The sequence below is a fragment of the Mus caroli genome, unplaced genomic scaffold (genome assembly GCF_978045245.1).
Source record: "Mus caroli unplaced genomic scaffold, Mus_caroli_1 scaffold_2, whole genome shotgun sequence".
Classification (NCBI taxonomy): domain Eukaryota; kingdom Metazoa; phylum Chordata; class Mammalia; order Rodentia; family Muridae; genus Mus; species Mus caroli.
In genome coordinates, this window is record NW_028227257.1 from 60,998,901 (window position 1) to 61,057,178 (window position 58,278).

The window sequence follows — 58,278 nt, forward strand, 5'->3', positions numbered from 1 at the left end:
CCTGCTAGCAAGGGCCAACCTGATGACGACCCCACAGCTGCCTCAGCTACATCTGCCAAACCCAGGAGATGCCTGGAAAGCTAGGGCCAGGAACAACACGGCGGGTATTTCCAGCCACAGAGGAGGCTGGGCCTTAGGGCAGCCTCCGTGGCATGTTGCCCGGAACCCTGGTTTCCCCTTCCCCGGTTTCTTCCTGTCCGCGCTCTACCAATGAGCAGAGAGGCATGGGACAGGGGAAGGCTCAGGACTACCTCGCTGAGGGACCCCGAGTTTAACCGGAAGTAGTGTGATCCCATCACATGGAGGTAGAAGGAGGTGGGTTAGGAGTTCAAGGCCACTGGAGGACCCTAGTGTGGTCGCCAGCACCCGTGTTAGGAAGCTCACCATCATCTATAACTCCAGGTCTAGGATAGCTGACTCTCTTTTCTAACTTCCTCAGGTCCACACATAGAAACACTTGAAAAATCGAAATAAAATCAAGAGGTAGAGGCAAGCAGCTGAGTCCAAAGCCAGTCTGTTCTATATCCAGAAGACGTTCCAGACCACCTAAGTTTATATAGTAAGATCCTGTCTAAGGAAAAAAACCCTAGCCATGTGTGTGTGCTAGCGCACGCTTTTAAACCCAGCCCTAGGGAAGCAGAGTCAGGCAGATCTGTGAGTTCAAGCCAGTCTGGTCTACAGAGTGAGTTCCAGGACAGCCAAAGCTACACAGGACACAAAGCTCCAAAAAGAGAAAAGAAGAGAAGAGAAGAGAAGAGAAGAGAAGAGAAGAGAAGAGAAGAGAAGAGAAGAGAAGAGAAGAAGGAAGGAGAAAAAAGAAAGAAAGAAAACAAGCATCTTGAATGGAAAGCACATGTCAGGCTGGAGGCCTCCTGGTATGTGCTCCTCAGTGTCCAAATGGCCATTGCCTCCGACCATCATCTGGGCTGAAGAATGTGGCAGGTGGAGGGGAGCAGCTCACCCTGTCGGCCTGATTTCTTCATCCTGTGGTTTCCAAAGAAGCCTCTTCATCTGCTCATCCCTCACCCTTGCCAGGCTGACCTCCACTCTTGCCAGGCTGACCTTTAACCTTGCCAGGCTGGCCCCCACTCTTGCCAGGCTGGCCTCCACTCTTGCCAGGCTGACCTTTAACCTTGCCAGGCTGGCCCCCACTCTTGCCAGGCTGGCTTCCACTCTTGCCAGGCTGCCCCCCCACTCTTGCCAGGCTGACCTTTAGCCTTGCCAGGCTGCCCCCTACCCTTGTCAGGCTGACCTTTAACCTTGCCAGGCTGCCCCCTACCCTTGCCAGGCTGACCCTACCCTTGCCAGGCTGACCCCTATCCTTGCCAGGCTGACCTTTAACCTTGCCAGGCTGACCCCTACCCTTGCCAGGCTGACCCCTACCCTTGCCAGGCTGACCCCTACCCTTGACAGGCTGACCCCTACCCTTGCCAGGCTGACCTTTAACCTTGTCAGGCTGACCCCTACCCTTGTCAGGCTGACCCCTACCCTTGACAGGCTGACCTTTGGTCCTCTCTACAGGTTTATCTCCCCCTGGCCCCAGGGCCTTTCCTAGGGCAAAGCTGTCCAGGTCTCCTCTCTCCTCATAACCCTCCTGTGCTGCAAGCCCCCTTGGCTTGCAAGCTCATCCCTACCCGACTCCTGTGAGTCCCTGGGTGCTTCTGTGCCCTGCACCTTCTCCCACGAATGCCCATCTCTCAGAAGCAACTCTGCCCTCTCACTTCCCAACATGATCTCTGATCCCTGATCCCAACTGCCACCCAGGACAAGCAAGAGGTGGGGGCTAAGGCCACACCCTTGTCTTTGTCTACCAACAGGAACCTAGGAGTGGGGTTTACTCAGTCCCAGTGCCCCACTGTCTCCTGGAAGGAAGGGTCAGGCCTCAACCAGGAAGTACTTTTGCATATTTCTCACACAGAGAGAAAGAGCCTGGGGACAGGTGCCAACTCTGAACAGCTGTGTGAGCCAAGAAGTCACTGTTGCCTGGAGAGAGAGATGACTGCCATGGTCAAGTAGGTGATGGGTCTAATGCAGAGGACAGTGGTCTGGTCGGCTATCCCTTTCTCCTAGCACAGTCAGAATAAGAGGAAATGAGCTTCAGTGGTGGCAGGAAGGATTTAGGTTAGACATATGGGAAGACTTCCTGTGTCAGAGTGTCTACACTGTGTATCCTAGTTGCTAATCCAGGTTGAACTCTCCCCTGGAGTTAATGAGAACTGCATACTGATGTTTGCTAATGAATAACTTGACCCGTCTGGGGTTAACAGAGAACCTCCTGCCCCGTATCTAGGAAAAGGCCCAAAATGGCGCTTTCCTTTTCTGCAGCCCTGTGAGGACCACTGTATGAAAATCAAGATTTGGGTACTGAAATACCTGAGCTATGGTGAAAAGCCATGGTCTCCATTATGTACAGCTAACTCTGTGTGCTTAGCAATAAATAGCAAGACTAATACTTCTGTGGCCACTGATGCTTCTCCAGGGCCTGCTTCCGTGGCAGGAGCACTGCCATTGTTGGAGTTGTCTTGGCATCTGAGAATCTCCCTGTGCCTCTTGCCCACCTTCCTCTCTGCTCCTATGGCCTTGATACCTCCTCTTGTCACTGCAGCTCCCTCCCAGGTAGCTGAGACAGATCCATGAAGAGTGCAACCAAGAGCCTGGCTGTGTAGTTCAGTGGTAAAGCATGTACTTAGCGTGCAGGAAGCCCTGGGTTCAATTCATAGTAGAACATACACACACACATACACACATACACACACACTCACACACACAGAGCATGGTACTATAGGTTTGTGGTTCATTTTCCTGAGGCCCCACTGAGCTCATAGACATGTGTGCATGTACAAGCATGCATGTACACCCAAAGACTGGGTACAAAAGCTGCCTTGGGAGGAGAGCTACCTTGTAAGGCCACAAGGACATACAGGATTGGACTCTTTGTGGGAAGGGAAATGAAATGGAGGCACAGGAAAAGGGACATAGGAGGTTGAAAAAGTGGCTCAGCAGGTAAAGTATTTACTGTATAATTGGGGAGACTGGAGTTTGAATCCCCCCAGAACCCACATAAAAGCCAGGGGGCACCCAGGTACCCCGGTTGTACATGCCTTTAATCCCAGCACTCTGGTGGCAGAGGCAAGTGGATCTTTGAGGTCAGCCTGGTCTACAGAGTGAGTTTCAGGACACTCAGGACCACACAGAGAAACTATGCTGCCAAAACAAACTAAACAATACAAAATGAGAAGAAAACTAGAAAGAAAAGAAAAGAAAAAGAGTGTGGTAGCTAGTAGACGGAACCAAGTCTCAGAGGAAGATCTGTAGGGGAGGCAGGGTTTACACTGGACCTGGTAAGAAAACTCCAAACCCCAGAACTTTATTGTATGTGTTTATTTGACTTAGTGTTTGTGTATATGTGTCTGTGCTTCCTACGTGTGTGCAGGTACCTAGAGCGGCCAGAAGAGGGCGCTGGATCCCCTGGACTGGTAGTTGTGAGCTCCCTGGCCTGGGTGCTGGGAACCTAACTCTGGTCTTCTCGAATAGCAGCAAACACTCTTCACCACACAGCCATCTCTCCAGCCCGGGAGCTGTCCTTGCAAAGAGGGGAGGAGAACGTTTTTAACAGGACACTAAGAGGCCCAGGATGAGAGAGGGAGTTGGCAGGTATCCCTGGCAGAGTCAGGTAGAGGACAGAGCACTAACGTGTGAGGTTGGATATGAGCTTAGTGGTTGTGGTGGAAACTCACCAGGCGAATGAATTCAGTCTCACTTGAGCAGAGGTGCTTGTATGGCTACCTACTGGCAGTGCTGTACAGAAAAGTGTAGTGTGGGGCAGTGCAGAGAGGCCAAAGGCACAAAGCTTTCCTGCATCTGAGGCTGGGGTGCCTAGGTCTGTTCCTGAGTTGACAGATTCCATGGGCAGATGGCCAGGTGGTCTAAAATGCCAGAGCCCCAGTGACCTGCTGGGATTAGTCCCCGTGCCTTCTATGCAGGCACGGTTCCAACCACTCACCCCCAAAAACACACTCCCCCATTTCCCAAATCAGCCTCTGCAAACCTGCCTCTGGCTTGTCCAGTTTCTGTAGAGTAGAGGCAGCTTGGTCGCATACTGGAGCACCCCAGTTCCTACTGCAGTCAAAGGCTGTCCTGCTTGACGGTTCGGCTGAGACTTGTCTAACAGAGGAGAAAGTGTTTACTCTAGCCTAGCATCCACAAAAGTATTTTGGGAGAATGCCCTGAGGCCATATATTGGAACGTATCTATACATACGCGTAATGTTAGGTGAGCTCTCAGGAACACTAAGATCAGTTCTGGGCTGTTTAAGGGCTTGAATACCTCCTGCCAGGTTTCAACACTTTGCAAGACTATCCCAGTCCCTTTAGACGCTTTGGTCATACAAAGCACATTTGCTGGTTGATCCACAAGTTCTACTGTGATCAGTGTGGGCAGCTGGTTTAGGAGAGCTGTTTGTTCTGACCCTCCATGATGTCTTCTGGAATGGCACAGTAGAGGAAGTGTCCACCAATCTCTTGGGTCCAAGATATCTCTCCTGGACTTCAAGGACCTGCCAGCTGCACCTGCTTGGCACTCAGGACAGGGCCAGCTTAAGAATATGGGAAGTCCTGGTCTGTTCCCAGCATGGAGGGGAGGGGGGTGAGGCAGTCAGAGTGAGGCTGCAGGGTCAGCCTTTCTCAGCCTCACTGGGGTGCCAGGCTCAGGTCAGCCTGTCACAGTGGCCAGCTCACCCAAGGCTGAGATCATCGCTCTCCATGATAGCCTCCACCCCCAGCTGAGCTCACTACCATTGCCTTCTGGGGGGCATTGTTGTCTCCCCGGCCCCTCCCCAGGCTCAATGAGCTGTTTGTTGGCATGTCCGGTGAGGGTAAGTGAGGGCGGGCATGGGGCGACCATACACAATGGGGATTCCGTCCATTCTGAGGTGACTGCGGGAACCAGGCCGGCTTTGTCCTGGGGACCCTTATTCCCACCATTTAGGAGCCGGAACTTCAGGCGGAAGGCCCTGTAGTATAAGAACAACAATGTCGTCACCCTGTCTGTAGGGGAGGGTGCTGCAGGCCTGGCCTCCTAGGTACCCAGGGGGATCTGCAGCCTGGACATTTCAGAACAGGGAGGACTAACGATAGGTCCTGGAGTCAAGGCTGTGCCTCAGATCTGAGGGAGAGTCAAGCAGACAGATGGAGACTCCTCGCTTTCCTTCTAGCCCAGCTGCAGTCTGCGGTATGCACTATGCACATGGGTGAATTCCCTGACACTCCAGCGCTCAGCTTCTTAGGAGGAGCCAAAGAGAACCCCAAAGTGCAAAAGAATTAGCTGCCTTCTGCAGGCCCGTGCTGTGGTACAGAGTGGTTGAGTTAGGGGTAGCCTGGTCCACAGCTTGCCCTTCAGAAGTGGCTCAGGTTTCTCAGACAACAAGTGTTTATTTTCAGTGGGAAGGGGGGCAGTGGACACGACAGGACGTCACAGCATTTCCCTCCTGCCTGGTGCTGCAGTGGTTCTCACAGTCTGGGCACTGGTGACATCACCGGCCTTTCCTCCCCAGCTCTGGTCTTCTTGCCTCCCTCACCCCACCCTGAGCCCTGGCCAAACCACAAGGTTCTTAGGCTCCTGTTTCCGGTGAGGGCACTTCCGGGTGGGCACTCCTAGGGGGTAGGGGAGCAGTGAATGGAACAGGTTCCTTAGCTCATTGCTCAGGCTGAGTCAGAGATAGCCCTTCTGTATTCACCCCTGTGAGACTGTGCTGTCCCACCCAGGGCCTATTCCCAGTTAGATGCTGGCCCTTTAAGGGTCTTGGGAAGCCAGAACAACAGGAAATCCAAACGGCCTCATTAGGCAGCTCCAAGCTCAGCACAGTAATTAGCGCCCTGAAAACAAAACAAGGAAAAGCAGGTGGTGGTCCCCCCCATCTCTGCTGCCCCTGGCCTGGCCTCTTAGTACCCAGAGCTGGGCAGCTGGGACGAGACCCTTCCCCCCTTCTAGGCCCCTCACTCCAAGCTTCTGAGGACTGGTCCCCACTGTCCAGGCCAAGGGTCAGGGTGACGCTTACAGAGAGACAGGCTGCATGCAGCGCCTTCACCAGTGACATATCCCTGGGGATATGTCGAGGGCTTCCCCTCAACCACAACCAGGTGGCCACTGGTCCACAGCATCTTTCACCTGTTTGAAAAATACTGTGATGGGGACTGAGTCTGCCTCTTCCAAAGGGAAAGTAGAGAGCCAAGGTAGTCCCCTCACGGAGAACACAAACCTTCTCTAGGGTCCAGCCCCTCCAGCTTGCCGCAGGTGAACAGGACTACCTGAGCAGAGAGTATGGCAACCAACTGGCTCTCACTTGCAAGTGCCTTGGATGCCAAATGCCTAAGCAGGAGTCAAACAGGTAACCTTAATGGCTTCTTCTTCTTCTTCTTTTTTTTTTGTTTTTTTGAGACAGGGTTTCTCTGTGTAGCTCTGGCTGTCCTGGAACTCACTTTGTAGACCAGGCTGGCCTCGAACTCAGAAATCCGCCTGCTTCTGCCTCCCAAGTGCTGGGATTAAAGGTGTGTGTCACCACACCCGGCTTTAATGGCTTCTTTTTTAGCCAGGCTTCAGGTGACATCCCGTTCTTTCTCTTTCTCCAGCTTTTTGCTGTGTGGGGAAGCCAGGCTGCCCTGCTCCTGAGATGTCTCCCTCAGCTGGAAAGTTCCCTACAACCAAGCAGTCACTGAACAAAGTGTGTAACTTACACACTCCACAACCACCCTGGCGGGAGCCTTTGACAAAGTCTGAGGGACTGTAAATGACACAGCCTTGCGTTGGTGCTTCCTGCAGTCTGACAAGGCTAACTTACTGAGTACATATCCCTCCCACCCCCAGACATTAGCAGGTGACCAGGCACAGACTTACAAACAATACAAAGTGAGTTGGATCTGGAGAGATGGCTCAGCAGAGAACTCAAGGCTCTTGCAGAGGACCTGAGTTCAGTTCCCAGCACCCATATGGAGGCTTACAACCCTCCATGATTTCAGTGCCAGGGACCCCAATGCCCTCTTTCTGACCTCTGTGAGCACACTGTGGTATACATACACATGGGAAGGCAAACTGTGCCTCACATAAAATAATGTTTTTCAAAAGTGAGCCGGAAATCACATCTGACTCTGAGGACTTCAGCGAAGCCCAGGAGTTGGCCCAGCAGCCTGTCACACACAGCAGTACTGTATCAGGGTCACTCGAGCCCCAGGGAGGTCACAGCATTTATGTTTTGTGCAGAACAAGGGCTGAAGGTCCTAGGGCTGGGGAGATGTAGGTCCTTCTGAGAACAAAGCTGGCGTGACCCTGAACATGGCAGGAGCTGCACTGGGCTGGCCTGGGCTGGAGGCCCCATGGGGCCAAAGCTGAGCAGGTTGAGTGAGGTTGGTGGCCAGCCTGTGGCCACTGAATGGGACTGTAATTAAACTGTGGGTGGGTTTCTGGTCACACTCCTGTTGGTTGAGAACAAAGGCCCAAGGCTTCATTGCCCAGGGGGAAGGAGAAGCAGAGGGAGGGGCTGGAGTAACCCAGAACCTGCTATTGGGCTGGGCAGCTGGCCTCCAGCTGGGGCCGGGAGCTCTGTAGACACCCCCAGAGACCACTGGCCTCCGTGGCCACTTCTGAGGGACTCCCGCTGGATCCAGGGGTCCAGTTCTGAGGGTGGTGATGAGAAGGGGAGGGGCATAGAGCAAGGCCACACACGGGGGTCACCAGAACAGGTTTCTGGAGATTCTGATGGGCTTGGTCTGAGACAAGACCTAGGGGTCGTTGTTTCTAAAGGCATCCCCTGGGTGGGGCGCCCACCCCCAAAGCATATAGTACTCAGAGGTCACACCCACCCACTGGGCCCAGGAGCCAGTGCTGCCCCAGAAGACAATAGAGTAGTATTCTCACCCGGGGACGGGGACGAGGGATAAGACACTCACAAGTGTCCAGCTCTTTTTACCCCTGTGGAAAGTTACCCAGGGAAGTGGCTATGGGCAAGGAGAGCAGTGTTGATAGGGCCCCAGGGGCTTCAGTCGGGTGGTCACTTGGAAGGGCCTCTCCTGCCTTACTCACAATACCTTAGGGCCTGTAGCTATCTCTTGAGAGAACAGGCTGGGTCCAAGTGAGAAGAGAGGTAGGCGCAAAGCACCTGAGCAAAGGAGCTGGAGTTCTGTGTGGGGACGTGACCCTGTCGTGAATCATTTCCCGGATGTAGCTAAACCGGCCCAGACTTCAAGGTTTTGGGGGGTGGAAATCTTTTTTCCAAGTTCCTAGATCTGTCATCCCCCTCCCCCGCCAGCCGGATAGGACTGGACCAGTGTCCTTAGGGTTCCCACTCAGTTTTCCAACTTAGCCCTTCTCCACGGAGCTCTCCCTGGACATTGTTCCCGCCTCAGGAAGTCTCTGATGCCCTGCACTGGATTTTGTTTTCCTTGTTATCGGGACAACTAATATTTTTTCCTGTGTGGATGGGGGGGGGGGTGGTGGTGGAGATTTTCCCAAGCAGATTACAGCTGTCAGGGAGGGGGGAGGGGCTGGAAGCTGAGGCTGCCCTTCACTCTCCTTTTACCATCCTCCCAGATCTGAGCTTGTGAATGAAAGAGGAAGTCTGGCCCTCGAGCTGGCCTGGCTGACTGGACACAGGGGGCAACTTTGACTTAGCGCTGGGCTGGAAAAAGTGCACACCTATCCTTTCTTCGGCTCCCTTGTAGAAGTATTGCTTATGGAGACACTCCACCAACACACACAACACACACACATATACATATACAGACATACATACACATACACACTCAGACACACATACAGACACATACAGACACACACACAGAGACACACATACAGACACACAGACACATACAGACACAAACAGACACACAGACACACAAAGACACACACACAGACACAGACACATACAGACACACAGACACACACACACACACATGAAAAGTTGCTAATGGTAAGCACCTCTGTTTTCTGTAGCTTTCACAAAGCCTGCACAGACAGCAGACCAGAAAGCTAGGCTACATGTTCAAAGATGGGGAGAAGGCCCTGGGTTGGCTTTCTCCAGGGCCTTCTCCCTAGAGTGACAAGGAGGTAGTCTTCCCCGTCTCTGCACACATGGGATGGGACTCCTGTGTCCCTTGGCAACTAGAGCTTCCACGTCAGAATTCCAAACCACCAGGCAACCTCGTGACAGAACGTAAAGAAGAGCGAGCACACACAGGAATCTCAGCTCTGCCCACCAGTGTGGCACCAGGCAATTCGCTTGCACCCTGCTATGTTTTAGGCTGTGCGTCTCCAACATGGCCACATTGATTTCCTGCCTCACTTACCCATATGGTCTTGTTGTGAGGACACAGATGAAAACGATCTGATTCACTGTCAGAAGATTCTCCTGACTGGACATGAGCCGGGTATAGTGCTTCAAGTGAATAATTCCAGCGCTCAGGATGCTAAGGCAGGAGCTTGGGCTACATAGTGAGTTCAAGGTCAGCCTACACTACATGGTGAGGGCTGGGAGGCAGCAACCCACCTCACCACCACACACACAAATACACTGAAAGTTGCTAACGACAAACACCTCCATTTCCTCTATCTTTCACGAAGGCTCCACAGAGAACAGACCAGAAAGCAGGAGCCAGGAGCAGACACCATCAACGTTGTGTACATCCTTCTTCCATAAACTCCCACTTTCTTTATATTTATATATATGATATTATATATATATACATATATATACACATATATATATACATATATATGTGTATATATACTATATATATATATATATATATATATATATATATATATATATATATATATATATATATAGGTTTTTTGAGACAGGGTTTCTCTGTGTAGCCCTGGCTGTCATAGAACTCACTCTGTAGACCAGGCTGGCCTTGAACTCAGAGATCCGCCTGCCTCTGCCTCCCAAGTGCTGGGATTAAAGGCGTGCGCCACTACTGCCCAGCTTCTTATACCTTTGAGGCACTGTTTCATGTATTCCTGGCTGGACTTCAACTTATTTTGTAGCCAAGAAAGACTATGAATTTCTGATCCAGTTTACTGAGTGCTAGGGACTTAACCCAGGGCTCTATGTATACTAGGCTAGCCCTTCACCAACTGAACTACCACATCCCCAAAGCAATAAACTCCCAGTTGCAGACTGGGGTAGTCAGTGCTAGGGTAAGGCTGCCTAGGTCTTTGGGGTGGAGAACCTACAGTACTCCAGCAATAGGGTTTGCTTATGATGATTAAGTCCCCTTCAATTTAATGACAACTGACAGCCAGGGGGATGGCTCAGGGGTAAAGGGGAAACTCACATGGAGAGAGAGGTCCTTTGCCCTCCACAGGTGTCCCACAGCGTGTGCATTTGTACGTGTGCACATACACAAAATACAGAAATAAATGTAATGGAAAATGTCAACACACAGAAGGACTTCAGGTGTGGCTTTCTAGATCACTGTCTGCAATACAAGAAGATGACTGGTCCACTCGTGCCTTGTAATCTCCTTCAAGGTGCTGTGTGCAGAAGAGGATATCTGTTACCTTGGAGCTGGAGGTAGAGTTGTAAGTCACCATGTGAATGCAGGCAATGGAATCCGGTTCCTCTGGAAGAACAGCAAGTGGCCTTAGCCACCAGGCCATCTCTCCAACCTCTTGAATTCTAGTAACATTTAACGTAAGTCTTTCTTTCCTTCTCTCTGTTTTATTTGTGGTACTTTATCACATATGCTAAAGTAGATCCATAGCCCTCTCTTTTAAAAAAAAAATTTATTTTACTTTTGAGCCAGTGTTTCGTATAACACAAACTATCTTTGGACTTGTTTTGGAGCCAAGGATGACCTTGAATTCTATTTTTTTTAAAGATTTATTTATAATTATACATAAGTATGCTGTAGCTGACTTCAGATGCACCAAAAGATGGTCTCAGATCTCACTGTGGGTGGTTGTGAGCCACCATGTGTTGCTGGGATTTGAATTCAGGACCTTTGAAAGAGCAGTCAGTGCTCTTACCTGCTGAGCCATCTCGCCAGCCCCGACCTTGAATTCTTGATGTTCCTGCCTCTACTGCCCAGGTTACAGGTGTGTATCACCATGCACAAACTTAGCTCTTTTATAAATTTTCATTTTTATTTCAGACAAGTTTTTACACAGCCCAGGCGGCTGCCTTTGAACTCTCTGTGCAGCTGAAGATGGTCTTCAGGTTCTGATCCTCGGGATTCCTCCTCTTGAATGCTACAGGCACAAAGAAGGCACCATACCCATTGTTTGGCCTTTGTGCTTATAAATATTCATATAGGTTGAAGATGTAGTTGTGGTAGAATGCTTGCCTAACATGCTTGGAGCCCTAGGTTCCACCCACAGAACCACAAAAATAAATAAATAAGTAAATAAATAAAGCTAAAAGTAAATACGAGGTACTGTTTTCACAGGTGTGGTAGTGTACACTTCAAGAAAAGAATCAGTATTGGTTTAGGACCCCTGAGACCAAGTTCTCAACACAAAAGAAATTTATTTGCCCCAGAGGGACAGAAGGCAGAGAATAAGAGACAAAGACAGGAGGTAAAGGATGAGGGAGAAGAGGAAGGGAACAAGGGAGAGGGAGGAGAGATATTTGTCCCAGAGGGACTCTGGATAGAGACAGATATGGCACATCGGAAAAAATGGCAGTTTATATATAAAGGTAAAGGGGGAACCCCATATTAGGACGAGGTGTTTAATTTTAATTTGGCATATTAATATTAATTATGTGAGCAAAAGGGGGCTTTTAATTGTTAGACTTCAATACTTTGATAGCTGGACCTTGGTAGTTAGCTTAAGGATGAGGAAGTAGCCAAATAAGGGACCAGAATTTGGTGGGTAGCTTTAGGAATGGAATCTAATGGTTTTTAAAAGCAAGGAAGAGGGAGTAAGGGAAAAGGGCAAGGCCTGCCAGAGCCATGTTTGCAATGCTCTGGCTGGCTAGAATCCCTTTACCCCATCAGTCAAAGAGGCTGAAGTGACAAATATCCTCAGGTCCAGGAGTTCAAGGTGAATCTGGGCAACATAATGATATCCTGTCTCAACAGCAATAACAAAACCACACAGTAACTGGAAGCTGGGAAGATAGCTCAGTGGGTAAGAGTACTTTTGTAACAGTCCCTTTTGAGATTGAAACATTACATCCTATAGCAATCTCATTAAGAAGGAAGCAACTCAAAATAGCTTCAGGAAATCCCTGAAACGAACCAGATTCACTAGAACCCAGCCCAGTCACGCCCAGCTGCAAGGAAGACTCTCAGACAAATCAACCTGCAAAAGCAAACAAAAAACACTCTTGAAACTCCCCACAAACACAACAAAACCAACAACAACAATACAACACTCTTTGAGACCAGGCCAGCTGCCTAGAAGAAGGTTAGATCAACTGAGCCACTAAGAAACGACACTGTGACCTGTGTGACTTGTGTGCTCCAGGTCCCAAGTTTTTATGAGCTGTCACCTATGCTGGGGTGAACTTTGATGATGCAGCTGTCTTTGAGTCATTTCTGTTCCTATAAATTACCCTTCATGAATATTCCTGTAAGCGACTCCAATAGAGCTCTTTGGTGTACCAAGTTGGACTTTGGTGTTATCTGTACTTTGGTCTGTCATGGGTTCCCTATCTGATGTGTATGTTGCATCTTCCCAGGGGAAGTTTTACCACACAATAGCACTTGATGTGTAAGAATGAGGGCCTGAGTTCAGATTCCTAGCAGAGAGAGAGAGAAAGAGAAAGAAAAATTCAGATTCATCGAGAGTCCCTGTCACATACACCACATACAACATATATGTACATCATATACACAGGTGTGTGCATGCACTCACATATAGTAATCAAAAGATGAAAAATTAAAAATCTTTGCTGGTTCTAGTGGTACAAGCCTGTAATCATGGGGGTGGGGGAGGTCTGAAGCAGCAGGACAGGAAGTTAATGCCAGTCTTGGAAATTTAGTGTCTCTCTCTCTCTTCATGTATTTGTGCATGTACACAGAGAGGGAGGGTAGGGGGAGAGAGAGAGAGAGAGAGGATAGAGAGAAATGAGAGCTAGGAATGATTCAAACTCCAGTACTGAAGGGAGGGGAAAGAGGAAAGAGGAAGATGAGGGGTGTTTGGGGCTGGGGAGATGGCTCTGATGCTAGGCACTTTGTGTCCTTACAGATTGCCTAGGTTGGGTTCCCAGTGCCCGCCCATACGGAAGCTCAGAACTGTCTGTAATTCCACATCCAGGGGATCCAATAGTCTTACTTCCTTGGACACCACAGGCACACATATGGCACACAAACACATAGGCAAAGACTCATACACATAAAATAAAAATAAGTCTTTAAACATAAACTTATAGTTTGAAACAACAGCCTACAAGGTTGATGCCATTTCTGTCCCATCAGACTGGCTACAAGGAAGAGGGGCTGCCGTGCTAGGGTGCTGCACCTCACTGGTTCCCTGGGCCTACCTTCTCCCTGCCTCCCTCAGGCCACAGTACCGTGTAAAGTACAGCTTGTCGATGCTGGGGTCCCTAAGGCTGCCCTGTATTCTGTGTGTCATCACTAGGAGAAAAGTCCCTGGCGGGAGGCGGCCCTCTGCTCGGAGGCCATTTCCCTAAGTGGCCAAGGTAAGAAGTGGGGGATTTCCAGTCCAGTCTGTGCAGCTGACTTTAGTTCTGGGGGCTCCTCTTTTTTTCTCAAGTAGTCTAGGCTGGTGTGAGGGCAGAAACTCCAGTTGGGCAGAGTTTTCGGCAAGAGGGTTGTGGGAGCGGCACAGTCAGCTAGACCCACAACTCTCCAGCCCCCAAGTCTTCCTCTGAAGGGAACCCCAGGGTTGTATGCGGGAACCACCGGGACCCAATCCTGGAAGACCCCCAAACAAGATGTCCGGGAGCGGGGTGGGTCTGAAAATCCAGAGCGGCACTTACTCATGGGTCTGTGGGGAGTGAGTCAAATCAATGAATGCCCCTGCCTAACCCCAGCTTCTGCCACAGGACTGCTGGGTGGGTCTGGTGGTTAGATGGGCAAATCTAAATTTCAGGCCAGGAGTCTCCTAAGTAGCCAGCACTTTCAAGGCTGCAGGAGCATCGAGCCCATTTGAAGTTGGGAGTCAGCAGCCTCACATTCCAGGCCATCATGCCCTGAATACTTAACTTGCAGAAGGGGGACACTTACTTACCCTAACAGGACTACTTTGTACTACCATATTGTACTCACCGGACTAAGAGGGTGGGTCCAACCTTAGAGAGAAAGGAGTGAAGCCCTAGACTAAATGGCACACATGTGTTCCATCACCAACGTCAGCATGCTCTGGGCTAGATATGGGCTCGGGAAACAGCTAGACCATTTGGGTCTCCCATGTTGACTTCTTCCCTTCACACCCAGCGTTGTAGTGTGTGAGTGAGTGTGCATGCTCGCTGTGGACACGTGTCTAGTCTCTCTCTCTCTCTCTTTGTCGTGTGTGTGTGTGTGTGTGTGTGTGTGTGTGTGTATAAAGTCTTGTGTAATTGAGGCATGCCAAGTCAAAGAATAGCCAGGACTTGTGCAAGGGCCCTGTGCAGAAGAGAAAAGGAGCAGTCAGATAACAAATGCAGCCAGTGTCTTAGTGTGACCCAAACCCCGAGCCAGCACTGCAGGCGTAAACACCAATCTGCCCATGTGCCAACCATTCCCCCTCAAGGAAGGTATTATTATCTGCAGTTTACAAATCAATAAACAGAATTTGCACCCAGGTCAACCTAAGGCCAAGCCAGAGCCTTCCCACCAGGCTCTAGTGGAGCGCTCCTCTTTAATTACACTGCATCTGTTTCTTGTCTCTGAGGCCTGAGCTGACAGGCTCCCCCCCAGTCCTTTTGCCCTCCCTGCTAGTTGAGGTGGCCTGTTCAAGGCCTATGGCTCTTGGGGACACAGAACATAAGACCTTCATCCATCAAGCCAGGCCCTGGTTCAGAGAGGGTCTGGCTGGTCCTGGGCGGATCAGCTGGGGTTGAGCTGGGCCAGCTGTTTACAGTAAACAGAAAGCTCTGGAGGAAGGAAGGAGGGGAGGGGCTCCGGTCGTCATGGAGACTGGACAGACCAGCCAGGCCTCAGCTCTGATCCACAAGGGCTAGGGCTGCATCTTTGTGTCTCTAAAGCAAAGAGATGAGGGGTGGGATGGGGGGTGGGAGTTGAGGGTGGGGGCAGCCCAGGGAATATCTGGGTAGGACAGCCTAGCAGGAAAGTCTGGGAGGCACTGAGAATACACTACTTACTGTCTGTCAGGCTTTTGACATGTCACTAAGAATAACAATCACTTATTGGGCTTTTACAATATGCTTAGCTCTAGGCCCTTTCGGATATTTGTTCTTATTTAATCAAGTGGTGCATACAGTAACAGTCTCTGGTTTATATATAGATAAGAAAACCGAGGTTCAGAAAGTGGGGCTGGGGGTGTGGCTCAGTGGTATAGTGCCTACCTCACTTCATAAGTATAGAGACCTGGGTTCAGTCCCTGTGGTGGTGGCGGGTGGGGGTGGGGTGGAAGGCAGGACATTGTAAGTAAGTTAGCTCCCTTCAGAAACAGGATTAAGCAATTTAGTCATGTTCCAGGTCATGCCGCTTGTCACACTACTTGGGACACTTTGGCAAAAATAATCTATTTCCTTCATTTCTTTTGGGGGTACTGGGGACCGAACCCAGGGTCTCACACTACTCGTCTGTAGCCCGATTCCTGTTCCCCACCCCACCCCCCAGTTTTTAAAATCCTGAAAAAGGATCTCACTGAGATGTCATGATTGGTCCTGAATTTACTCCATGCCCAGGTGAGACATGAATTTGTGATTCAACTCTGCCTCAGCCTCCCCACCAGGTAAGCTCCAGAGTGTAATGAGATATTCTAGATGAAAATTCTCTCTACCCAGGCAGGTAAAGAGATGACCTAGGTAGGGAAACTTCGAGTCCCTGAATGAGTAGGGAAACTGAGTCCCCCCTAGGTGACAAGCGGACTTTCCCCACACTTCAGGCGTTAGTCAAAGAGATTACTGGGGACAGACCTCGTGTGTTCTAGCCCTAACCACTAGACCACACGGATTATCCACGGTTTAAGCTGGGAAGGTCCAAAGAGAAACTCCCTTTCTGAGTCCCAGCCTGGCCTGTAGGCTCTTCCTTATTGAATGTGCTGGCTCTATGGGGGCCTTGCTACGCCAGGGTGCTGGGGGATGCTGGGGGGTTTCTGCCCACACATATGGTTTCCAGATTCCAGGGGATGAAAAGGAGGCCCTGAGGCACGGAAACGGGGGGTGTGATGACAAATTTAGACTGATTGCTTTTAGGAAAAAGACAAGAAACCCTAAAAAATAAAAGCAAAAATTCCACTTGAAAACCGAAGGGAATTATTTGATTGTGAAACCGACCGCCAATGAGGCTCGGCACAGTTGAGCATGGAACAGCATCAAGGGGCTTTGACTGTTAAGAGGATACAGAAGGAAGGGGCTCTGTCTGCTGGTCCTGTCTTGTTCCTTGCTGCAGTTTGGAACAGGGATCACAGGTGGGCAGAAAACTTGAGAGAATGCCTGAGGTCAGGAGAACCCATGGCAAGTGAGTGAGAATCACACACCAAATGTCTATGCCAAAAAGACTCACTGGCTTGTGTGGTGAGTCTCCCCATTGAAGGTTCTAGTGAACTATAGAGAAAGGCCCAGGAAAAGAAGTAAGTTGGGGTCTGAGATAACTTGAGCTCCAGCCTTCAGAGGAAGGACCAAGGACACAAGGTAAAGGACATCTGTCTGGAATTCGGTCTGCAGACCCAAGAGTCAAAGATCAAAGAGGGATGAGGGGGACTTCCTGAAGCTCTCAGGGGAGTGTCCGCCAGTCAGACTGTTGTGCAAGCTCTGGGCTGGACCACAAGGACGGGCTGGCAGAGGGGCTGGGCCTGGTCAGTGGCTAGAGTGATGCTTGCCCAGCCCCGAGTCTGAAGAGCTGGAGTTATGCCCTGTGCTCTTCTTGGAAAGCAAGACCCTGTTGCCCTAGGGAGCATTCCTATGCCACCTCGGGGCTGCACTCTGCATGCCCGAGAGATTCCTCATTCTGGTCTTGGACTTCTCTTTCCTAGAGTCACTATTTTACGAGAAACCTGAAAGGCCTTCCCAAGCAAGCCTCTTTCACGATAAGAGGTTTGTGAAGCAAGAGTTGTTATGGGGAGGCCTGGAGAGATGGCTCAGCAATTAAGAGCACTGGCTGCTCTTCCAGAGGTCCTGAGTTCAATTCTCAGCAACTACATGATGGCTCACAACCATCTGTAATGAGATCCAATGTCCTCTTCGGGTGTCTGAAGACAGTTACAGTGTACTCACGTACATGAAAAAAAAAAAATCTTAAAATAAAAGTTGCTATGGGCCTTGAGAACCAGGCTCTGCTGCACTCAGTGAAGCTTTCTATTGGCTGTTGAAAGTCTGTTATAGTCTCCTCTTGCAGGAGAAAAAAACCTGTGTTCAGGGGTGTGGTTAGGCTGATAAGCCCAGGGGAATGTTTCTACCTATTCTTTCTGGATCACCTCCCTAGCCCTCAGCTCAAGCCTCCTTGGCTGCTGATGGAAGCAGCCAAGTATGAGGGTCAGTGGATAAAAGTGCTGGGTACCAAATCTGACAACCTGGGTTTGATCCCCCGGAACACATGGTGGAAAGAGAGAACAGAAACCCTTTGAGGGTGAGTTTCCACAACACTAGCTAAGGTTCCAGGGATCTGGCTGCTTCTGAGAGGCAGGAGCAGGATGAGTTCTGAGCTGGGGATATGATGAGAGACGTGGGTTAGACCTAGAGTTTTAACCCCTATGGAGAAGTGAGGGGGAAAACAGCCTACAATGTGAAATTGGCCCATGGTAGGGAGTTAGGAGCAAGAGGGAGATGCGGAGACAATGTGGCACCTGCTATGTGCCTGGGAAGCACATTTGGCCACAGCAGCCTGGGAACCAGGAACAGTACCCACTGTCCTGAGAGCCAAACCAGGACCTTTTCCCCTTTCCTGCCCTGGCTTGGTCTCAGTGGGCATCAGTTGCTGGCCACCAACCTGGGGTCGTTTAACATTCTGTGATTTCTGGGAATGGGTACTGGCTGCTTGCCTCAAGGCAAGCACTGAGGCAAGAACTGAGCAAAGGCTATGCTATTCAGGGAGAGGAAGCCATCAGCCGTGAGGCATCTCTTCCATCAAAGGCTGCCCCCTCCGTCAGTCAGTTTTCCCATTTGGAATCTGGGGCAGGAAAATGTTGCCCCTTTCCTGGCGGCTCACACCTCCTCCTCTCCACGCGCAGGTGTAGGAGGAAGCAGAGGGCAGAAGATGCCCACCATGCTCCAGAGCTACTCACTGGCATCCTCGTACCCCACCACCCCTCTAGGGCCTGCTTCCGAAGCCTGTTTATCCTCAACCTGCTGTGGGGACAGTCTTGCTCCCAATGAGAAAAGCTGCCAGCAGGGTCTTTTGTGGTTCTGCTCCCGTGTGGTACTGCCTAGGGGCCCCACCATGGGGGCAACAGATGGACCTATGGTCTCTACAGAACAATGGTGGGGGAGGGGCCTTGGCATCGCCTGCCCCAAACAGGAAGCTTTGACTGAGCTTCAAAGGACTGGCAGGGCCAAGGGGCTGAGTTGGTGGAGCCCTGTGCCAGGATTGGAGGCTGTACAATTGCTTGCTGCCCTCCAGCCTTGAGGTAACCAGCCCAGCAGCATGGGTAAGATACAGTGGCCAAGGCAGCCAGGGTTTGGGCAAAGGGTGGCTTGCACTGGCAGGACACCAGTCTCTGGCCTGACAACAGGTTGGAGGGCAGGGGCTTGGAGGCTGGGCTTTGCCCTAGTTCAGGTGCCCCTTACCAATAGATTTCAGGTTCTATACACAGCCACAGTGTTCCCCCCTCCAACAAACAACCATGAGGGGAGGGCTGGCACCGGGCCTGCTGCCCACTCCCTCCCTGCCTCCTGCTCCCAGCTGCTCTGCTCAGAGCCTTTTCCTCTCCACTTCCTGTTCACACAGGGGGGGGCAGGAAGTGGAGGGAGGAAGCTAGGGGGTGGTGTGGAGGGGGGGCCATTGAATAAAAGGAATTAACCGTTTCCCTCCTCTGACCTCTGGGAATTTCCGCCTGTGAAAGTGTCTCGAAGAATCAGTAGTGCTGGAGGAGAGGAGAGGTGTGCCCCCTCTTGCCCCCTCCCCCCACCCAGCGGTGGTGGGGCCAGATAAGTCCCTCTGGGCCCCTAATCTTTTGTTTCCCTGGCGCCAGAGGATGGGGGAGCAGCGCCAAGGGCAGCCAGGAGCTTGGTGGCTTCTGAGCCCCCTCCCAACCAACAGAGTTGGTGCCAGGCTCTGGCCTGAGACCTGAGCCTTAGAGAGGAGGGGCAGGAACCAGAGAATTGGTATCCACGGAGAAATGAGCTCACACCCAGGCTGAGCCCTGCTCCTTTAGTGTCTGGGCTGGTGCCCCTGGCCAGTGCACTTTGGGGACAGGAGGGCAGCTCGGGTGGGTGGGTGGGGGTGGCTCTAGGGCTCTGGCTGGGCACACCCTCCGTTGGCCACACCCCTTAGAAGCGCTGCTTGAGCGCAGTTCCGTGCGGACGCCAGTCCACAGCGCCCCCTAGTGCCTAAGGATAACTGACAACTGGTGAGGCGGCCCCTAGGGCCCTGTCAAGGGCGGGCCTCAGGAAGCACCTGCTCCCCAGGACCAGCGGCCGCCCTCGATCTCCCCCAGGTGGCTTCCTTGTTTACAGGCCTCCTGCCCTAGTCTCAGCGTCACTGCCTGTGGCCACTCCTCCTATTTCCAGTGACCTCCTATTTCCAGGCTCCAGAGGCAGCTCATTCATCTTGGCCCCTGCCTACACAACTGCTCCCTCCCGCTCCTTCTTTGGCCCCTCCCCAGGCTTAGGGCCAGAGCCCCAAGGGCCTTCTCTCTGCTCTCTATTCCAAGTCTTGCTTGGTTTCCAGGGATCTAAGAGCTGTGGCTTCCCGTTGCCTTGACTCACCGGAACCCCATTCTATCAGTGCCAGGGAAGGCTGGGGCCTTTTCCCAGGAAAGAGGAAGGAGCCTAGGACCAGATGGGCTGTTTAGTATAAGACAGAAGGGGCAGGGGCGTCCCAGGCCGCTTGAGCCAAACCCTCCGGGAGAAGGGAGCAATAGGGCAGTGTTTGTTTAACTAACATGTATTAGGCCCCATTATGTATGAAGACAGCAGTTCCAAGCTGTTTTATCTAAACCACAAGCAAGCAATCAGTTTGGTGGGAGACTAAGGCTTTTTACTCAATACCACGTTGACCACGGTGCTCCTGTTATCTAAGTGTGAAGGGGCCTGGAGCCACATGGAGAAGAAATTTCTCCCAAATCTTCCTTGAGAGAATAGGATTAGGATGCCCACTAGACAGAGGGTGCCTCCCCGCACCTGCTATCCTTGCATCTGGAAGACAGGATCTTTGTGAGTCATTGTGTAGTAGCTCAGCCCTCTGGGCTGGCAGAGACCATAGGAGACCTTACTGCTCTAGGGGGCCAGATACAGTTTAGAACCAGAGACAATTCTGACACAGGATTACATTGGAGGAGAAAAGGAACGTTTGTAAGCTAGGTCAGCTGGCCGCCTGTTTAGGGACAGGAACACTCATGTTCTTACATCCTGGGCCAGCTGATTAATTCATATCAATCCAGTCAGACAATGCACTGTGAACACCTGTCCAGAGGGCAAAGGCTGTCCCTGAAAGACCTAACTCCAGGATGTCCCAGGATGTAGCTTCTGGCCCCAACTAAGACTAAGAAAGTGTTGTCTCGGGGTGAGGGCAGGCAAAGTCACAGGGGCAAGGAGAAAACAGGTCAAGTGCCACAGAGCTCCACAGTGCCCACAGCAAAGCCAGGCCCAGCCTGGCAGGGGATCCAGTCTTTCGGAAGGGCAAGCAAAATCCAGAATGTGTAAGAGCCACTGGAGAGAAGGAGGGACTTACAGCTATAAATGAGTCAGGCCACACCTCCTCAAGGCTCAGGGAAGACTACAGAAGCGGCAGGAAGAGCAGAAGGAAAGGTGGTGGTTGGCAGGCGACATCCCAGGCACTGGAACCCAGTCTATTTCCACTGGCACGAAGGACTTATGCTCAGGTAGGGGTTGATGGGGAGGAAGAGGAATTTTCTCAATTCCTTAGTGGTGCACACACTGGTAAAGTGCCTGTTCCCCAGTAACGAGCCATAAGGCAACTCAGTGAGGCAGGCTCGACTACACCCACACATATGCACACGTATGCTCCCCTGAACACAATACAGACGTGACAGAGGACGTGAGGAAGACTAGCAAGGAAGAGGCAGAGGGGGAGGAGGAGAACTAGTGGGAGACAGGGAAAGTAGGTAAGCGTGACTCAAGGAACCCCTGTGTTATATGTAACATACGCTCATAAAAAAACACTTGGAGAAAGAATTAAGGGCTTAGAACCTGACCAGGCAACAGGCACTTCTAGAAAATTCTTGCAACCACTAGGAAGGAAATGGCCGAAGAAGCGTTAGCAAGACCTAGTTAGTGTTAGAGAATTTGTGCCCAGAGGTGCCCAAACTGGATGAATTCCGTGAACAGCAGCGCCACCTGCCAGCCAGAGGGGAGAATAGCTCCAGGATTTAGGAAGAGGGACTGTAATCTCTAAGCCTTTTAGTCAGAGAAGAGAAGGAAACAAGCAAAACCTGCCTCACCCCCAGTGAAGGACCTGCGCCAAGGCTTAAAGGCTTGCAGGACTCTGGACTTCTTCTTCTTCTTCTTTTTCTTTTTATTTTTTTTAATTTAATTTAAATGTTTTTTTGAGACAGGCAGGGTCATACTACGTAGCCTTTGCTGGCCTAGAACTTACTATGTAGACTAGGCTGGCCATGACCTGACCTGTTCTATTCCAAACCTTCTTGTGGCATTCCATCCTTTTTTAGGATCATATCCTGTTAACTTCATCATCAACACAAAGCCATCAAGTCCAGGGCCACCATTGTAGCGCAATTTAATACTCTCCCTATTTCCCCTTGTCCCAGGTGTGCCCTCAGCCTCAGGGCACCCGACACTGGAGCCCCAGGTCACATTAGCATCCCCACATGCCCACCCTTAGTACCACCCTCCCCACAAGTGCCTAGGGTCTGCCTGCTTGCTCCTAGGTCGCCTAGTTGAGGCAGAAGAGGGCGAGCTGGAGGTCCTCGAGGCTGTGGAAGGACGGAGGAAGGAAGGACAGCAGGCCACTCAGTCCAGGTGAACATGCTGACAAGAATAGAGGAACTGTTAGATGTAGTGGTTAAAAGGATCACAGCTGATCTCACCAGCTCAGGCTGCCTGAGACGGGCAATTCTAAGACAGGTCTGAAGCACAGCTGGCAGAACACAAAAGGTGTTCACCCCTGAAACCTCCCGGCTGAAGCTTGGCTGCAACCCCCTCACAATCGCAGACCCGGCAAGCTCAAGGACCGAACACCAACCAGGGCCTGGCCTTCGCAGGAGGGTCTGGCAGCTGGATCCATGTCTGTCCACCCACGAGGGGGCACTTCCTATAGCCAGCTGAGGTGCTCCTCCTCATAGCGCTGCGGATCAATGAAGGGCCGGTCAATAGAGCGAATCATCAGCTCCCCACAGTACACACACTCAGCAGCCACCAGCTCATCCAGGTCAGCCTTGAGCTGCTCCCGGCTGGGCCCCACCGCTGCAGTCCCAGCTTCGGCCTCCTTGGCTTTTACGGAGCCTTTGGTCGGAGGAGGCGCTGCCCCAAGCTTGCGCTGCAGTTCCTCAAGTCTGGCCTGCTTGTAGGCAGGGAGGCCGGGCCGCACAGCCTGTAGGAGACAGTCAGCGTGAAACATGTGGCCACAGAGAAACAGGTAAAAGGGTCGGTTGAGCAAAGGAAAGTCACAGGTGGAGCATTTGTCCTGGGGCTCCACGGTGCCATAGCGGCCTCGGAGCTCCTGCAAGTCTCGTCGGATGCGCTGGGCACTGGCCGTGGCTTCTTCCATCTCGCGCTGCAGCTCCTGGATGTGGTGGTTGTAGGCCTTAAGGGAACTACAGATTGCCTCCTTGAAGTGGTCGATGGTGACAAAGTCAGGGAAGAAGGGCAGCACGTCCTCGATCTTGAGCAAGGGGCAGCTGGCCAAGCAGGCCATGGCTGTCTGGACGTCCTCCTCCTCCTGCACCACGTGCCGGGCGATCTTGAGCCACAGTTTCTTGCGGAGTTCCTCATCCTCCTCCGGCAAGTCTGCGCACTGCTTGGCTAGGTCCACATCCACCTGTGGGAAACCACGGGTGTCAGGGTCAAGCCACGCTCCACCCGGCATCAGTCTACTGGAAAGACAGATGGCCACAGAAATCCAGGCCCAGGAGAGGGCCCAAGCAGGATTCTCTGCACCCCGGGTGGCAAGAGGCACAACAGGAACCTGCACTGTCTGCCCCAACACAGCCCCGAAGGCTATTTTGGTGGCAGGCAATTTTAGTGGATGTAAAAAGATCAGCTGGTAATGCTGAAAGCACAGTGGTGCACAGCCTGTAATCCCAGCACCCAGGAGGGGGAAGCAGGAATGCTGGCAAGTTCAAAGCCAGCCTGGGCTATGGCAGACCCTGTTTCAAGAAGACAAGTCACACAGGAACTATTTGAGCTCTTGGGGCAGTGTTTTAAATCTTGGGTTAAGGCTCAGCCTAGAGCCAGCCTGGGCTACACAGTGATTTCCAGATCAGTTTGGGGTCCATAACAGGTGAGACCCTGCTTTAAAACCCCAAACAGGGCTGGGAATGTGGCTCTGTGGTTAAGGGCACTTGTTGCTCGTCACCAGTTCTGGTCTTGCACAGACCTGTAACCCCAGACTGGGGACATAGGATCAGTGGGGCTTGAGGGCTACCAGTGAAGTCAATAACCCAGACCCTGCAGGTTATTCTGAGAGAGACCCTGCCTCAAAGGGATAAGGCATCGAGCGACGGCTGAGGACAACACCTGCCGCCCTCTGGCTTCCACCCACACTGTGCACAGACACATACCAACGAAGAAGCCAATACTCCTTCCCTGTGATCGTGATCTGAGAGCTAAAGCTTAGCACCTTCTCCCTCTGCTCATGTCTACACCAGTCACCATCCTCTGTGCTTATTTTATTTTACTTATTGGTACCTATGAAGGCCAGAAGAGGCCATCAGATCTTCTTGAACTAGTTTTGTGAACCACCACGTGAATGCTGGGAATTGAACCCAAGTCCTCTGCAAGAGTAGCAACTGGGCTGGTGAGATGGCTCATTGGGTAAGAGCACCTGACTGCTCTTTTGAAGGTCCAGAGTTCAAATCCCAGCAACCACATGGTGGCTCACAACCATCCGTAAGGAGATCTGACTCCCTCTTCTGGAGTGTCTGAAGACAGCTACAGTGTATTTACGTATAATAAATAAATAAATCCTTAAAAAAATATATAATAAATAAATAAATAAATCTTAAAAAAAAAAAAAAAAGAGCCGGGCGTGGTGGCGCACGCCTTTAATCCCAGCACTTGGGAGGCAGAGGCAGGCGGATTTCTGAGTTCGAGGCCAGCCTGGTCTACAAAGTGAGCTCCAGGACAGCCAAGGCTATACAGAGAAACCCTGTCTCGAAAAACCAAAAAAAAAAAAAAAAAAAAAAAAAAAGAGTAGCAACTGTTCTTAACCTCTGAACCAGATTTCCAACCCTGTTGAATTTTTTTTTTTTTTTGGACAGTATCTCACTATGTAGTCCAGGCTGGCCTAGAACTCATTGTGTAGCCACTATCAGTACTAATTCATATTATAAGATAAAAAAACTCTTAACATTACCTTCACAAATTCTTTTAAAATGATTTTTATTCCACTATAATTATAAGGGGAGGGGAGGTGTGTGCATCGGAGTGCAGCATGAGGGTCAGGGGACAGTTTGCAGCAGTCAGTTTTCTCCTTCTACCATCAGCTCTGGGGACAGAACTTAGCTTGTCAGCCTTGTACAAGTGCTTCTACCTACCGAGCCATCTCGCTGGCTCATTACCACCATTTAGTGGATAATCTAAGGCACAGAGAGGTATAGAAACCAGCCCCAAATCACACAGCAAGCTGGCAAAGCCAGAATGCAAACCCCAAAGTTTTATTTAATTCGTGTTCTTTTTTTCCCTCTTCCTCTCCTGCTAACTTTATTTTGTTTTTTGTTTTTAAAGATGGGGACTCACGGTGTCGCCTAAACTGTGCTCTTTCTGCCTTCAGCACCCAAGTGCAGGGATTACAGGCAACGAGCTTGTACCACCAACTCAGCTGAGTCTTGAGTTTCAGCCTCTGCCTCACAGCACTTCTCTTCATGAGAAGCCAGCAAGCGCCAGCTGCACCTCCCCCAACCTCTCAGGCGCTTTCTCCAGGTCCCTCTCCTGGATAGAGGCAAGACTTACCTGCAGGGCCAGGTCCACAGCCTCCTCATACAGCTCCAACACCTTATAGACGTGGACGCAGGCGCGGTGGTGGCCGTGCTCAGCACAAAGTCGAAGTGCGTATTTGAGATCATAATGTACCCGGTGCGGGCTGGCCCCAGCTTGTTCCAGGTAGGCCAGAAGTGAGGCTGGCTGGCCACGGGCATACAGGGACAGCAGGTAGTTGTGAATGGCCTGCTCGGTCTCACCGAGCACATTCACGCAGAATTCCATGTAGCGGATGGCCTGGCTCACCTGCTGGGCCTCACCACCCTGGCTGTAGTTCACCAGGGCAGGGATGAGCTGCCGAGCATCCAGCCGGCTGCCCATCTCAATCCAGGCGTCTACGAGCTGGCGGGGGATGTGGCGGATGAGGATGGGGGAGAATTTGTAGAAGAGCTGGGGGTCCCGGTGGCGGGCAAGCACAGCCAGGGCCTCCTCGTAAGCCTCATGCTGGCAGTGGTATGCGACCACCCGTTCATAGTCCTGCATGATCACTGCAAAATACACCATGTGCTCTGTGTCTCCGTGACTGGCGAGCAGCTCGTGGATAGAGGCCCGGCTGGCAAAGAGCCACTCTTTGTGCCGAGGGCTACTGAGAAAAGTACGGAAGCACTCCCGTGTGTCCCGGTAGAGAGTCAGAGCATCTGGGTCACCCTGCAGAGCACCCAGCCGGCTCAGGTAGAGCTCTGTCAGCCAAGTGGTCAGCAGTGTGGCCTGGGTACGCTCCGTCGGCTTCAAGCCGGCCAGTTTCCGCTGGAGAAACTCGGCCAGCGCCTCCTCTTGCCGGGCCTCCAAGAACTTGAGGGCAATCTCCTCAAAATAGCTCTGGGTCAGAGCGTAGCAGCGGGCGCTCTCCAGGTAGCGATGCTGGCGAAAGCAGAAATCAGCCTCTCGGGCCAGGACCGTGTCCAGGCAATCAGGCCGCTCTCTACAATACTCTTTGGCCAGGTCAAAGCGGTTCATGTCCAGGTAGGTGCGCCAGACATCCCGAGCCTCACGTTGCACATGGTAGCGGAAGACTGCACGCTCAGTATAGGCCCATAGGTGGCCTGTGGACGAGTCCTTCACCATGTGCCTCAGTGGTCCAAACTTCTCCAGGAAGTGATCTCGTAGCACCACCTGCCCTGTTAGCGTGCACACAGCCTCCACCCGGTCGGCCAGCAGCAGTAGGAAATGGAACTGGGTCAGGACGATGGCTAAGGGTGGATTGGCCCCAGGACCAACCCCCGCTGGGTATTCCCACACTCGCTCCTCACTCAGCAGTGAGTCAGGACGCCCGCAGTCCAGTGAGCCATACAGCACGCCATCTCCCATCATCCAGGCAAAGGCGCGAGGTGCTGAGCGTAACTTAGGGGTATAGAAAGCCAACTCACTATACCCCAAGTTGCTAGGAAACTCACGGAATGGGGGCGGGTGGTCTGTATAGGCAGCAAAGAGTCCGGCGAAGCCCTGGGCTTCAGTATCTTCCACCGCTCTGCCTATGAACTGGAAGAGGCGCTGCCGAGTCGTGGCAATGACAAAGCCTCGGCCATCGGGGCCACGCTCAGCCTCGAGGGAGCACACAGGGGCTGGACCCCCTTCTTCATTTAACACGTACAGTGGACGGAAGTAGAGATCCGGGGCAGGGCCAAAGAGGCCGCCCTCGCTAGCTGAGAGCTCTGCTTCAAAGATCTGTCCTTGAGCTGTGCCGACCAGGATGGGGCCGGTGCTGCTCTCGTTGCCCATGGCCTTGTTCCAACCCACACTCTCCACCAGCTGTCCCTTCCAGCGAGCCAGGGGCCGGGCCTTCTGTCCATTGCGGTTCATGTAAAGGACCTCGGTGCTACTCAGCGCAACCAGCAGATGAGAGCCTGGGGCGGATGGAAAACAGCACTGAGTGGACCTCGAGTCTCCCACCCCCATTCAGATCCCGCCCATCATCAGTGAACTCTCACAGGAAGCCTCCTCAGATCTCCAGCGCCACTCACCAGTATGGTCCAGGAACATCTTGTGGACTTTGGCGTCGTCCTTGCGCCCCAGTTCCACACGGTTGGGCTCACTTGCCTTGCCCAAGTCAATGCTGTAAGGGCAAGAGTTAGTCGTCACTCTCAAGAGAAGTCCCCCTTCTTAAAATACTTATTTATTTATTTATTTAATGTGTACGTGTTGTTCATGAATGCATGTAAGCTTAACACGTGTACAGGAACCCATGGAAGTCAGAGGAGGGTACTGGAGAAGAACTGGAGTTGTTGGTTGCCATGTGGGCACTAGGCCCTCAGTGTGCCAGGCGTGGCAGTCCTCTTCCCTGTACCTTTGCCAGCACTGTTTACTACTAGATTTGAACATTTGTAGCTCTAGCACCTGAGTGTGGTAGACTGCTGGTTAGGGAGTGACAGCCTTGAGCTACAGGAGACCCTGTCTCCAAAACAAAAAACAACACAAGATATCTGTGATGCAGATGTATATGCATGGGAGTGCTTTCCTAGTGAGACCAAATGTCTTGGTTCAGATAAACAACTAAAGCATCTTATTATTACTATGCTAACTTTTTTCTTGTCTTTCTTCTTCTTTTTTTTTTTTTTTTTTTTTTTTTTGAGCCATTCTCTCTCTGTGTAGCCCTGGCTGTCCTGGAACTCACTAGCTTCGAAATCCCAGAGTTCTGCCTGCCTCCGCCTCCTGAGTGCTGGGATTAAAGGCGTGCGCCACCACTGCCTGGCCTAGCGTATGAATGTGTTGCCTGCCTGCATGTATGGATATGTACCATGCACCCATCCCATGGAAGTCAGAAGAAGGTGGCTGCCCTGGAACAAGGAGTTACAGATAGTTGTGAGTCACCGTGTGGGCGCTGGAAATTGAATTCAGGGCCTCCACAAGAGCAACCAGCGCTCTTAACTGATGAGCACTCTCTCTGTCCCTTTTTTTTTTTTTTTTTTTTTTTTTTTTTTGAGGCAGACAGAATCTCATGTAAACTGAGCTAGCCTAGATCTTCCTGTATAGCCTAGGGTGACCCTGGATTTCTGATCCTGCTGCCTCTACTCCCAAAGTACATTTCTGGGGCTGGTGAGACGACCCAGCAGGTCAAGGTTCTCGACACCGCACCTGATGTCTGAGTTTGACCCCTGTGCTCCATGTGTTAGAAGGAGGTAAAGGGCCTGGAGAGATACCTCATTGGTCAAGAGCACTTCATTCTTTTTTTGTTTGTTTGCTTTGTTTCGAGACAGGGTTTCTCTGTGCCCTGGCTGACCTGAAGCTAGTTCTGTGTATCAGTCTGGCCTTGAACTCACAGAGATCCACCTGACAAGTATTTGGAGTTAAAGATGTGTGTGTACTACTACACCCAGAATAGAATATAATTTAAATATTTATCTTATTAAATTGTGTGTGTGTGTGTTTGCGCGCACGTAAGCAAATTCCAGCCCACTGTATTTTTTGGGATAGGGGCTTCCCACTGAATCCAGAGCTCACCAATTTGGCCAGCCTGGCCAGCCTGCAAGCTCCTGAGACTCACTTGTCTCTGATGCACTCCAGAGCTGGGGTTCCATATTTGTCAGAGTGCAGCTTTTTGCATGGGCTCTGGGGATCTGAAGCTGGGTTCTCACACTTACAAAGCAAGCACTTTCCTGGCTGACCATCCCTGAAGTTCTTGCTGGGTGCACTGCTTGTGGGCTTCGTTTATACTCGCCTTTCTTATAAATTGTCATCTTACTCATTTCTAAGAAGGTGGTTTCCTTTTTCGTTTGTCTGAGGTAGGGGTCTCACTATGCAGCACAGCGCTGGCTCCCAATCTTCCTCTGTCAGCCTCCCAAGTGCTAAGACTACAGGCCACACACTTAAGTCTGATTGTTTAAAACAGGCTCTCCAAACTTACAATGAAGCCAAGGATGACCTTGAATTTGAGATCCTCCTGCCTCCACACCTCCCAAGCATTGTGTGCACCACCACACCCGGGTTCTGCTATGCTGAGCATCTAATCAAGGGCTAAGGATACTCTGCAAGAACTCTCCCAACAGAACTCCAGCCTCACTTATCTACAGCATTTCATTCTGCAGTGCCGGGAATCAAACCCAAGGCCTCAGGAATGCCAGGTACTCTATCACTGGGCCACAATCCCAACACCCGTTGTTCTAATAACTATTCATGTTGGGATTCATCCTTGTGAGACAGAGGTCTGTCTTATTCCAGATGGCTTATCCCAAATGATTGATAAACAACGCTGTCAACACTTTTGGCAAAGAGCGGACATACTTCGGGATTCCAGACTGTCCCAATGACCTGTGTGGCTAACTCTGGGAGGCTGAGACCACCTTCCCCTGTTGAAAGACCAGAATGATTAGCTGACTCGTTCAACAGCATGGGTGGAATGTGAACATAGGTCTCCCTGATCTTCAGCCACCACACCATTCTCTTTGGGAAGGAATAGTGCATCTCCTGAAAAGCTATTGTTTCATTTGCTAAGTATGGAAAAAGACCCTAGTCAGGTCAAAGTCTCCAAAGATACTACCGGAGCAGTGTATCCTTGCCCAGGCTCATGCAGAGCTGATTGCAGGAGACCACGAGGCTAGTGATCCGCTCCGAGGGGGTGAAGTCAATCCGCTGCTTGGTGAAGATGGGCACCTCCTTCTCCAGGTGGGCACTGACATACCCTATGGGCGTGGAAGACAAGAGAAAAAGGCATCCAGAGAGGGGGGTGGGGCACCCAGAAACCCAGAGGAACCCCAGTGTTAGCTGATACTTCTACTTCCCAAGTTTATTCCTACCCACAGGGTCTTGGTTCATAAAGAGTTCAACATGAAATAGTTTTCTGAGCCGGGCGTGGTGGCGCACGCCTTTAATCCCAGCACTTGGGAGGCAGAGGCAGGCGGATTTCTGAGTTCGAGGCCAGCCTGGTCTACAAAGTGAGTTCCAGGACAGCCAGGGCTACACAGAGAAACCCTGTCTCGAAAAACCAAAAAAAAAAAAAAAAAAAAGAAATAGTTTTCTGGTTGTCTTTATTGGAAGGGTCCTGGGCTCTTCTCACACTTGCAACAGTAGTAAGGGATTGGTTCTCTGTGCCTGAGATGAGGTTGTATCATGATATGCACGTTCCCAGTGGTAACGGGGGGCAGGGGGAGACAGTACAGGAAGGATGGTTTCGGCATTCTCCCTTATAGTCTTTGGCCAAGAGAAACTAAAGTCCCTTCCTCAATGTCCACACAGTACGGCTCAGTGAGTCTCCATCGTATGTAGGGAGTTCTGGGAACCCAGTCCTATCAGTCCTGTTCATAGGCTACAGTTGCTTTCTCAATAGTCCGCTGCAATATTATCATAGTGTGGGTAACCCTGCTCTGCTCTCCTACACTCTAAACTGCAGCCAGCTTTACCCTGGGACAATCATCTCCATTGTTCCTGTTCAGTAACAAAATTCCCTTTTGGATCGACCCTCCTTCACTTATAAAATTCACGTTCCACCAAGTTCAGTGCTCATTCTGCCTTCTCTGCTACCTCGAGATGAAGTCTGGTGGGAACGAACACATACACACACTCCAAAAGCTTCAAAAAAAAAATTCATAGAACAAGACACAGAAGCCAGGAACCTATATTCAGTTCTCCCAAGAGTCAAACTGCAGCCCACAGACAAAAGTAACAAGTACTTCCTTATCTGAGCCCAAGTTCCCTCTTTTGAAGGACCTAGGCCTTAGAGTTAAGGCCTAGATCAAGAGGCTGTTCCTGTGGCTCTTTCAAACTTCGACCAATGACAAGCTGGACAAGACAAGAAAGGCCTGGGGCTTAGATCCTAAACACATGCTGCAAGCTCTAGAGCTTCTCTCCCCCGTAAATGCTACCACAACAGAAAGGGGCAGAGGCGGCCTCTTCTAACTTACCAGAATGGGGGATGCCCACGCTAGGGCAACCAGTCTGCAAGACGGCCGAGCGGGACAATGAGTCCTCGTACTCATCCAGGATGGACGCCATGGCAATCAAGCTCTGGATCTCTGATCTGGGGCCTGGGGGTCACAACTGGGACCCCGGTCGTCCTGGATTTGCAAGTTGTGCTTCCCCAGCGTCTGACAGATCCGGAGAACCTTTTAAAAATTCTGAGGCCCTTTTCGCTTTCTCTGTGAAGGACGAGACGATCGGGAGCCCCAACTAGACTATGGCGCAGCTTTGCACCCCAGCTCCAGTCCCAAGAGATTATAGGCTCCCCTTAGCAGATCCCAGGTGATCACAACCTCGCCCAGGCAGCTCAGCTGACTCCCGCCCCCGTGACGCGTGCTTATGACGTACTTCCGGGTTTTTCCAGCCGCGAGTGTTAACTGGAGTCCTGGGCATCGGAGCCTCCACGAGGAGGCGTTGTCGGAGACTCGGCTCGGCGGAGGCGGAGCGCTTGCGGGCCACCCTGCTGCTGCTGCAGTTCCTCATGTTGGCGCTAGGGGGCAGCCCGGGATTTCCCAGCGGCGTCCAGTAAAAGACTTGCGCGGATCCTAGGCTTCCGCAGCTCAGGCTTCACTCCCTCAGACTGTCACTGAAAGGCCGGCGGTGCTCCTCCATCTGTCGCACTACCTCCTGTTCCTCAATCGAATTGCTGCCTCAGTCCACCTTCACAGGCACAGGCAGAACGGTCTTAGTGTCCCTTCTTCCACCCCAGGGGCCCCTAGCTTCCAGAGAAAGTAGCTGAATGGGTCACAAGTGTGGCTCAGTGGTGCATAAGCATCTTGCCCAGCGGGTATAAGACCTGGATTTTTTTTTTTCTTACACCACAAAAAGAAAACCATACAAAATTTAATCTCCAGCAGTAGGAAGGCTGAGGCAGGAGGATTACTAAGGATTACTAAGGACTGGGCTACAGACCCCCAGAAAACAAAACAGAAAGAAATTGACAACGCAGTAGAGTAACCATCAAGCCAATGGGCCAGGTTAAGTAAGCTGCCTCATAGTAGCTCCTTAGTGTAGGGGGAGAGGCAAGGGTCACCGGGAAAACTGAAGCACAGGCTACTTCCAGGCACTCTATACGTTGAGTGATGTTGACTGTCCTTGTCTAGCATTGGGAAGCCTTAGGATCAAGCCCTAGTATCAGAAAAAGAAAAGGGGGTTATATATAGTCATCAGGAAAATCACGAGCGAAACCCTATAAACCTTGTAATGGGGGTGGAGAGGAAGCGGGGCTGGCCTTGGGCAGACTGTGGAAGCTATCATGTGGTCCACTGGAGGCTATAACTGGGCATAAGATCTGATGTTGGTACTGGGAAGCAGGTGTTTGAAAAGGACATGAGACCTGAGGCAGAGGACAGGCCTTAAGTATCCATCGGGGAGAGAGAGAGCTGGGAAGTGGGAGACCATCTCAGAGGAAAGCATCAGAGACCTAGTGATAGGTTAGATATGGCAGGCAGATGAAGGAGAGTGTGGGGACAGCTGGAGACCTGGCTGGTGGGGACAAAGGAGGAGCCAAGTGAGAGGGGGTGGAGGTCACATGACTGAGCTCAGGGCACTGCTAGGGAACTTACTGGGGAAGCCCCAGCTTTACCTGTAACCTGCTCCAGGGCGGTCACCAATAACTCAGTAGTGAATGTTTATTAGACATTTGCATAAACGAACTTTCTCATGGCTCAGTTTCTACATTTATAAAATGAGAAAAAAAATCTCTTAACGGTGTGCATACAGTCGGATGTTATACAAATCACTGAGTGGTGAGTTTGTGTTTAAATATTACTAGTATTTAATAGCAGATTGTTGACTAAATTAAGATCCAGACCAGAAGAATCAAACCCAGAGCCTCACAAATACTGTGTGAGTGCTACATCATGGGCTCCATCCTCAGCCTTGGATTTTCTGTTGAATTGAAAAGGTTTAGATTTTAATGAAATTGGAGACTATGGATCTAGCTTACTTGGCAGACAAGAGGGTTTGTTTAGTTTCATAGGATGAGGCCCTCAGCACAGCACAGAACTAGGTATGGTGCCTATGGTCCCAGCAGTCAGGAAGTGGGAACAGGAGGGTTAGAATCTCAAGGTTAAAATTATAAGAGAAGCCGGGCAGTGGTGGCATATGCCTTTAATCCTAGCACTTGGGAGGCAGAGGCCAGCCTGGTCTACAGAGTGAGTTCTAGGACAGCCAGGGCTACACAGAGAAACCCTGTCTCAAAAAATAAATAAATAAATAAATAAATAAAATTATAAGAGAATAAGAGAGAACAAGAGGGGGAGGGGAACATGTTACAGCAGCATACATACTAAAAGATTGAAACAATACAGAGAAGGTTAGCATAGCCCCTGTGCTTGGAAATTCTTGAAGCATTCAATTTTAAGAAAGAAAAAGAAAAAGAAAGGAAGGAAGGAAGAAAGAGAAAGAGAAAGAGAAAGAGAAAGAGAAAGAGAAAGAGAAAGAGAAAGAGAAAGAGAAAGAGAAGGAGAGAAAGAAAGAAAAAAGAGAAAGAAAGGTAGGTAACATTTTTAAAGAGGAAGAAAAAGTTCATCTTTGACTGTAAGAACAAAGTAGAGGCCAGCCTAGGCTGCATGAAACCTTATTTCAAAACCAGGGAGGGCTGGGGAGATAGCTCCGTGGGTAAAGTGTTTGCTGAGGAAGGAGTCACAGCAGCCACATTAAGGCAGGTATCTGGCAGGGTATGGTGACACACACCTTTGACCCCAGCAGAGTGATTAAAACAACAAAGCAGGCCTCTGAAACCCCAGCACTGCTGTGAGACAAGACAGGTGACTCCCAGCACCGACTGACCAGCCAATCTAACAATGAGGGAGTTCCAGGCCCAGGGAAGAATCTGTTTAAAAATAGAGTTGCCAGGCAGTGGTGGGGCACACCTTTAATCCCACGCAGGCAGATCTCTTTGAGTTCCAGGTCAGCCTGTTCTACAGAGTGAGTTCCAGGACAGCCAGGGAAACCCTGTCATCAAAAAGCAAAAGCAAAAAAATAATAAATAAATAAATAAATAAATAAATAATTTTTAAAAGATTTTAAAAAATGTAGATCCAGGCACCTCTCCATGAATTCAAGTTCAGCCTGGTTTTCATGGTAAGTTCCAAAGGTCCTGAGTTCAATTCCCAGTAAGCACATGGTGGCTCACAACCATCTGTAATGGGATCCAATGCCCTCTTCTAGTGTGTCTGAAGACAGCTATAGTGTACTCATATATGTTAAATAAACAAACAAATATATTAAATAAACAAACAAACAGTTCCCTGAGCCTGAAGTGTATAGGTCTGGATTCAGGCCCCAGCACTGACAATAACAAGACTGGGCCCAAATGTCAAATTGTTACCAAGTAGAGGACAAGAGATAAGAAAACAACTGATTGGGGGGTCTGGGGGGTGGAGAGATGGCTCAGCGGTTAAGAGCACTGACTGCTCGTCCAGAGGTCCTGAGTTCAAGTCCCAGCAACCGTAATGAGATCTGGTGCCCTTTTCTGGTCTGTCTAAAGACAGCTACAGTGTACTTATATACAATAAATAAATCTTTTAAAAATATATATACATTTTATATATTTTGCTTTTTGAGACAGGGTCTTATGTGTCCCAAGCAGACTTAGAACTCACTATGTGGCCCAGGGTAGCCTTGAACTTACCAGGTATCCATGAAGATGACTTTAAATCCCTGATGCTTCTCCTGAGACTATGACATAACTCGTACTAGCATGTCCAGTTTGTTATTGCTGTTGTTGTTTGAGACCAAGCGTTACTCTGTACCCCTAAAACAAGCCTCATGACAATTCTACTCTCTTGCCTCCTGAATGCTAGGACAGCAGGCCTGAGCTACAAGGCCAATCCTTAGACATTGTTTTTATTATCTTTTTTCTTATATTCAAAACGTGTTTATTGGGAAGGCTCCCACTCATTTTGAGTCAGGGGCTTTCAGTGCTGTTTCCTCCTGAAGGAGCATCCGTCCGTCAGCCTTGCTTTCCCACCTGTAGGCTGACAGAGGACAGTGGAGCAGCCAACACACAAGACTACCGTTTGTGCATGGCTAAAGACCATGGTGATTTTATAGCATCCTGGTCATTTCACATCTATAAAGTAGGAATTAGGGCTCTTGCACCAGGCGATTTTTCTTGTGTTTCCTCTTCTCCTCCTCAGGAGAGGGATGAAAGAGATCCTTTGTGAGGCCTGCTCTCGTAGGGAGGTTGTCACCACCAGAAAGGCTAATGTGTAGCCTAGGCTGACCTCAAACTCACAATCCTCCTGCGTCTGCCTCTTTCAGCAAATCCTACCAGCATGTACCACCACAACTGGCTATTATTTTCTTAAGTTTACTTTTCCTTCACCCAATTCTTCATCACTTGTTTATTTGTTTGTTTGTTGTTTTAATTTAAACTAGAGGGCTGGTGAGACGGCTAAGCAGGCAAGAGCACTTGTTGCTCTTACAGAAATTGGGTTTGGTTCCTGGCACCAGCATGGTGGTTCACAACTATCTGTAACTCTGGTTCCAGGGGCATCTAACGTCTGTGCACATGCTTTCATCCAGGCAAATACTCATACACACCAAAAGTAAATACATCTAAAAAAAAGCAATTACATTTATTGATGCCGGGCACACTGGGGTGAATGAGGGCATGTGTCACTGTGCGTGTGGAGGACAGAGGACAACTTGTGGCAGACAGTTCTCTCTTTCCACTGTGTGGTTCCAGGGACCCAACTCAGGCCATCCAACTCGGCATCAAGGCCTTTACCCCCTTCACCCAACGAACCACCTTGGGCCGCAGAATTCCTTTTCATCTGGTTCACCCAAGACAAACCTCTGAGAGTTACTTTACCTGACAACTCTGTTTGATAGTTCTCAGGCAGGGTCTTGACCTCATCTGAGAAAACCAGCTTTGGCCAAGAAGGAGCTGCTGTGAGAGTCTACTCTCACAGAGTACTCTCTAAAACACTTCCCAAAAAATGAGCTCATCCCCCAGTGTCAGGAAAGAGGCAGAGTTTTATTTTCTCATTGAAGGGAGAGCCTTGGGACAGGGTCTCATATGAACTGGACTATCCTCAAACCGATTGTGTAGCTGATGACCTTGAACCCCTGACCCTCTAGCTTCCTTCCTCCTCAAACCGATTGTGTACCTGATGACCTTGAACCCCTGACCCTCTAGCTTCCTCCTCTAGAGTCCTGGGATTATAGGCCTGAACCTTGCCCAGTGAAGGAGATGCTTTCAGTATCCTTTTGCAGATACTTTGAGCATACAATGGCCCAGAACATGCAACATCTTTCCAAAGGGAAGGAGATGGAGTAGAGTGGAGGAATACAGAGCCAGAGCAAGACTGAAACCCAGCAAGGCAAACTCCAAATCCTGTGACTCCCAGTCAAAGGCCTTAGTTGGCTCCACCCTTCTGGTTTTGCTGCCTACAACCTAATTCTCCCTCCTAGGCCGATTCCACTCCCTGTACACAGCTCTCCCTAGCAGGCCTCCTTTATCTCTGACATGTCCAGCATCCTGTAGTCTCCAGAACAGTTCAGGGTTTCTCTTCACACCTTCAGGGCCAACACACAGGGACTTCACTGTTACCTGTTTGGCCTCAGCAGCTGTGGAGGAATATCCCACAACCCCCTTTCTCCTTCATGACTGTAAAGCCAGAACCACGTGAACATTACCGCCACATTCCAATGCTGGTTTCCAAAGGAGCCCAGTCCTGTTGGGATCACATTTCCAGCAGCCTTAGTTTGTTGTTGCTTTTTAGGAGCAGAGAAGTCATTAAAAAAATTTTTTTCGAGCCGGGCGTGGTGGCGCACGCCTTTAATCCCAGCACTCGGGAGGCAGAGGCAGGCGGATTTCTGAGTTCGAGGCCAGCCTGGTCTACAAAGTGAGCTCCAGGACAGCCAGAGCTATAAAGAGAAACCCTGTCTCGAAAAACCAAAAAAAAAAAAAGAAAAAATTTTTTTCGGCCGGGTGTGGTGGCGCACGCCTTTAATCCCAGCACTCGGGTGGCAGAGGCAGGCGGATTTCTGAGTTCGAGGCCAGCCTGGTCTACAAAGTGAGTTCCAGGACAGCCAGGGCTACACAGGGAAACCCTGTCTCGAAAAACCAAAAAAAAAAAAAAAAAATTTTTTTTTCACAGGCTGGAAGCTTAGCCGGGTAGAATCTGGCTCTGAGGTCACCTGTCCCTATATGTCAATTTCCGCTGATTCTTCAGGCCGTTCCTGGGTCCCCATCTTCTTAGTCACATCACTGGAAATCCAGTCAGACTGACCAAGTTTGTGTGGGAAGAGGGAACCTCAACTGAGAAACTGCTTCCGTCAGATTTGTCTGTAGAGCTGTGCATAGTTGTGCAAACCCTTAATGCCAGCATCTGGGAGTTCCACGACAGTCAGAGCTACATAGTAAGACCTTGTCGGGGCTGGGGTGGGGGAAGAAGAAGCAAGCTGGTAAGCCATGGAGGTAGGCCAGTGAACACTGCCCCTTCGTGGCTTCCATTCCTTCCTTCATACTCCTGCCTCGGGTTTTTGTCATGGGCTCCCATAGTGTTAAATTGTGACCTGGGCGTGTAAGCCCAGCCAAATCCTTTCTTCTTCAAGTTGGTTTTGACCAGTATGTTTATCCAAGCAATAGAAAGCAAACTAGAAAACAGGCCCTCTTTTTATAATGCTACTAGTTTTCAGGCTGGAGATATGTCTCAGTAAAGGGTATAAAAGTGGACCCCAAGGCATGCATCTGTCACTCCAGTGCAGTTGTATGGATAGAGACAAGCCCATCCCTGGAGCTCCAGGCCAGACAGTGCAGATGGATCACTGAGTTTCAGGTTCAGTGAGAGTTGTTAAATAAATAAATAAATAAATAAATAAAGTTGGGAGTAATGAAAGCAAACACCCAAAACTGACCTGACCTCTGGCCCCCACACAGGTGCGCACACACCCGCATGCATGTGTGCGCACACCCACATGAACACATAGAGACAATACACACACACACACTGCTCAGTTGCTTTCTCACAGTCACCATCACAGAAGAACACATGTTTTACTGTTTACTTCAGAGATTTGAATGGACTCCAACGGTAACAGGCCACAGTTCAAGAGATGTCAAGCCAGTGGAGCCAGTCTTAAAGGGAGAAGCAATTACAGATTTGGCTGTGCCTTGGCTTGGCTGTTTGGCCAAATGCCTGTGCCGTCAAAGAAGTCGTGACTGCTAGTCTTATCGCCATTTGACCACCCATCACCATTCCCTTATCATGTTGTAGATAGTAGACGCCCGTCAGGTGGGAGGCAGCTGTTTTGTGAAGGAGTCACTCCAGAATCTCCCCGCTCTCAAGTTGCTTACATGGTAACAGAGACTTGAGGTGGGCTCACAGGAAACATGGAGTGACCTCTAAATTAGTGAAATTGACAGAGGACCAGGATTATTCCTGCAATTCAGCATTAAAAAACAAAAACAAACAAACAAACAAACAAATACTTGTCATGGTGCATTTCCTCTCCTTTCTTTTTCTTTTTCTTTTTTTCTTTCTTTCTTTTTCTTTTTTTCTTTTTTTCTTTTTTTTTTTTGTTTGTTTTTTTCGAGACAGGGTTTCTCTGTATAGCCCTGGCTGTTCTGGAATCCACCTGCCTCTGACTCCTGAGTGCTGGGATTAAAGGCATGCACCACCACCGCCTGGCTTCTTTTTCTTTTCTTAAGATTTATTTATTTTATGCATGTGAGTACACTGCTGCTCTCTGTAGACAAACCAGGAGAGGGCATCAGATCCCATTACAGATGGTTGTAAGCCACATGTGGTTGCTGGGAACTGAACTCAGGACCTCTGGAAGAGCAGTCAGTGCTCTTAACCCCTGAGCCATCTCTCCAGTCCCTCCTCTCTTTTCTGCTATAGATTAATTTTGGATCATCTTTTTTTTTTTTTTTTTTTTTTTTTTTGAGACAGGGTTTCTCTGTATAGCCTTGGCTGTCCTGGAACTCACTTTGTAGACCAGGCTGGCCTCGAACTCAGAAATCTGCCTGCCTCTGCCTCCCAAGTGCTGGGATTAAAGGCGTGCGCTACTACCCCCTGGCGGATCATTTTATATGCAGAAGTAAAAGATTCAGGAGCCAGAGAGATGGCTCAGTGGTTAAGACTGCATCCCACCCTTTCAGAGAACCCAAGTTTGGTTCTCAACACCTGTGTGGGTTGGCTCACAAGTCCCTGTCACTCCAGCTTCTGGGGGATCCAGTGGAGTGCCTGTGGCCTCCGAGGAGATCAGCACTCTTGTGCACATGCCCCCATATGCAGAGATACATAATAAACAGAGAAAACAAGGAACTGGAGAGATGGCTCAGTAGTTAAGAGCATTTACTGCTCTTTCAGAGTGTTGCTGGAATTTCCAACCTCAATAAGCCCATATAAAAACACACACAATCCTGTTATTATAATTATAAGCCATATGTCCAGATTGGTCAGATCTAACACAGTACTAACTTATTCCCAGCTATAAGACCCCCGTGTTCTTTTTTATTTGTTTGTTTTTTGTTTTTTTGTTTTTCAAGACAGGGTTTCTCTGTGTAGCCCTGGCCTGCCTCTGCCTCCCAAGTGCTGGGATTAAAGGCACCACCTTTACCTTTTTGTTTTGTTTTTTAATTTAAATGAGAGTATGGAGAGATGGCTCAGAGGTTAGGAGCACTCGTTGCTCTTGCCAAGGAAGAGGGCTTAAGTCCCAGAACCTACATGGTGGCTTATAACTGTAACTCCAGTTCTAGGGGACCCAATGTTCTCCTCTACAGCACCAGGCACACATGTAGTGCATATACATACTTACAGAGAAAACATACAGGTAAAATAAAATAATAAAATAATGGACAGGTAAGATGGCTCAGTGGATAAAGATCTTTATCCACATGTGCACCATGGCACATATAGAGCATCCACCCATACACATACACACATATATCCCTCATGTGCAAAATGTATTTTTTTTTTTTGAAACAAGGTTTCTCTAATATGTACCCTTTGCCTTTTGTGGAACTCACTATGTAGACTAAGCTGTCTCAGAGATCTACTTGCCTCTGCTTCTTGAGCACTGGGATTAAGGATGTGTGCCACTGTGCAATATGTGTGTAATTATTTCAAAAGTGAAACCTTCGGAGGCAGCTGTAGTGACACACACCTGGGACCACAGCACTCAGTAAGGGTGTGGTCAGAGCTCCTTGCTTATCGGAGGAACAAGAACCTCATCTAGTTTAATGTACTCTACATCTGTTGTGTGAAATTTGTAACATTTTTGGGCTGGAGAGATGTCACAGCAGTTAAGAGCACTGACTGCTCTTCCAGAGGTTCTGAGTTCAAATCCCAGCAACCACATGGTGGCTCACGACCATCTGTAATGGGATCCGATGTCTTCTTCTGGTGTTTCTAAAGACAGCTACAATATAGTCATATACATAAAATAAATATATATTTTTAAAATTTTGTAATATTTTTAAGACCAGGTCTCAAACTTGCTGTGTAGCTAAGAATAACCGTGAATTCCTGACCCCAGCTTTCCCCCACCCCTTTTAGACATTCTCCACCTATAGCCTGGACTGGACTGGCCCTCACAGAGATCAATGGGTTTCTTCTGTTTGCCAAGTGCTGAGATTAAAGGTGTGTACCACTATGCCTGACCCATTTTAAATTTGTAAATTAATTTTTATTTATTTTTGTGCGCATATGTATAGATAGGCACATGGTGCCATGATATCTCTGTAGAGCTAAAAGGGCAGCTTGTGGGAGTCAAGTACCTCCCTCTACAGTGAGGGTCACACTTGTGTCACTCGGGGGCAGGTCCCTATACTCCCTGGGACGTTTCAGTGAACCCCCTTTCATCCTCCCTCTTTCTGTCTCTCAAGTTTTAATTTTAAATTTTAACCTTTTATTATTATAAAAATTACTTATTATTTATTTATGTAGTTAGTTTTCTCCTTCCACCTTTATGTGGGCTCCAGGGATCAAACTCCTGTAGTTGGGTATCTCTGGTAAGCACCTTTACCTGCTGAGCCCTTGAGCCCCCACCCTACCCCCACCCTTCTTTTCTTTTTAAAGATTTCTCATTATTTATGTGGATGAGTATTACCTATATGTATGTATGTACATATGTGTGTACGTGTGTATGTATGTATGTACGTAGGTATGTATTATGTACGTACGTATGTATGTATGTATACCACATGCATGTCCAGTGCTGGTAGAGACCAGAAGAGGGCATTGGATTCCCTGGAACTGGAGTTACAGATGGTTGTGAACAACCATGTAGGTGCTGGGAATTGAACCCTGGTCCTCTCTAAGAGCAACCAGTGCTCTTCACCACTGATCCATCTCACTGCCCCCGCCCCTTCCTTTTTTTCCCCCCATTTTGTTTTGAGACAAGAAGTCATGACAGCCTCAAACTCATTATACAACCAAGACTGGTCTTGAATTAAATATGGGACTGAAGCTGGATTTGAACTCCTGATCTCCTGCCTCCACCTCCCTGGGATTATGGGAGTACACAATACCCAGTTGAGATGGCTCAGTGGTTAAGAGCACTTGGCTGCTCTTCCAGAGGACCCAGGTTCAATTCCCAACCCCACAAGGCTTCTCACAACTGTCTGTCAACTCCCATTCCTGGGCACTTGCCACCTTCTCACCATGGACATAAATGGATAAAATTAAATAAAAAGAAATTCTTTTCAGTCATATCCTGTACAGTGGTTGAGTGTTATACCATCCTGGGGTTTTGTGATGTCAAGCTGACCAGCATACACTCTCTGTTGTAAGCTTTTGAGTGAGAGAGTGACAGGAAGCTCGGGGTCACTAGAGAGGAACAAAAGCAAGGCTGTGTTAAAGAACACTGGAAAGGTTAAAGTCAGATGCTTGGAAAGAAAGGGCAAGCCGGGCGTGGTGGCGCACGCCTTTAATCCCAGCACTCGGGAGGCAGAGGCAGGCGGATTTCTGAGTTCGAGGCCAGCCTGGTCTACAGAGTGAGTTCCAGGACAGCCAAGGCTACACAGAGAAACCCTGCCTCGAAAAACAAACAAACAAACAAGAAATATATAAACCCGGCACTGGATTGTCACAAATTTGCCATTGGCGTGGGTTACACAGTGAGTTCCGTGCCATCCTGGGCTACCGTGTTTCTTCCTACTCAGTAAAACTGAGAAGATAGTTTTAGCAATAGTCAGAAATAATAAAGAGCTGAGTTAATTAAAAGGAGTCCTTTTGGATGAGGCTGGTTTTAGGCACATCCAGGGCTCACACGTCGGTCCTGAGGACCCCTGTGAAACAAGGGTTTCCTCCCCGAGTTCCCCGGGTTCCGTGGCCCCACGATTCCTTCCGGTTCACCACCTTTTCCTTCCGCTTCGCTTCAGGTTGGCTTCGTCGGCGGTGGTAGCTCCTGGCTCATACAGTCGTGGTGCGATGAACTCGATGTCCGAGGTAGGCCACCCAGCCTGAGCGACACCCGGCGTTTTGTTTCTGTTTTGTTGTGTGTTTTTTGTCATTGGAGGGATGGAGGGAGGCCGGAGACCCTTCCAGGGCGGCCTGGCCTTGCCTGGCCCCGTGTGTGTGACAGTAGGCCTCGCACAGGGACAACATGGTGCCTGGCTGAAGCCCGGTAGCGACCTTAGCCACGGTTTGCGTTCAGACACTTGTTCCTGTAGAGGTGTAGAAAGTTCGGGAAATGTTAGTGCTTTTCTGCGCAAGGCCATGATAATGTGGAGACCACCGAGCCACCGCAGAACGGCCTTGTTCCTAGAGCATTAAAACCTGCCCCTCTGCCACCCTGGGTCGATACCCAGGAATTATTAATTAATTAATTTTTGGTTTGTTTGGTTTGGTTGTCTTGTTCTTTTTTTTTGTTCTTTTTTTGAGACAGAGATTCTCAGTAGCCCAGGCTGCCCTGGTGCCCTGGAACTCACCCTGTAGACCAGGCTGGCCTCGGATTCACAGAGATCTGTCTGCTTCTGCCTCCCTAGTGCTGGGTCTTGTGTACCACCAAGACCCATATTTTTTTTTTATTTTATTTTGAGACCGAGCCCTACACTGTAGCCCAGGTTGGGCTTAGCAAGCCTTCCATAGCTTCACAGGAGGGAGCGCCCAGCTTCAGCCTGGCTGGTTGAGCATGTTAAGTGACAGCTCTTAGCGAGCCTTTCAATAGAATTGGGCAGGGTTTAAGGACACTTAGAGGTCGGGGTGGATATTATCAGTTGGGGTTGGCTGGCTACAGGGGGCTGGAGAGAAAAGAAAAGTGGAAGCTAAGGGTGAAGGACTCTCCCACAGGAAGTGGAAGGACAGGATAGAAGCCCAGAGATGGGGGAAGGGCTGGGAGGTAGAGGGTTCCACAGTGACACCATAAATGCTTGGTAACATGATACACCAAATGTAATGCCAAATGCTCTCAGGATCCAGCTAACTGGAAAATGTCATTTGTACCCAATGACTGTATCACTGCTATCATCGTCATTAAAATGCCGGTAAATAAGTGTTAAATATATAATTCTTTTTCCCTTTTTAATGTAATTTTTATTTTTATTAGGTTTATATCTTAGTTTATTTGGTGTGTGAGTGCTTGTGCCTTTGGGCAGCTGGCCTGTGGAGAGCAGAGGACAGCTTGTGGGAGTCTGTTCTCTCCTTCCATCATGTGGGTCCCAGGGATTGAACTCAGGTTTTCCGGCTTGGTGGCTGGCATCTTTACTCGCTGAACCATCTCAACCACCCATAAGATGTTTTTTTTCCCCTTTCATCTTCTTTGTATCAAAGCTCTTTGATCTCTGGGCTCATTCTTGACAGCAGGGATATGAAGTCTACAGAAGAAAGACATTTGTGTGGAACTAAAACACTTCTTGGAAGCTGTAGGGTTTTTTTGCTTTGCTTTGTTTTGTTTTGTTTTGTTTTGTTTTGAGACATGGTTTCTCTGTGTTGCATTGGCTATCCTGGAACTAGCTTTGTAGATCAGGCTGGCCACAGAGATCTGCTTGTCTCTGCCTCCAGAGTTCTGGGATTAAAGGGCTGTACCACCATCACCTGGTTTGTTTGGCTTTCAAAAAAGATTTATTATTATTATTGTTGTTGTTGTTACCACCATCACCTGGTTTGTTTGGCTTTCAAAAAAGATTTATTATTATTATTGTTGTTGTTGTTATGTATACAAATATTTTGCTTGAATGTATGTATGTACACCATTTGCATGCCTGGTACCCCCAGAGGTCAGAAGAAAGTGCCAAATCCCCTGGAACTGGAGTTGTGGTGGGAGTTGGGATATTGGGATGTTGGGATGCTGCCCTGTGGATGTTAGGAACAGAACCTGGGTCCACATAGAATTAATAAATCTAAAGAATAATGCATTTAATAAGGTAAATATATTTAAATAAGATAAGGAGCAAAAAGAAATGCCTGATACTGTGGTACACTTTAGTGTGGGCCTGTGGCTTGTTGGTTCTGAGAAGAGACTGTCACTAGTTTCTTTGAAACTTCTAATTCTATAATTCATCTTTTAGACTTAAGTATATCCAATAATAAAACAGGAACACACACATTCACATGCATACGCGTGCGTGTGCGCGCACACACACACACACACACACACCTCACTTCCATTATTATGTTTGTTATCAGTCAGAGCATACAACAGCATTTTTACAAGTCTAGAGCCTCATACAACTAGACTGAACATTCTGGAAGCTAAGTGTTGTTCCCATGAGTCAGGATCAGGGCTATAGTGGATTTGTCTGTTTAAGATCCTGCTTGTTGCCGGGCGTGGTGGCGCACGCCTTTAATCCCAGCACTCGGGAGGCAGAGGCAGGCGGATTTCTGAGTTCGAGGCCAGCCTGGTCTACAAAGTGAGTTCCAGGACAGCCAGGGCTATACAGAGAAACCCTGTCTCGAAAAAAAAGAAAAAACAAAAAAAAAGATGCTGCTTGTTTTAGAAGAGTTTAGATTAACAGAAGAATTGAGAAAGATTATCTGAGGCATTTTTATGTATCCCCACATCCAGGTTACTTTAATTATGAATATTTTACACCAATATGGCATATTGACCATTTTTTCTGTTTTTATTTCTGTGTATGTGTGTGTGTGTGTGTGTGTGTGTGTGTATCAGAAAGAGAGACACAGAGAGAGACAGACAGACAGACAGACCGACCGTGCTTTGTGTATGTTGAAGAGCCAACTACTTTTAGGTGAACTCTTGGAATTGAACTCATGTCATCAGGCTTGCACAGCAAGCACTTATCTACTGAGCCACCCCTGCAGCCCTGTTTTTATTTATTGGGATACAGTCTTGCCATATAGTTCATCCTGGGTTGAATTTATAACCCTCCTACCTCTCCCTTCTGGCTCCATTGGTAAAGCTTTTGCCTTATATAAACACAGGGACCTAAATTCCATCCCCAGAACCATATATAAATGCCAGGTGGTGATCAGTCTCGGGATCTTGATGGCCAGTCAAGTTAGCCTAATTGGTAAGCAGTCAACCAATGAGAAATAAGTTCCATAGGAGGTGGACAGTGTTCCTGTGGGTAATACCTGATAAGATGTCTTCCAACCTCCACACACATACACACGTGTGTATCTACTCATACACGTGTACATGTGTATTTTAAAAAGTGTGTGTTTAGTCTAGGTATGATGGTACAAGTTTATAACCTCTGGGACACAGAGGCAGGAGAATCATGAGCTCAAGGCCATCCTCTAATACATAGATAATTCAACACCAACTTGGGCTATGTGACACACTACCTCTAAAAAAAAAAGATTTATTTCCTGTCTCCTTCAAGGCCAAGGATTGAAAAACATTATTTGAAATTCTTATCCACACCTTATTTATGTATAAATTATTTGTAGGTATGAATTAATAAATATTTGTCTTATACTACGTTATAATATCACTTTACCTTGTTCAGATATCTCAGTTTGGACCATCACAGACTCTTCCAGTGGCTTCTTGTTCATATGCACGATTTACATTTCCCTGTCATGTTTGTCTGATTACCACCTCCTTACTTTCTGTCTACATATGTTCTAGGCTTCTTTTGTCTGTTTCCTGATGATCCTAGAACATACCATTTATCCAAGACATAACTTTGGTGCCAAAATGTAATCCTAGCAAATACATCTGGGAGTTGGGGCGGATGCAGCAAGTAGTCAGGAAGACACAACCCCGACACCACAACCCCAACACCTCCAAGAAGAGGACTTTCCCAGAAGTAGCAGCCAGAGTCCCAAGTCCTCAGCTGAGAAATAGATGACTCACCAGCTCCCAGGTTGTCTCCTCCCTCCCCCTCTTGCTGACAGGACTGTACCCAAACCAGCTGAGACAGAGAGACCTTGGTCAGAAATTACTTCACCCATGAGACGAAAGAAGAATGGCCAGTCTCAGACTAAGGTAGAACATTTACTCATGCCCAACAGACATCTCCCATGTTTGTTCCCTTACTGCATTATTTACATGGCTTCAGAAAGGATTAAAAGTATCACCCTTCAATTTACATTTTAAAAAGCTTTTTTTTGGCTTTTTTCCCCTTTGAGACAGATTTTCATATTTCCCAGGCTGGCCTTGAGCTTGGCAAAGTTCAAAGGAGGCTTTGAACTTCTGATGCTCCTGCCTGTACCTCTTTTTTTAATTATTTATTTTATGTATATAAGTATACTGTTGCTATCTTCAGACACACCAGAAGATGGTTGTGAGCCACCATGGGAATTGAACTCAGGACCTCTGGAAGAGCAGTCAGTGCCCTTAACCACCGAGCATCTCTCCAGCCCCCTGCCTACCTCTTTATTTTATTATTTTGAGACAAAGTCTCATTGTGTAACCCTGGCAGGTCTGGAACTCAGTGAGTAGTCCAAGCTTACCTCAGCCTTACAGAGATCTGCCTGCCTTTGACTCCAGAGTGCTGGGATTAACAATGTCTGCCACTATGCCCTGCTCTGCTATTTTTTTAAGATTTATTTATTTATTATATGTAAGTACACTGTAGCTGTCTTTAGACATACCAGAAGAAGGCATCAGATCTCATTATGGATGGTTGTGAGCTACCATGTGGTTGCTGGGATTTGAACTCAGGACCTTCAGAAGAGCAGTTGGTGCTCTTAACCTCTGAGTCATCTCTCCAGCCCTCTGCTGTTGATTTTGAAGCACTAGGATTATAGGAGTGTGCCTTCACTCCAGATTTAGGTCTTGCTGGGAGTAGAACCCAGGCCTTGCTTTGTTTTATAGCAAACCTGCTGCCTCAGCCTCCCAAGTGCTGGGATTACAGATGAGTGCCACCATGTCAGGCTAGATATCTAGTGTACTAGATGCCTCTGTACTGCTCACGGCCTCTCCCCTTTGTCTTCCCGCCTGTGGGAACGTCTCTGAGATCTTTGTGCAGACTGAGATGACAGCTACTTCTAGAGTCAGAGAAAGGATCCTCAGCCTGTGTCACTTGTTCTGGCTACAGTAGAGACTGAATTAGTATCTGGCTACTCCTTTGCTCTCTAGTTGACCTTCCTAAGGCTGAGTCTGTGAGTTCCTTAAAAAGGGCGAGGACAGTAGGTGGCCCAGAAAGAGCATCTGCAAATGGATAGTAATGATGGGCTTTTATGGTAGTGATAAGATTAGGGATGGCCTGCAGAGATGGCTCAGTGGTTAAAGATGCATGCTGCCCTTGTAGAGGACCTGACTTCTGTTCCTAGCACTCAGGCAGGCAGCTGCATAGCCCTATGTAACTCAAGCTTCAGGGGGTCCCAGGCTCTTTTTGGTCTCCTCAGCACTGTACTCACAGGCACATATTCATGCCCATGTAAGATACACTTAATTACAAGTAAAATCATTACTTAAAAAGGACAATAGTAGGTATTTGGGGAATTTATAAATATTCAAATGTATGGTGGGGGTACTGAAGAAATGTCCCAGCGGTTAAGAACACTTGTTGCTCTTGCAGAGGACATGAGTTTGGTCCAAGTACCTTATAACTGCTAACAACCTTTTGTAACTCCAGTTCCAGGGAATCTGACATTCTATTCTGGTCTTCTTGGGTACTGCATCCATGTGGTACATAGACATACATGCAGACAAGACACCTATACACATAAAAATAAGACTTTAAAAATATTCAAAATATATTTGATAATGACAGTATAAAATCCATTGTGAAGTTCCACACCTTTTGTCTGAATGGCTATTCTATCTGTATAGAAGTTCATTGGCCATCGGTCATCTCTCCAGCCCATTTATATGTATGTGTGTGTGTTGTGTGTGTATACATGTGTGTGTGTGTGTAGCTAGACATTAAACATAGGGCTAGACAGGCACTCTACCATAGATGACATCACCAGCCCCTATAATATATGTGTGTATACATATTTTTGTTTCTTTGTTTTTGAGACAGAGTTTCACTCTAGTCCTAACTGGCCAAGAACTTACTATGTAGACCAAGTTGGCCTCAAACACACAAGATCCTTATACCTCTGCTCCTCCCTCTGTTCTTACCACCCCAGTGCTGGGAATAAAGATGTGGACCAGCCCCATGCCATGATATTTGTTTATTTGAGACAGGGTCTCACATTATAGTCCATCTGACTCTGTATCACAGAAGATGGCCTTGAACTTGTGATCCTTCTAGGGTGCTGGGGTTAGAGGAATGCACTGCCAAGCCAGGGTACTAGGATCAGACCCAGTACTTTATATGCTAGGCAAGCACTCTGAGCTACATTCTCAGCTTCAATCTCAGTATATTAACAAAATACTTTATTAATAAAATTACTATTCTGATGTTTAGTACTTGGATAGATAGATAGATAGATAGATAGATAGATAGATAGATAGATAGATAGTGTTATTAACTTAGAAAAGATGAATGTGATGTGTTTAATTTGAACATGCAGTATTAGGGATTCTGTAGTTGCATCTTCCTACTAACAATAAATTGTGGATTTACCAAAATACCATATGCCCGGGCTTTGTCCTTGTACCTTCGTGGAGCCTGGTTTTCATATTCCTTTCTTTTCTGGATGCTTGGTTTTTTTTCCTGGGTGTTCTGCAGAGGGAGGCTCCAGGTCGGTGGGCGGGGTCGGGGCACTAGGGACATGCAGATGAGGTGGGCGGGGCCCAACATATATACCTTCTGTCAGCCTCTAGCGGGCGTGCCCAGCTTGGACAGATTGTCAGCGTCCGGCTGCGGAACCTGCTTCCCCGAGTGCCGCGGAGCCTGTTCCGGGCTGGCCCCTCTGCTACCCCAGGAGCGGGCCATGCCGCCGCGGGAGCTAAGCGAGGCCGAGCCACCGCCTCTCCCGGCCTCGACCCCTCCTCCGCGGCGGCGCAGCGCCCCTCCGGAGCTGGGCATCAAATGCGTGCTGGTGGGCGATGGCGCGGTGGGCAAGAGCAGCCTCATCGTGAGCTACACCTGCAATGGGTACCCCGCGCGCTATCGGCCTACAGCACTAGACACCTTCTCCGGTATGTTCTATAACCCCGGGGCCCCTGAGGCTGGGTAGGGTTGTGCATTCAGTAGCCTGCTGGCGGGAGGGTAGGGAAGACCCCGGGAGCAGGCCCGGAGGTGGCGCTGGTGAGGCCTGCTGGAGGGACGAGGATGCTGTGCCTAAGTCATGCTTTCCCCTCCCCACCTCTGCAGTGCAAGTCCTGGTCGATGGAGCCCCTGTGCGAATCGAGCTTTGGGACACCGCAGGGCAGGTGAGAACCTGGGTGTAGCCTTCCTTAGGCAAGGGGTTGGAGAGGGTTGGAGGCTGGGAGGATCCCTGCATGGAGTGGGAATGGAACAGGCCTTGGGCTTTAGCACTTTGAGGTCTCCATCCCCAAGGGAGAAGCAGATTCTGGTTCCAATGTGGAGGGAATGATGTTGCTAACAACTAGCCTTGCCACCCCAGGAGGACTTTGACCGGCTTCGTTCTCTCTGCTACCCGGACACCGATGTCTTTCTGGCTTGCTTCAGCGTGGTGCAGCCCAGCTCCTTCCAAAACATAACAGAAAAATGGCTGCCTGAGATCCGCACTCACAACCCCCAAGCACCTGTGTTGCTGGTGGGCACTCAGGCTGACCTAAGGGACGATGTCAATGTACTAATTCAGTTGGACCAAGGAGGCCGGGAGGGCCCAGTACCCCAACCCCAAGCCCAAGGTCTAGCTGAGAAGATCCGCGCCTGCTGCTACCTTGAGTGCTCAGCCTTGACGCAGAAGAACTTGAAGGAGGTGTTCGACTCGGCCATTCTCAGTGCGATTGAGCACAAAGCCCGCCTGGAGAAGAAACTGAATGCAAAAGGTGTGCGCACGCTGTCTCGCTGTCGCTGGAAGAAGTTCTTCTGCTTTGTGTGAGCAGCTATGGCAGTGCAAGAGATAGGCGGGTGGCCTGGGACTTCTGGACCCTGAGACATCGGATACTGGCAGGGCCTGGCCAACCCCTGGAACTCAGTTCTCTATTGAACACAGGGCACATGGGCCTCAAAGCTGTACACCCTGGTAAGCCAGGGTGAGCTCTGTCTGTGCAGGGGCTGTCCGATTTGGATTTCTTTGGTCAAGACTCACAGGAAAATCCCAGCACTTTGATTTTCATGGGATAGCTCCATCAGCGTCAGTGCTGCTGAGCAGCTTGGGATTAATTCTCAGTTTCTTATCCTGGGGCCACAGGTCAGTTTGGCTGAATGCAGGCCCCTCGGGGTCATCCCCATCTCCTAGCACAGTTCGAGGATCAAGGAGAACAGTGGGGCATCTTGCAGGGCTGGCGGCTGGTCAGCTTGATTTGGAGACGTTTGAGATGGGTTATGAAGAAGAGGGCAGTGAGAAATTGAGAGGGAAAACAGAAAGTGAGGTGAGTGGTGGACAGGAGGCAGATTAGAGGCCTGGGCCTGGAAGGAGGAAGACAGGAAGAGGAGAAGGGTGGACAGCTGTGGAGAAGGCTGACACCTGGGCTGCCCTCGAGCCCCAAGGCCAGGGAGGACAGGACTGCTCCCTGGGAAGAACTGGGTCTCAGGGTTCCCCAGGCACTGGCCAAACTGGCTGGGCTAGCAGAGGGGCAGGAAGTGAGAGTTAAGGCCCAGCAAAGGGAGGGGGAGGAGCTGCAGGTAGGAGCCTGAAGGAGGAAGGGGCAGGGACTGTCCCTTTCCCCAAGGTCATAGTTTAGAAGGTGAGCTATACAATCTGCAAATAAAACCTTCCATTTCTCAAGCTGCTGTCTGTGGTCTCCTGGAGTGGTCAGCCCAATGCCCCTTCATAACCTTTGCCAAGGCCTGACAGCCTTGGTAGATGGATTGGAAACTGAGGCTTGGTTGAAGGGTGGGGGCTGGATCAGATGGGACAGTGTGATGGGAACTGGACTAGGGGGAACAGGTGTGGGGCTCCCTGCTTGGGGCTTGGTTTACTTGGTTCCCAGGAGAGCTAGCGTGGGAAGCAGCCTGGAAACGGGTTTCCCCAGGTGTCAGGGCCAGAGCTGCTTTCCCATGACCTCATCAGGTAGGTGGGGCCCCTCCCTTCTCCCCCTCCTTTCTAGAGTGTGATGCTCAGCTTTGGGGCTCTAGGACAATCTCAAGCCCTCTAGCCTTTCTGCTCCTATTCTTTGAACTGTTTTTCAGGACCCAGGGTCTGGCTGAGACGTGTCACCCCAGTTTGAATACCAAGCAAAACCTATACAGCTTTAAAACTCAACCACTGGCCAAAGCTGTGGCCTTGGGTTGTTTGGACCAGTCTTTATCCTTGACCATACATACCTACTGCAGGTTAGGGTGCTGGCTGTGGACAATGTAAATAGAGGTTTGACCCCAGGAATCTTGTGTCTGTGAGGGTTCACTGGCAGAAGGCGTGGAGGGGAATGGGAATCCAAGGACTGGAACTAAGAGGCACGTTAAAGAGTATTTTGGGGAAAAAATAAAACTTATTTTACCATAAGGAAACTGTGGTCTAGAGACAAAAAAAAGGTAATATGTAACTGAGTGGTTAGAGGAGCAGCAGGGTTAGGTGTATAGGTGGCGTTCTATAGAAGTACTTCTGAGGGACACCTAGGACACCTGCTAGGCACCTGCTAGGCCAGGTGAGCACCCATCCCCTATCTCATTCCACTGGGGCCCAGGTCCCTCTCCAGGAAGCTACAGGTGTGTGTGTGTGTGTATAAGCATCACTGAGGGACAGAAATACTAGTCAAGTGAAACCTTAGGTAACCCCAAGTTCAGTTTTAGCCAAGAAAGTCTCCTATCCCTGAGAGCACCAGCCACCTTTTTTGTTTCCTTATTTCCTTAGGTGGAGGTGGTAAGCTGCATTATGACAGATAGATCCATGGCTAGCTGCTACCCTAAGCCTACCTGGTGTGCTCCTTTCTAGGACAGAGAGAAAGACAGACCCAAGTTCAAGATTAAAAGTTCAAGTCCTGACATCCAACAGCACAGGCAAATAATTTTGATTTTTTTCTTTTCCTCTTTCTCTCTCTCTTTTCTTTCTTTCTTTTTTTGGAGACAGGACCTCACTTTATAGTCCTGCCTAGCATGGAACTCTCAAAGCTCCACTTGCCCCTGGTTCCCAAGTGTTAGGATAAGAGGCCAGCCCTACCAACCAGCTCATTTCCCTTGTCTGTAACTCAGTTTCCTTATTTGCAAAATGAAGTAGTCTTGAGTAGAGATTGCCAAATCGTTCTAAAGGCTCTTGGGACTCTGGGACGAAGAAACCTGATTTGGTGGCCTTGGCCTCTCCACTGCACGCACAGTCTGGTTTCTCTCATGGTCCCAGCATCTCTGAGTCACTGAGGCTGCAACCTCTGTGCTCACGCTTCCCCTCATGACAGTCGCTCATCCTGGTCAGGATCTACTGACTCACCACTGCATCCATCCCTGTGCCTCCCAGGCACCTCCCTCCCCCAGCACTGCAGTCAGTTCTGTTCTCTTCACTGGGCCTCTAAGGCCTCCTCAAATCTGACAGCAGTCTGGACCAGCACAATTTGTTTTATGATCCTCAATTATTTCCTGTCTTTGGCTAAGTTTTGGCTTTTGCAAGATCGAGTTTTAAAAAATGTCCCCTTGCCCCTCCCAGGTAGCCTGCTTCTCCTCTGGCCATCTTCTAGCACCTCCTCCTCCAGAAGGTGCTGGGCTGTCTGTGTCTTCACGGCTGCTCAGCACAGGGAGGGAACACTAAAGATACTCCCAGCTTTGCCAAAGAGACCACACTTATGCCCTGTGGGTTTGGACAGTGTGTACCATTGTCCCTTAACTGTTTAGACTCACCAGGATCACATTCAGCTCCAGGTTTGTGTCACTGAGACCCAGAGCCCCAGGCTTGGGGCCAGCACGTGTGCAGGACAAGGCTGTCCAGCATCCAGTCTGCCCCTCTCACACCGCCTCTTGTAGCACAGCATTTCTCTGCTTCCTGACACAGACGTTTCAATTTTTTCTTTCAGTCCTAAGGATCAAAAGCCAAAAGGCTTTGCTCAACTAAAGCAAGCATTCTATAGGTGTCTACCCTTATAGGAATAGTTGTTATTACTTGGATAAAATCATGTGTTATATACAAATGTATATACATATATGCATGTAAATGTATATGCAAATACAATGTCCACATCAATGTAAATTTTGTGAGATGGGATCTCACAGATTGTTTTTTCTATTTTTTCGTTGAATTTGCTTATTTAATTTTTTAGTGCTTTTGTCAGTATGTATTAGCTATGCATAATAGTTGGTTTCATTATTATGTTTTTGTTTGTTTTTTAAGTCAGGGTCTCTCCTGGAGCCTTAGCTGTCCTGGAACTCACTCTAAAGGCCCCAGGCTGGCCTCATACTCAAAGAGACTCACCTGCTTCTGCCTCATGAGTGCTGGTATTTACCAGGTGTGCGTTAACACTACCCAGCTAGCTCATTAGGACATTTTCACAGGGCTTTTTACCATATTCAACACACACACACACACACACTGTTAACATTTCTTGTCCCCCTCCCACTCCCATTAATTCTCTTCCTGTTCTCAACTGGGCCCATCTTTGTGTGTATGTGTGTATGTGTCCCAAGGAGTTCATTGTTCTACATACACAAGAGCAGTGGATACAGCACTGAAGAAAATGTCTGGGGCCAGCAGTGCTGGCACATACCTTTGATCTTATGCTGGTGGGATCATCCAAGCAGCTCCATGCCCTTTCTCTTTGTCTCCTTAGAAAACAAACATGCAAGCAAAACAACAATGATAAAATAAAAACACCAGATACATTCACAAATCAAAAACCACCAAAATACAAATCAGTAACCATAATATATAATCAAATGGAAAGGAAGACCAAAAAAATGCCCAAACAAAGCAACATGAGACAGAAAATCTACAAAAGCACAAATTCCTGGACCTGGCATCGAATCCCTGTAATCACAATTGCAGTTGTTTTGTGTTTGATGGGCAATGGGCCTGCCCTAAAGTGTGACTAATACACCCACTGAGAATCCCTTGGAGAAGACTAATTTTTCCTCTTTTTAAAGATTTATTTATTTATTTTATGTATATTCATACACTGTAGCTGTCCAGATGGTTGTGAGACATCATGTGGTTGCTAGGATTTGAACTCAGGACCTTCGGAAGAGCAGTCAGTGCTCTTAACCACTGAGCCATCTCTCTAGCCCCCTAAGTTTTTCCTTTGCAAGTGGATATCAGTTGGAGATAACTTCTTGGCTAGGGGTGGGAGGCCGTGTTGAATTGTCTCTCTCAGCACTGGAATCTCAGCCAGCTTGGACCGTGCAGGCCCTGGGCAGCCACAGCCTCTGTGACTTCCTAAGTGCCAGTCCTGTTGTGTCGGAAGACACTGCTTCCTTGGTGTCCTCCATCCCTGCTGGCTCTCACCATCTTTCTGCCTCCTCTTCCTCAGAGCTCCCTCAGCCCTGGAGAGGGGGGATTAATAAAGACATCACTTTTAGGTCACTTACTCACTGCACGCTGTCCAGTTGTGGGTCGCTGTGTTAGCTCCTATCTACTGCAAGAAGAAACGTCTCTGACAATGGCTCAGCACAGCACTGACCTGAAGCCCAGGCTGGCCTTGACTTGAACTTCTGATACTTCTGCCTTCACCTCTCAAGTGCTGATTACAGGGACTCACTACCATGTCCAGGTTATGTAGAACTGGGATTCAGTACCCACAGATCCACTGCCTGGTGTGTGCCAAGCAGGTACTCTGCCTACTCAGCTACAGTCCAGCCATTGGTGTGTTTGTTCACATACACTTACCTATTTATTCTCATTATGTTGCCCAGGTTAGCCTGGAACACGAGGACCTCCTGCTTCTGCCTCCCGAGCAGAAGGAAATTAGTTCCACCGTCCTTCCTTCTTTCCTTGGCTGTCTTTAGGATTGACTTTAGGGTCTTGTGCACCGTGCATAAGTGATCTACCCTCTGAGCTGTGTTCCCAGATATCTGCCCACACGCCGCTCCCTTTTCTCCTCACCTTTTATCTTGAGGACAGGTTCTTGTTCAGTCCCAGGATCCATGTAGTGGAGAGAACCAACTCCAGCAAGTTGTCTTCTGACCGTTCCTTCACCCTGACTTCAACACCCTTGGCTAGATCCTCACCTAGCTAGCATAAGTCACAATACAGCTATGCTAGTTCCTTTGTTTGATTGTTTGTTTGTTTTCTTGATTTATTTCTTTTGTGTGTGTGGGGGGGAGCAGGATTCATGGGTCATTGAGAGCAGAAAAACATGTCCTCTATCTTTGGTTTGGTGACAGTCTCCCCCACACTGCCCCCCCCCAATCTGAAGTAAATTTCTGAGGAAGCATGCGTTTATATGTGTGTGGCTGGGGGAGGGAGCTTATCTCTGCTGGAGGATGAGTCATGGATCATGAGTATTCAATAAATCCTAGATGACAAATGTGTATACAGTTTCACACATGTGTCTTTCTCTGTGTGGCTGACTCGGCTATGTATTCGAACATTTTTCAGTGCAAAAGTCAGTAATTACATACATGAGTATCTATGTAAATGTGAATGGCTATTTAAAATGTTTAAATTACTTTATATTTATGGGTATTTTTGTCTACATGCATATCTGGTGTGCCCGGTGCTCTCCAAGGCCAGAGAAGATGTCAGATCTCCTGGAACTGGAGTTATTGGCTCTGATAGTCGTGATCTGCCATGTGGGCACAGGACCCCTCTGAAAATCAGCCAGTGTTCTTATTAACAGAGCCCTCTCTCCAGCCCTAGCTAGCCATCTTTATTAACAGTGTGCATATGCCTGTATTTGCATCAGGTCTGCCCTCAAGAGTGTGTGTTATATAGAATTGCATTTGTAGCTGGGGAAGCTCAAGGGTCTTTGTGCTCATGTCTAAGCATCTGTGTTGCCCAGCTTCCCCGGCCTGTATCTCTGTGTCAGAGCTCGATTCTGAGTTGTCCTCTGTGAGTGTCTTTGTGCTGAGTGTGCTTGCTCAGCATGGATTGTGTGAATGGGAGCACACACACCTGAAGCAGCTGTGTCCTCTGCTACCGAATAAGAGCAGAGTGGTGCCCAGAGCTGAGGTGACGCACCCTCCTTGGTCTCTGCATTCTCCTGGGAACCAGCTTACCAGTGAGACCGTGAGACCGAAAGCAGACATCGTCAGGAGCACCGGCCCCTTTTGCAACCAGCCCTTGCCCCAGGCTGTAACCACAGATCGTATTGCACAGGTCAGACCTGCCCACTATGACTGGCTGCCAGGAAACCCAGCTCTTAGCAGGGCTGTGCCAGCAGTGCCCTCCTTGGGCTTGGGCCAGATCCCTGGTAAGGTGAGCAGAATATAGTAGAGGGGCCTCATGAGTCACTGTGAACAGTAGGGAGTGACTTCCTGGGTCTGGACACTGTTGCTTTCTGTCCCTGTATGCAGCAATACTTAGGCAATCTTATGTCTATCAACTGCCTGTCATAGGTTTCCTGATCTTGAATCCAGGCCTTTTGTCAGAGTTCTGCACAGGGATTGAAGGGTCTACTCTAACCAGTGGGTTTCAAATCTGGAAGTGGAACACAATTTTAATCCTAACACTTGGGAGGAAGAGGCAGGAGTTTGAGGTCACCCTAGTCTATGGAGGGAGAGAGAGAGAGAGAGAGAGAGAGAGAGAGAGAGAGAGAGAGAGAGAGAGAGAGGAGGGAGAAGGAAAAGAGGAAAAGGAGAAGAGAAGAAGGAGAAGGAGGAGAGGAGAAGAGAGGGAGGGGAGGGGAGGGGGAGGGGAGAGACAGGGGAGGGGAGAGAGAAGGGAGAGAGGGGAGGGGAGGGGAGGGGAGAAAGAAATGGGTCTCTTGGAGGGGGAAGCTGAACAGGCCAGGGTTCTAAGGGTCTGGGTGGGCCTAGGTTGGGAGTAATGGAAGGGGAGGCAGAGCTGGGTGAGGGTGAGAAAGGGTGCTATCACTGGGCTATCTCCTCTCCTGCTGGAACATTTTTAGGGCTTTCTTTCAAACTGAGTGAGGCCGAAGGATGGGCCCCCAACTAGAATGTCGTGGGACTCATTGTCAGACTATAGAGCCTTGGATAATAGATGGGTGTTCAATCACCTACTTGTAATCCCTCTGGAAGATGAACTCCATCATCGTCGTCGTTGTCATCATCATCATCATCATCCCATCCAGCATCTCCAAGTCTCTTTGACCCTCACCTGCAACAGTATGTCTATCTCCCCAGGTTTCCATATATCTCTTCCCAATCCTAGACCCCAGCATTGAGGGGCATCAGGAATGGGGCATTAGGTCCTGTGTGAGCCTAGGAATTCCCTGGGGCCTTTTGGAATGAGAAAGCACGTAGCCAGACCCCACCCAGGGACACCTGTCTGTTATTGCTTCCTCCTTCAGGCCTGTGCTCTGTGTGATTAGATTCCATTGCTTCTGCCTGCCTTCCTCTTCAGCTTTGATCCTGCTAACACAGCTGTTCACAGTCGCTGTCCCTCCAAGAGACATGAGATTGTTGTTCTCCTTGCAAATCAGGAGACCCTTTATTCTGGAGACTGTACAACCCACCCACTCCCTATGCCAGGCAATAGGATGTGTTCATTGAAGATCCTTACCCTCACCAATTACACACACACACACACACACACACACACACACACACA

The 58,278-nt window shown here is 49.2% G+C and overlaps 2 protein-coding genes, 1 long non-coding RNA gene and 2 pseudogenes across 3 annotated transcripts; 3 read left to right on the forward strand and 2 right to left on the reverse strand.

Annotated features, from left to right (window-relative positions):
* The first annotated feature begins 9,158 nt into the window (after positions 1–9,158).
* Positions 9,159–11,377, forward strand: LOC110290447 (uncharacterized). The gene is made up of 3 exons (XR_002377439.3): positions 9,159–9,491; positions 10,525–10,687; positions 11,148–11,377. It is a non-coding gene; the product is annotated as an uncharacterized LOC110290447 (long non-coding RNA).
* A 10,576-nt stretch (positions 11,378–21,953) lies between these two features.
* Vps18 (VPS18 core subunit of CORVET and HOPS complexes) lies at positions 21,954–31,604 on the reverse strand. The gene is made up of 5 exons (XM_021155587.2): positions 31,237–31,604; positions 29,877–30,018; positions 27,364–27,455; positions 25,376–27,246; positions 21,954–23,243 (listed from the first exon to the last, which is right to left on the reverse strand). Exons 1-5 carry the CDS (start codon positions 31,325–31,327, stop codon positions 22,518–22,520), a joined length of 2,922 nt encoding a protein of 973 aa, XP_021011246.1. The 5' UTR covers positions 31,328–31,604; the 3' UTR covers positions 21,954–22,517.
* Positions 31,605–33,561: 1,957 nt separating this feature from the next.
* On the forward strand, positions 33,562–33,657 carry LOC115030439 (U6 spliceosomal RNA; annotated as a pseudogene).
* Positions 33,658–35,214: 1,557 nt separating this feature from the next.
* On the reverse strand, positions 35,215–46,215 carry LOC110306941 (small ribosomal subunit protein eS27 pseudogene; annotated as a pseudogene).
* Positions 46,216–49,376: 3,161 nt separating this feature from the next.
* Rhov (ras homolog family member V) lies at positions 49,377–51,507 on the forward strand. Its single transcript, XM_021156285.2, has 3 exons — positions 49,377–49,699; positions 49,875–49,933; positions 50,128–51,507. The coding sequence occupies exons 1-3, from the start codon at positions 49,492–49,494 to the stop codon at positions 50,569–50,571; spliced, it is 711 nt and encodes a 236-aa protein (XP_021011944.2). The 5' UTR covers positions 49,377–49,491; the 3' UTR covers positions 50,572–51,507.
* The last annotated feature ends 6,771 nt before the right edge of the window (positions 51,508–58,278 follow it).

What these genes read in the sequence shown, in the direction of transcription:
- Vps18 (XM_021155587.2), bottom strand. Translation starts at nt 31,327, where the DNA reads ATGGCGTCCATCCTGGATGAGTACGAGGACTCATTGTCCCGCTCGGCC. An exon ending in GATGTTCCTGGACCATACTG is followed by an intron (nt 27,247 to 27,363) that starts GTGAGTGGCGCT and finishes CATCCGCCCCAG; the next exon opens with GCTCTCATCTGCTGGTTGCG. An exon ending in CTGTGGACCTGGCCCTGCAG is followed by an intron (nt 23,244 to 25,375) that starts GTAAGTCTTGCC and finishes GGTTTCCCACAG; the next exon opens with GTGGATGTGGACCTAGCCAA.
- Rhov (XM_021156285.2), top strand. Translation starts at nt 49,492, where the DNA reads ATGCCGCCGCGGGAGCTAAGCGAGGCCGAGCCACCGCCTCTCCCGGCC. An exon ending in AGCACTAGACACCTTCTCCG is followed by an intron (nt 49,700 to 49,874) that starts GTATGTTCTATA and finishes CCACCTCTGCAG; the next exon opens with TGCAAGTCCTGGTCGATGGA. An exon ending in TTTGGGACACCGCAGGGCAG is followed by an intron (nt 49,934 to 50,127) that starts GTGAGAACCTGG and finishes TTGCCACCCCAG; the next exon opens with GAGGACTTTGACCGGCTTCG.